The 72089-nt window shown below is 38.3% G+C and overlaps 2 protein-coding genes across 2 annotated transcripts; one reads left to right on the forward strand and one right to left on the reverse strand.

The window, feature by feature from the left end:
* Nucleotides 1-5072: 5072 nt before the first annotated feature.
* slc2a15a (solute carrier family 2 member 15a) lies at nt 5073-38669 on the reverse strand. Its single transcript, XM_057848954.1, has 12 exons — nt 38176-38669; nt 37482-37580; nt 23692-23852; nt 19547-19671; nt 19040-19185; nt 18452-18584; nt 18074-18261; nt 14381-14491; nt 14184-14285; nt 13591-13666; nt 10289-10416; nt 5073-9804 (listed from the first exon to the last, which is right to left on the reverse strand). Exons 1-12 carry the CDS (start codon nt 38218-38220, stop codon nt 9550-9552), a joined length of 1569 nt encoding a protein of 522 aa, XP_057704937.1. The 5' UTR covers nt 38221-38669; the 3' UTR covers nt 5073-9549.
* Nucleotides 38670-41357: 2688 nt separating this feature from the next.
* LOC130923283 (ladderlectin-like) lies at nt 41358-60511 on the forward strand. The gene is made up of 8 exons (XM_057848883.1): nt 41358-41396; nt 43898-43964; nt 44135-44197; nt 46839-46860; nt 51385-51470; nt 51563-51697; nt 55948-56056; nt 60345-60511. Exons 3-8 carry the CDS (start codon nt 44135-44137, stop codon nt 60413-60415), a joined length of 486 nt encoding a protein of 161 aa, XP_057704866.1. The 5' UTR covers nt 41358-41396; nt 43898-43964; the 3' UTR covers nt 60416-60511.
* Nucleotides 60512-72089: the final 11578 nt, after the last annotated feature.

Here is a 72089-nt window from a genome sequence, read left to right on the forward strand (position 1 = left end):
TTAATGTTGGACCGTACATGTATTAGCCAGACGCTAATCAGGATTTAAACAATGTGCCCAGACTACCTGACATGGAATGGAGACAAGACCCATCAAGATTAAAAGATTGGTAAAATGTAGGCTGTTATTATTTTTATGATTTGAAGCATGTCAGGTAAATAAACCACCTACTATTGCCTGGGATAAAAGAAAAGTTTTGAGGAATCCCTGATCATGTTGTGGAATGAACAGTAGAAGCTAGCGGCGTTAGCTTTTATTTACCTGACATGTTTCATCGAACACTTCCGCCTTTGGACTCTGACGAAGGCGGAAGCTTTCGCCGAAACATGTCAGGTAAATAAACCACCTACTATTGCCTGGGATAAAAGAAAAGTTTTGACGGATTTATAAGTGTAGGCAAAATGAACTCAATACAACTATAGACCCCACTCACATGAAGTCACAACCACGCCTCCGCGCCATATTGTCCGTCAGCTCGTCGTGTTTACGCATTACCGCTACGTAAATTCCTTCTATAATGGCGTGTTTTTCTGCTTGTTGACATTAATAATCAAAATGGTGAAGGCGTGTGTGGCGGTTGGTTGCAGTAACAGAGAAGATAGACGGAGAGACTTGAAGTTCTACCGCATTCCGAGAGACCCGGAGAGAAGAGCGAGATGGACTGCTGCAATTCGACGAGAAAACTGGGCACCAAACGATCACCACAGACTATGTAGTAGTCATTTTATACCTGGTAAGATGCATTTAATATATATTTAGAGGGTTTTGGGCTGAAAACCACAATTAAGATCATTGCGAGGCTAATCGCCGACAACAAACAGTTTCAAATTCAAGATGTTTATTTCTTCCGCCATCATTATTTTTTGAATAATATTTAGCTGGTACCAAGTGAAAGAAGCTGGCCTTGTCAACGGATCATCAGTTAAACAGGGGTGTCCAAACTTTTAGCAAATGGGGCCAGATTTGGTGTGGTAAAAATGTGGGGGGCTACCTTGGCTGATTTACGTAGAACAATATATTTAAACAATTTTTAGCAAGCCCTTCTGTGTGTCACATTTGCTTTATTATTATTTTTTTAAATTCATAATTTCAACAATCTCGCCTTTGTGGTATTCTCTTTCGACACTCGGGCTCTTGCGAAATACTGCTACTGTGAAATTAAATTAGCTTCAAGTTGCTATAATTTCTCGCTGCGTATCTTTCTTGTTATGTTGTTGTACATGTCAACGTGTCTTGTTTGGTAATATCGCGTCACATCGAACTCTTTGAAAACAGCGACTGTCTCTTTGCAAATGAGGCAGACACAGTTGTTGCGTATTGTATTGAAGAAATAGTCCAATATCCACCTATCCTTGAAGTGTCGGCCATCGCAGTCAACTTTTTTTTTTTATATTGATTGTCGCCATTTTAGAAAATTGAAAGTAAAGGGTCACACGGGGTAATGTTGCTTAGAGTGCTGCTCTTAAATTTTTCAAAGTTTCGTGAGAATAGGCTGAGTTTCTGTGGACAAGATAGTTGTAGATATCAGGGTAGCAGATGTCAGGCAGAGACGGCGAAGACAGCGGGTCGAAAAATATCGATTTAGGCATCAAATATGGATCTGGCGAATGGATAGACTGAAGTTTTTCCACAGAACGCGTCTTATGCAATGCATCCAATGAGTTTACAGTGTCTGAAAGCACCGGAGCTTCCATTAATTGCACTATAAATTGCACGACAAATTGAAACCAATGAGAATACGGATAAACAATGACGGACAATATGATGGCCGGATACAGCGATATGTCATTGTGTGACGTTGGTGAGTGGGGTCTATAATCAGGGATTGCCAAGAGTTAGCTTTCGGCTAACGTCGCTAGCTTCTACCTTTCATTCAACAACACGATCGGGGTTTTGCCTCGAGTTACCTTTCGGCTAATGTCGCTACCTTCTACTGTTCATTCCATAACAGTTGGCAGCTCTGCTTTGACAAAGTCATCAGTCATCTATCCAAAAATCACACTTACTTTTTTGCAAATCCTTGATCATAAGCAGACCGGTTGAGGAAGCAGGCGTCTTCGAAGTGTTTGTAGCAGGGAACACTACTCGATGATGGCGTGAAATTCATTCGCTTCGTGCGAACGAAAGATGTCCATTTACATGTCCTGCTATCCTTTGGCCACTCATTATAAGTGTTCTTTAGATTGAGAACAATACATCGCCACACACCGCCGTGGCATCTTACCGAGAAGCAATACAACAATATTGTTCTATGGCGGACTTCCCTCGCAGTTTATTGTGTGACGTAATTTCCAAAGATTTTCGAAGATTGTAGAAGAAAAGCATTTTCGTTGTCAAGGGCGTTGCTATTGGTTAAACAAAGAATCTTGTAGGGTTGCGTAAAAAAAAAAAAAAATAACGAAAATATGCTTATAATTGTTCAGCCATTGATATTATTCAAAAACATGGTTGGCCAACCTTACTTCACATTTGGTCTTTAACAGTTGCAGAATTTGTTAGAAAATGGAAAAGGCTAAACATGACTGATGATGTACATCGGACTGAGGCTCCATGTAAAATCTCTCCTCGTAGGGCATCATGAATGATGAGAAAAGCGAGGGCTCAGCCTAGATCTACATGGCAGGAGCTGGTCAATGACCTGCAGAGAGCTGGATGCACAGTTTCAAAGGCTTCTGTCAGTTGAACACTATGGTGCAATGGTTTTAAAATCATGCATTGTTCAGAAGGTTCCCCTGTTAAAGCCAGTACATGTGAAGGCCTGTCTGAAGTTTGCCAGGGACCATCTGAAGGATGCAGAATGGTCATGGGAGAAAGTCATGTGGTCACATGAGACCAAAGTAGAACAATTTTGGTGAAACTTTACCTGTCGTGTGTGGAGGAAAAAGAAGGATGAGTACAATCCCAAGAGCAACATCCCCACTGTGAAGTATGGGGGTGGAAACCTCATGCTTTGGGGTTGCTTTTCGGCAAAGGGGACAGGACGACTGTAATGTATAAAGAAGAGGATAAATGGTGAAATGTATCGTCAAACATTTGAGCCACAACCTCCTTCCCTCAGTCAGAGACTTGAAGATGAGTCGTGGCTGGATCTTCCAACATGACAATGATCCAAAGCACACAGCCAAGCTGACCAAGCTGAGGTTCTGGAGTGGCCTAGTCAGTCTCCAGACCTCAATCCAATAGAAAATCTTTGGATGGAGCGTAAACTTCGTGTTTCTCAAGGACAGCCCCAAAACCTGACAGATTTAGAGAAGATTTTTGTGGAGGAATAGGCCATAATCCCTGTTTCTATTTGTGAAAACCTGGTGAAGAACTACAGAAAGCGTCTGACCTCTGTAATAGCAAACAAAGGCTTCTGCACAAAATATTAGCACTGATTATCTCAGGTGTACAAATACTTACAGTATGAATCCCAGTAAATTACAAATAAAATTATTGAAAAATCATACAATGTTAGGTCCGGATTTTTAAAAATAGATTATGTCCCTATAAGTGGAAATGCATCTATGATTGAAATTTCAGACATCTACCTATTTTCTAAGTGGGTGAACTTGCAAAATCATAAGGGGTGCAAATACTTCTGCTCCTTACAGTACATGGTCAGTTTGCCTTGACTCTCACCAATGTAAGCAATATTGATATATTACGCTACGCTCATTTATTTTCTCTACAAGGTCACTTATACAACTGGAAGTGTACTGTGTATGAGACCACATGTGTCTCTCTGCCACCATGGTGTTAAATTGGAAAGACTACAATAACCAGGTTGTAAGACATTGTCATAAAACACTTGCCGCTTGTGGCAGGAAAGTGCCACATTCGTCATCTATCTGCCAGGGTAGTTACAAATTTTTACAGACACACACTCAGCCTTCTGAAATTGAATCGAGAAATTAAGCCTCAGTAGAAGTGGTTAGTCATTTGTGCTTGAACCGTAATAAATAAGCAAATAGATGTGCTTTAGATCCACACAAAATATATATAATTTATGCATTTTTCTTATTATTGTAAAATTGCCAAGTGAGAGAGTGTGTGTGTGTGTGTGTGTGTGTGTGTGTGTGTGTGAACTATAACATGAATTAGGACTTTGAACTCCCCCCAATCTAGAGCTGTCCAATATTGTAAGGTAGCCAATAATATTTGCGGATAAGATGATATCGGATATTATAGACATTATCGTTATCAGTTTTGGCCAACATGCATGTTGCCTTCAAAGTGAATGTAGAAGCCTTCTGCCTTTGTACAAAAGCTGGTCACAGCTTAGTACAGCAGTTATGCTTATCGAACATTAGATGTCTCTAAACTAAGATGCTTGGGATTTGTTACGTGAGCATTATCATTGTTAAAGCATTCAATGTGGCATCACAATACAATTAGCCATAATATGTTGAGTCCACGAGTACATACTATATCGGTATTGGTTTGGTATCGGTATCGGATTTGAGGAGTTGGACAATACTGGGATATCGGTTATTGGTTAAAAAGTCATTATCGGACAATTCTACTCCAAATTTTATTTATGTGTTTTGAAAATGTGCTCTAAACCAACATACTTCATTTATGATCTAAAAGTCAGCTATTTGACAGTCTTATAAAAATCTAATTCCAGGAACAGGAATTTACATAACAGTTAGACACCTTCATTGGGATCTTAAAGCGTCTCAATGAAAATGTAATACATTTTCATAAGGATGCAGATGCTCCACACAGATCAATTACAGCTCAGTTTGCATGTTTACATTACAGTACATATGTTTACATTTGATTTGTTTTGAAAGCAGAAAAAAATCCTTTATAAAATATTATTATATCATCCGACTTAGCAAAAATAAACATGAGCCCCTTTGAAATAAATTCTTAAATTTCTATCACAGTAAATATTGAGGCCTGATTTTTGTTTCGAAATTATTTTCTACTGTCAGGTCAGTATTATAAAACAGTCCCCTGAAATTCCCTGCCCCCTGTGCCACCCCAGTATTTGACAACATGAACCGTGTGTTGAGAACTCATACTGGTTCCGCAAGTATCGAGTTCTAAGAAGAAATTGCATAAACTGGATACAAAGTGTTTGCTTTATTTGATTCATTTTGTCCAGGAGACACTCCAAATGGTGTACTTGAATTATATAGATATATACATATCCATATTTAGTAGGGGTAACATGGGAAGTGTTGCTCACATTAATGGAAATTGTATTATTTGTTATGGAGAATATCCATTCATGATATGAGCACATTTACGTTACGATTTTGGTTGTGGAAAGGATTGTGCTCGTACTAGGATGGTCCACTGTATTTATTTACTGTTTATACAGTATGTGTATATATGAATATATACAATATTTTCAATATTCAAGCAAAATAAGCACCGTCACTGAAAACATTTCAGCTAGCTAGCTCCTAACTTGATGGTACAAATATAATAGATATATACATATACTTTTTAATACTATCTATAACGTATTTATATTTTGTAAATTACATCATACATTAATTATTAGGCTTTGATGACCTTTGCATAAAAATACAAGTCAAATAACAGAAATACAAATTGGAATCCCATAAAAGAGTAGTTTCCCATATCCAAGGTGTGAGAACAATTCCAGCTTCTCATATTTGCCTCATTCTCCTAAGGATCCCTAATGAGCAAGAGATGAGCAAAATAGACACATCACTGAGACAAATTACTGTAAAAGCCACTATTTTTGCCCTCTCTCACTTTAACCCTGTGGCTTTCATAACGAAGAAACCTATTCATGGATTTTTTGGGTTGGACAAACGAGCATCATGCCCCCCCCCAAAAAACAACAACAAATAAAATAAAATAAAATTAAAAAAATATGGTCCCTTTATTTAATTTTGCTCTACAACCCTTCATGTGATGATGTGACAAAAATCTTGAGTTTTTCTTTGCTCCAATGCATCTTTCGCTATGTTTTAGCGTTTCAAAAACATTCAAGTCAAACCATGTATAGCATAACACCTTGGGCTGCAAACAAAGCTTACCAGCCGCTTCATCAGACTTCTTCAAAAACTGGGGATTTTATAGATGAATATGGTATCCATCTTATCAACCGTTAAATTAAAAAATTTTAAAAGGATGGATATCCACCATTCGCTATAACGAGAGGAGGCTATGCTAATACCGATAAGCTGTTTTCAACCAGTACTCAGAGGATTTAATTGCCAATGAAGGGTCTTTCCGATGTTTGATGCCATTACAGACGAATAGTTTTAGGCCAGCACTGGGTGTTTTGACAGAATGAAAGAGGGCTGATTGCTTCAATGTGCTACAACTTTGTCAGCGCTGATAGCCGTTTGTAGTTCTGTCTGGAAAACAAATTTTAGTAGGCGACATATTGTCTCATAAATTATTGCAGATATATGATATTATTGTCAATTAATGTTTTTTTTTTTTTAACAAATTCAACCACTAATGTAGTGACAATACATCCTAATAAATCCCCCATTCAAATGCAATAAACTGTTATTCTTGAATAAAACACAAACTATATTAAAAAATAATATAAAAAAAAACCACACACACAATGCATAACAAGTCATTTGAAAGCTAGCTAAGTGCAGAATATGAAATGGGTGAGAAACCCAATGTCATTTTTTTCCTCTGCTAATTTGAGCCCATCAAAAGTGTTTGAGCCAAAATGATTGTCATCTTGTCCTGCAAAGTGCACTTTAGCAAATTTGAAGCCAAATTTTTCATTGCCAATTAGATTTTTCATAATGGGTGTCATTTTACAGCTATTTTTGCTGTAGAATCTGAAGTATTTTAGATTAACTCCAGAAATTTTTGTTTACATGTTGAACATGACGTGTTTTATTTTGAAATGTTCACCTGGAGTATGTTCACTAAGCCGCTAAAATTGTGCACTCCTCTTTTTGTTGTGCATGTTGTGTCAGCAATAGATTTCTTTTTTTTTCTGGCATCGTTTGCAAATGCTGTAAATCAGCGAGTTTTCATGTTTGAATTGTTGCCTTTTAATCGCAATTTTGTGATTTGGAGAAGACTGTCAATGTTTTATACAGTAGCAGGTTAGAGTGCTTAGTAGATTGTCTTTTTTCCATTAGCCTCAATGTAGCAATGCTAACGTTTTACAATGTTTAATATAGATGCGTTTCCTTATTTTGTATGTCTAAACTTTTAATTCTACGGCCTGTTGATGACCCATAAACATCTGTAAAAGGAACTCATATGCAATCAACACGCATGTGTGCCGAGTGCACGCAGCACACACAACGATAAATCGCAGCCAGGAAAATTACCGGCCTCATTTTTATTTACCCTGCGATAAATTGACTTAGCCTTTTGCCCATAACTGTAAATTAATCCAAATATCCTACTGTTGGGATTTTTAAGAGGACGTAAAGTGGATTTTTTTGTGAAGGGCCCAGCTGCGGCCCACAGTACTAGCCTACCGCGCCCCTTACATTACCTTCCACACCCCCTGCTTTCAACGACCAATCAGATGGAGCTTCGTTATCTGCCTCCCGCGCCGATGAAAATTAGATATATGCCAGCCGCTCTGCTTGTATTACATCACAGCACCCCACTCACTCGACAGTTGGGCCAGCGCGGGGTTGCCTGTTTCACATAACGGCGTTTCATCCGTCCTCACTTCCATTTCACCCCAACAGGTTCTTTACCAACACACAAACCCCGTCAGCTGAATGCGTGCGTTCAACATCCAGGCTGCCACGCCTCTTCACATCATAGCGCTTTTCAAAGAGCACCGAAACCTAACGTAACCTTACCTAACCCTCTTCCATGTCATTGGGTGCGGAAGTAGTCAAAAAGGGGCGGGGAAGGCTATGTAAGGGGCGTGTAAGGTGAGTACTGCGGGCTGCAGCTAGCCCTAATTGGATTATTTTCCTTCTTTGTAAATGTGGTGATGTTTTTTTTTTTTTTTTTCTTTTTAATTCAATCTTTTTTTTTTTTTTAATTAAGTGTGTATGGTTTTGAACTGAAAAAACATGAGTGTGCCTGTAATGTGCATGCGGAGGATGAGAATGCTTTTGGTGTGTTAGTAAATATATTTTTGTTTCTTTCGAACATCTCTCTATATAAATATCCCATATTAAGACATGGATACGTGCGGATTATAGTCAGGTGCGGCGTATGTATGGGTTTTTTCTTAAATTTTGAGAAATATTGCGGAAATGATGGATTTGAGGAAAACAGATAGTAAAATGAGAGAAATAGTAGAAACAGTCTGGTTTTCTCAAATAATTCTCATTTGTCTCAGTGATGTTTTGTCTCAATTTTAGTTAATCCTGATATACCTTTAGTGGAGGCAATTTAGAAACAAAAATGAGATACAAATATCAGTATATCAAATGGTATCACACATTTTCTATGGGTTATGACTGAACACGCAGCAATACAGGTAGTCCCCAGGTTACGATGTACCCGACTTACGTGATTTTGACTTTACGATGCCAGAGTCTCACCAGCCATTTGGTCTCTGGTCATTTTATTGGGTCGCGTAATAATGTTTCACCCGCCATTTTTTCTTGTTTAGTCTTATGTTTTGCTTTATTTGATTGATATGGTGTATAATACATTAAAAAAAAAGCTGTATAGTACATGTTTTTGGATAGTTATTTCGTTATAGTTATGAAAGGTTTAACTCTGATTTACGCGGAAATTCAGGTTACGTCGCCAGCATAGGAACGGAACTCATTCATAACCCGGGGACTACCTGTATTTAATTATGGTTTTAAATGGTGTTTCTAAATTTAGATTGCACACAACCCATGCCACACAAGCCGAAGTCTGTTCCAGTAAGTAAAGCAGTTCATTTTTTTGTTGTTGCTTCAATCCTGTGCACAGAGTAACAGTCAATTTAAAAAAAAAAAAAAAAAGTTGGGCTACCCACCCCCACCCAAAAAAAAAAACCCAAATAATTTTAAACCCTCCTAGTACAGTGGTTCTCAAACCTTTTACAGCACTTACCACTTGAAAAAAAATAATACTTGGCTCTCTAAGTATCATCAAGGCCAACATTAACTCTTTGGCTGCAATTGACTGGGAAAGATGTCAAATCCATTTTGACTGGGAGGGCTGACGGGATTCATTCGATCGCTACGAGATCCTCCCAGCCAAAATGGATTGGACATCTACTGTAACGTTAGCAATAGTAGCCACTGAATTAAAATACATTAGTGTAGTAAGCCAAATTGTTCAGATAAAAATGGCCAATCTTTGGTTGACTTATTTTTAATGAGCTATAGTTTGAATATTATCATTTTTCTTGCTTGGGAAAAAAGGTATTGTACTTATGAGTAAATGGGATTATATAAAAGTTGTTCATGAATTTTTAAAAACAAACAGTTAAAAAAAACCTTGAGTAAAACTTTTTTAGTTTGCGTCGTTTACAATTGAATTGTACTTAAATATATAATAAACTAAATAAATGTTGTTTGAACATTTAATTGATTCAATCTTTTGCGTGCCGAAAGAGAGAGCCACCTGTGGTAGTTATACCACACTTTGAGAACCACTGTAAAAAGCAAATAAAAATGTCAACCATTGTTAAGGCACAGATGAAGAGCTCTCAAACTCCAATGAATGATTTTCTAGGATTCCGTAGCCGTTCATCTTCTTCAGCTTTAGCTGATCCACCAAGAGAAGGCACTGGGTCTCTCGAACCGCTTCCTTTTTGGAGAACATCTGGCTTATCTCCATGAATGTCTTGTTTTTGGTCTCAGGTATAACCATGTAGACATAGACGGCCACAGACAGACAAATGCTGGCGAAGACCAAGTAACAGTAAGCTCCAGCTGACATCTAATTGTGGGGTACATTTGAAAACAAAATATGAGGGCACACGTTAGTTGCAAAATCTCCCAAAAATGGTTTTGTAAATTTATGCTGTATATGTGTTGTAAGTGCTTTGGCTGGTAAAATGAGGACAATCAAAACCGGGCTAATCTCATTACAGATAACATGACATTGATGCATCTGAAACAAATTATCAGTTTTTCCGTCTCTGTACCCTTGTGAGTTGCCTTGGAGAAATCTGCTTCCTCATTTCACAACAGTTAGTTCCTCTAAAACATGTATGCATGCATGTATGTGAAACGAAAAAGTGCAAAATACAAATATGTGCACACATGTCTCATGTGTTTTGTTTTTGGTTTGCTTTTTGTGATGTAAAGCAGTTTGTGGTGAATTTTCTGTGCGTGAAAATTCTATTTATGGTTTGATTTAATTAAACATGCCAAAACATCATCAAAGAAGCAACAAGTAAATATCTGGTCAATTCTTTCACCTGTAAGAAGGGGAAGACAAAGCCCACAGTAAAGTTGGAAAGCCAGTTCAGAGATCCTCCCACTATGTAGGCTGCTGGGCGATGGGATTGTTTAAAGAGCTCTGCTGTGACCAAGAAGGGAACTCCCGCTGCAACAGGCAAACATAGATCCATTTGTGATCACATTTTCCATACACGGTACGACATCTAATAAAATACTAACAAGATCTTAAAAAATGAACAAATGCAAGGAAAAAGTAAGCTATCATCTGATTTGATATTGACATCTCAGTGTACCCACTTTCCAAAACCCAAGAAGACTGAGGAGTGCAATTCCACTGAGCTGGAACCCACCCCTTGGCAGAGGTGTGTAGAGTAGCCAAACATTTTACTCAAGTAAGAGAAGGTTATTTCAAAAATAATTGTACTTACAGTGGGGCAAATAAGTATTTAGTCAACAACTAATTGTGCAAGTTCTCCCACTTGAAAACATTAGAGAGGCCTGTAATGGTCAACATGGGTAACTCTCAACCATGAGAGACAGAATGCGGAACCCCCCCCCAGAAAATCACATTGTTTGATTTTTAAAGAATTTATTTGCAAATCGTGGTGGAAAATAAGTATTTGGTCAATACCAAAAAGTTCATCTCAATACTTTGTTGTGTATAAACGGACGCCAAACGTTTTCTGTAACTCTTCACACGCTTTTCACACACTGTTGCTGGTATTTTGGCCCATTCCTCCATGCAGATTTCCTCTAGAGCAGTGATGTTTTGGGGCTGTCATTGGGCAACATGGAGTTTCAACTCCCTCCACAGATTTTCTATGGGGTTGAGATCTGGAGACTGGCTCGGCCACTCCAGGACCTTGAAATGCTTCTTACGAAGCCACTCCTTTGTTGCTCTGGCTTTGTGTTTGGGATCATTGTCATGCTGAAAGACCCAGCCACGTCTCATCTTCAATGCCCTTGCTGCTGGAAGGAAATGTTCACTCAAAATCTCTCGATACATTGCCCCATTCATTCTTTCCTTTACACTGATCAGTCGTCCTGGTCCCTTTGCAGAAAAACAGCCCCAAAGCATGATGTTTCCACCCCCATGCTTCACAGTGGGTATGGTGTTCTTCGGATGCAATTCAGTATTCTTTCTCCTCCAAACATGAGAACCTGTGTTTCTAGCAAAAAGTTTTATTTTGGTTTCATCTGACCATAACACATTCTCCCAGTCCTCTTCTGGATCATCCAAATGCTCTCTAGCGAACCGCAGACGGGCCTGGACGTGTACTTTTTTCAGCAGGGGGACACGTGTGGCAGTGCAGGATTTGAGTCCCTGGCGGCGCATTGTGTTACTGATAGTAGCCTTTGTTACTGTGGTCCCAGCTCTCTGTAGGTCATTCACTAGGTCCCCCCGTGTGGTTCTGGGATTTTTGCTCACTGTTCTTGTTATCATTTTGACGCCACGGGGTGAGATCTTGCATGGAGCCCCAGATTGAGGGAGATTATCAGTGGTTTTGTATGTCTTCCATTTTCTAATAATTGCTCCCACCATTGATTTCTTTACACCAAACGTTTTACCTATTGCAGTTTCAGTCTTCCCAGCCTGTTGCAGGTCTACAATTTTGTCTCTGGTGTCTCCCTCGACAGCTCTTTGGTCTTGGCCATAGTGGAGTTTGGAGTGTGACTGTCTGAGGTTGTGGACAGGTGTCTTTTATACCGATAATGAGTTAAAACAGGTGCCATTAATACAGGTAACGAGTGGAGCCTCGTTAGACCTCGTTAGAAGAAGTTAGACTTCTTTGAAAGCTTGCTTGTTTGTAGGTGACCAAATACTTATTTTCCACTCTAATTTTGAAATAAATTCTTTGAAAATCAAACAATGTGATTTTCTGTTTTTTTTTTTCCACATTCTGTCTCTCATGGTTGAGGTTTACCCATGTTGACAATTACAGGCCTCTCTAATCTTTTCAAGTAGGAGAACTTGCACAATTGGTGGTTGACTCAATACTTATTTGCCCCACTGTAGGTGAAAATAAAAGAAGTCATCTAAAAAATTCACTCAAGTACAGGTGAAAAGTATTCGGTGAAAAAAAAATTCAAGTAATTAGTAACTACTTACAATGTGTATATATTTTTTTTCAGTAAGTGATCTATATATATGAACTGTTATTATTATACTGTACTATCATACTGTACTATAACCCAAGGGCGTTGGTTTGGTCTCAACTTTGGTAGGGACGATACAACAGCATAACATTTTTTGCTGGGGATGGGACATTAATAAGACCAAGCAGATTATTGAATGGGGCTCAGGACTACATTTCTCACGAATATGAACCTGATCCTATGAACATGATCCTGCCGGAACAAGATCCGGCACCTCTTGACTTTGGCGTCCCTGTGTTCCGGGACTTATTTGGACAGATCCGGCACCTCTCGTGTATAGAAAATACTAATAATATAAAAAAGTTTTTTAAAAATGTATGAAATAAAATTAAAAAAATAAATAAAATAAAAGTAATAAATTCATTTACAGAACAAATCCCAAGAATTGCATGTTGTTTATAAAAAATTAACGTCATTTGAAAGAGTCAGAGATTTGTTGATGGATTGAAAAGCTGGACCAACAAATCACGCCCCCTCACATTAAAAAAAAACTCGCAATAGAATGGGTTTGTGTTATTTATTGTAATCTCTGATTATTTAAAAAAATATGTTTTACAAGTTAGACCTGTTGAGAAACTAATTGCTGACTGTGTACTGTAAGTCCCACCTGTGGTTATGTGTGCAATTGCCCATGCTGTGCAGAGTATAGCCTAAATAATTGTAAATTGGTGTCAAAACATTTATATATATCATATTATAGTTATATTATCTGAAATTGGGGCTTGTAAGTCCCACAGCATGGCAAGTAGGCATTTGCGTGTTGTTTTAAGCACCATTTTCTGCGTATGTTCCGGGACCTGCGCCGTTCTCGTCATCCTTGCGCAGTCATATGTACTTTGCATTCTCGCACCTTATGATTTACAAACTAAGCACTGCCAGCCACAGTTTGTTTGAAGTTGGTTGTCAGTGAGCTTTCATACTGTCGATGAGCATCATAAATAAATGACAAGTACCAATTATCAAGAACCTTTATATCATGGCTAAAATACTGAAATCATACAAGCGATAACATGATCAAATAATTGGTTTGAATTGGATGGGAGAATCTGTGCAGTCACTACGCAACCCTGCACCTTTTCACTTCACACAAAAGAAAATGGCCCTTGCAGACAAAGTGAGCTGTTTTGTCATATCAAACAACATCTGGTGAAGAGCAACTTGCCTGGACCAATACAGAATCCAGCGATGATTCCGACCACGCAGCAGACACTCACATAACGCATGAATATCATACGTGTCTGGAGAAAGACAAAATCATGAAAAATAATAATTTTGGTGATAGCAGAAAAAGTAGACAATGGATATCTTATTTAAAGAAGATATTTTCATATTATTTGGCCGATCATCCACACATACTGGAAACAGATTAAAAATAGCATTAAAAATGGTTGTTTTTAAAACCTCTGACCAGAGTGAAGTTTAATGTGTCTGCAAGCGTTCTGTACATCAATAACAATGGCTTTGCGTTTGAAAACATTATTGCTTGCGACAAAATGTTGTTACGTCATGTATGCAACTCATGTTTGCATTCGTAGATAGTACGGATGCTGTCAAAAGGGTTTAGATCAGTGGGTTTGAGTCAGTCTTATGGGTTTGGCGAAGGTCAAGACATTTTTGTACGTGGACTAAATTGAGGCAAGGTGGTGTTTCACACTGGGTTTTGTACTGGTTTGTCCCCAATTTACAGCCTTTATTCCATTTCATTCAGCTGCTGTCTGGTTTTACCTATTTACCTAAGAATTCAAACATTCTTACCTGTAAAATAAGGGTAAAGGTTATCCCAGAACTGCAGACTCCCATCATGGTGAATCCTCCAACCATAAGAGGCCTCCTCCCCAGCTTCTCTATTGTGAAACACTACAGGAGAACATCAGTGAGAAAAATGTTTTTTTTTTCTTTCAGGGATTTAAATGCATTAAACTTGTTTCTATTGTATAGAAATGTGATCTTACCCCAATGAGTCCAGCAATTATCTCTATTATTCCTGTGCCTGCTGTTGTGTATGGGATCTCTATCGCAGGGATTCCCGCATTCTCAAATATATCATTGGTATAGAACCAAATCTATCAAGAAAAGTATGGTTTGTATGAATGAATTTGAAACTGCAGCATTCTTCATGAATTCTCTTAAAAACGTGTTCTAACCAGATACCCGAGCCACCACTTGAAGTTCCGCTCTTTAATTAATGATTCTAAGATAAAAATGACAGACATTTTGAATAATAAATATATAAGGGTTTCCAGGGTAAAACGGACAAATTAAAAATAGTTTGGGGGCTTAATGCGCCATGAATCTGCTATGGCAGCATATAGACATATTGTTCCATCAAACACAACAGTTCTTTTGGCTTAAAATACAGCAGTTTGTTTTTTCAAGACGGGTGTAAGAGCAGAAACTGCTTTTTCAGTCTTGTCTGTGTTTTCCGCCATATATATTTGTATATATACAGTGGGGCAAATAAGTATTTAGTCAACCACTAATTGTGCAAGTTCTCCCACTTGAAAATCTTAGAGAGGCCTGTAATTGTCAACATGGGTAAACCTCAACCATGAGAGACAGAATGTGGGAAAAAAAAAACAGAAAATCACATTGTTTGATTTTTAAAGAATTTATTTGCAAATCATGGTGGAAAATAAGTATTTGGTCAATAACAAAAGTTCATCTCAATACTTTGTTATGTACCCTTTGTTGGCAATAACGGAGGCCAAACGTTTTCTGTAACTCTTTACAAGCTTTTCACACACTGTTGCTGGTATTTTGGCCCATTCCCCCATGCCGATCTCCTCTAGAGCAGTGATGTTTTGGGGCTGTCGTTGGGCAACACGGACTGTCAAGCCCTCCTCACCCCGTGGCGTCAAAATGATAACAAGAACGGTGAGCAAAAATCCCTGAACCACACGGGGGGACCTAGTGAATGACCTACAGAGAGCTGGGACGACAGTAACAAAGACTACAGTAACACAATGCGCCGCCAGGGACTCAAATTCTGCACTGCCAGACGTGTCCCCCTACTGAAGAAATTACACTTCCAGGCCCGTCTGCGGTTCGCTAGAGAGCATTTGGATGATTCAGAAGAGGACTGGGAGAATGTGTTATGGTCAGATGAAACCAAAATAGAACTTTTTGGTAGAAACACAGGTTCTCGTGTTTGGAGAAAAAAAGAATACTGAATTGCACCATATCCACTGTGAGGCATGGGGGTGGAAACATCATGCTTTGGGGCTGTGCATAGCCCCAGACATACTTCAGATTATAAATACTTCCCTCCAAACAGGAGAGTTTCCTCAGACTTTAAAAACTGCAGTAATAAAACCTCTCCTAAAAAAAACCTAATCTGGATGCCTCAACCATTAGTAATTACAGGCCAATATCAAATCTGACATTCCTGGGGAAAATTATCGAAAGGGTTGTGTTTGAACAGATCCAGACTTTTATGATGCAAAACAATCTTTTTAACTCATTTCAGTCTGGATTTCGGCCACAACACAGCACCGAGACCGTACTTATCAAAGTCCTAAATGATATTCGTCGGAATACCGATGCAGGCAAATCATCTGTTCTGCTACTATTGGATCTCAGCGCCACATTTGACACAGTTGATCACAACATACTACTCAGCAGATTGGAACAGTGGGTAGGGCTTAGTGACACTATTCTTCAGTGGTTCACATCCTACTTACATGATAGGGATTTCTTTGTGTCGATCGGAAACTATCAGTCAGAACGAACCAAATTCACGTGTGGAGTCCCTCAAGGGTCAATTCTTGGACCACTCTTATTTAACATCTATATGCGTCCGTTAGCTCAGATAATGGAACAGTATGACATCTGATATCACGCCTATGCAGATGACACACAACTGTACATTTCTGTGTCCCCACATGATTATAGCCCCTTAGTCTCCCTGAGCAAATGCATTCATCAAATCAATGAATGGATGTGCCAGAATTTTGTCCAGTTAAATGTGGAGAAGACAGAGGTGATCATTTTTGGGCCAAAAAAGGAAAGGTCAAAGATAAGCGGCCAACTTAGCACAATGTCACTTACAGCTACAAATCAAGTCAGAAACCTTGGCGTAATTATTGACTCAGACCTAAAATTTGATAGCCATCTAAAGTCCGTCACTAAATCCGCTTATTACCACCTAAAAAATATAACCAGAATTAAGGGGCTTCTGACTCAACAAGACATGGAAAAACTTATGCATGCATTCATTTTCAGCAGATTGGACTACTGCAACAGTATATTTACAGGTCTTGATAAAAAATCAGTCAGGAAGCTGCAGCTAGTACAGAATGCTGCAGCCAGAGTCCTCACAAATACAAGGAAGCTGGACCACATTACACCGGTTTTGAAATCGCTACACTGGCTTCCAGTGAGTCAAAGGATAGACTATAAAATACTACTGCTCGTCTACAAAACACTTAATGGCCTTGGACCAAAATACATGCTTGACTTGTTAGATTCCTATGAGACATCTAGACCCCTAAGGTCGTCTGGAACCGGTCTTCTCCATGTTCCAAGAACAAGAACCAAGCAGGGTGAGGCAGCATTTAGTTATTATGCTCCTCACCTCTGGAACAAGTTACCGGAACGTCTGAAGTATGCTCAAACTGTTAGCTCCTTTAAATCAGGGCTAAAAACGCTTTTGTTTAGCACTGCATATCCATAACTGTCTATATAATTCAATCTATCTGCTTTCTATTCCTCTTGTGCTTATCTCCATTGCTGATTTCAATTATTATTATTATTAGTAGTTTTTGTTTTATTTTTATTTATTTATTTTTATTCTGTGATTAAATGCGATCTTTTGTCTTGGTTTTTATGTTGTGTTGATTTAAATGTGATTTTTATGGTCTTCATGTGATGTAAAGCACTTTGAATTGCCTTGTGTTGAATTGTGCTATATAAATAAATTTGCCTTGCCTTGCCTTGCCTGTTTTTCTGCAAAGGGACCAGGACAACTGATCTGTGTAAAGGAAAGAATGAATGGGACCATGTATTGAGAGATTCTGAGTGAAAATCTCCTTCCATCAGCAAGGGCATTGAAGATGAGACGTTGCTGGGTCTTTATGCATGACATTGATCCCAAACACACAGCAAGGGTAACAAAGGAGTGGCTTCGTAAGAAGCATTTCAAGGTCCTGGAGTGGCCTAGCCAGTCTCCAGATCTCAACCCCATAGAAAATCTGTGGAGAGAGTTGAAAGTCTGTTTTGCCCAACGGCAGCCCCAAAACATCACTGCTCTAGAGGAGATCTGCATGGAGGAATGGGCCAAAATACCAGCAACAGTGTGTGAAATGCTTGTGAAGAGTTACAGAAAACGTTTGGCCTCTGTTATTGCCAACAAAGGGTACATAACAAAGTATTGAGATGAACTTTTGGCATTGACCAAATACTTATTTTCCACCATTATTTGCAAATAAATTCTTTAAAAATCAAACATTGTGATTTTCTGTTTTTTTGTTTTTTTGTTTTTTTTCCACATTCTGTCTCTCATGGTTGATGTTTAACCATGTTGACAATTACAGGCATCTCTAATATGTGGGAGAACTTGCACAATGAGTGGTTTACTAAATACTTATTTGCCCCACTGTAAATACTGTATATATGCACACACACACGCACGCACGCACACTCCTTACAGCATCAATTCCAGAGAGCTGCATGCCAATGTTGATGACCACCACACTTAGGACCTGCCAACGGACTGTATCATCAAGGAGAAGATTCCACACTGACAATGTTTTCACAGATGACAAGGAACGCTGCTCTTCCTGCATCTCCTCAATCTCAGCTTGTATATTACAATTGGCTCTGTACCACTTCAGAGCTAGGGAAGAGATGTTTCATTTATCAAAACTATATATACAGTATATATATTATTTAGAAAGATATTTGAGTAAAATTACCTTTGGGAATAAAAGCTTTAAGTAGTAATATTTGACAAGGAAAATGTAAACTGTACTTTAGCACGTAAAACTTCATTGTACATTCAATAGCATGTTATGCCCACCACTGACCTGTGATGGTGGCATGGACATTGTGCTTCTCAATCAGCAGGTATCTGGGACTCTCTGGAAACCATGGCAACAGCATTAACTGGATAAATGTAGGTACCACCACCACAGAGAGGAACAGTGGCCAGTGTTCCTCCTGAAATACAGTATATTGTCCATGAGTTATATTATCACAAGTTTTCAACATTTTCACTCTATTAAGTTATTAAGAATGATAATATAAAACATGCTCAAGGCAATAATTACAACAGAATCCCTTCATTCACATGAAGATATCAGTAATTATAACCAATTTAGAATTTCAGTGATTTTTAAAATTAGTTTAGCACTTGTAACATAGGAAACAATGACCTCTTCTGGTGAGAAGCAAGACTGCAGTGGATTAAAGTTTGACTATAGTCTAGAGTGACCTGTGCATTGTTTCATTGATGACAGTGGTGAGGAAACAAAAATAGTATGCGTGGGCTTGTGTAACTATGAAAGCATGATTATTTTTTAAATTTGGAGAAGTGAGCATAAAAACATATACAGCCATATATGTTGCAAATGCCAAAATTGACCACGATCAGTAGTTATGGTTTTAAATCATACCTTTCCTAATAGTTCATGTAATCCGAGGATTTGGGCAGCAAAGACTCCTGTGCCAATAAAGATACTTGGAACCAGACCCAGAAAGCCTCTCAGGTTCTTTGGTGCTATCTCACCAAGGTACATTGGTACTACACTTAAAGAGATTCCTGTAGTAAAGAGAAAAACACATGAAAATAACAATGTAATTAACAATTATAGTATATATAGTATCCTGCCTTTATTGGTCATAATTTTATTTGTGCCAATTACAATGTTATTCATCAAAATGTAACCACGCATTAGTCACTGAAACTATTATTATTGTACAGACTAACAATTGTTCCAAATACTACAACTGACTGTGCTCCTTTATGAACAGTTTTCGAATGTTTTTTGCATTAAAATAGCATACAGTGGTGCTGTGTCAATGGCGATGTAGTGTAAAGCGCTTTGAGAGCCTTGAAAGGTGGAAAAGCGCTATACAAGTATAACACCAACACATTTATGCATATATAAAACAATGATTACCTGAGTGAATTCCTGTGATGAAACGACCCAGTATGACCATCTCAGGTGAACCACAAATTCTGCTAAAGCCCATTAGTGTGCCAGCAATAAACACCAGAACTGTTGTTTTTACCACAGTGCCTTTCCTGGAATTACAATAAAATGCAAAGCAATTAGCAATATGTGGACAGTATAATTCTAAGACAGAAACATTTAGGCTAAGTTCATTCCACAGACTGAAGTGACCAAATTCCAACTTTGTTCGCGTTTATTCCACTCGAGTGAGAAACTTTGTTGACACTCTGAACAGGCGAAGTTACATGGAAGCGGATATTTTCAAATCCGATCAAGGCCATTTACGTACGGTATTTGGTTTTAATCTTTGTGTTTTCAAGCGGGTCAAAACTGACCCACTACCATGGTTAACTGTAAACAAACTGTACAATGCAAAGAACCTAAACTATCTCTTCCCAATTTGAAATTTTATGACTTTTTCTATTTGGGCCCCATTATTCCATACAAAGGTATAAGGAATACCTCATTTTTGACCCGTGAGTTCGGCTGTCGGATGAGAGATTCCTTAGCGTGATAATACGAAACAGATGGCTTAAAGATGCATAGGGTGCTCAATCAATGAACTTCACTGACCATATTATATATTTTCAGGACAAAGGCTCCTATTTAAGACTGTAGGATTCCACTTAACCAAGCCAGGATTGCAGCTGCTAAGCAGAAGAACGTTTTATCTTTTGCGTCACAGGTAGACTGCTCATCTCAGAAACAAGAGGCAAGTTGTCACAAAACAATAAATACGGCGGTCTGGCGATGATCTTGAGGTAAGGGCTGGCTGTTAGAGTTAGCAAATAATCTGCTCTGGTATTGCTGTATCTCAGCACTAGATATGACACCGTTGATCATAACATACTACTCAGCAGACTATAACAGTAGGCAGGGCTTATTACCACTGTGCTTCAATGATTCAAAACTTCAAAAAATCACAAGTGGCGTTCCTCAATGGTCCATTCTTGGACCACTTTTAATACGTATCTATACACTTCCTCTGGCTCAGATTATGGAACATTAAAACATCTCCAATCATAACTATGCAGATGACACTACAACTCGACATTTCAGTGTCCCCGCATGACTATAGTCCCTTAGGTTAGGTTCATACTACAGGTCTTAATGCACCAATCCGATTTTTTCGTGTTTTTCCGACTCGAGTCAGGCATTAACTTGACGGTCTGAAAGGGACAAGACGCATAGAAGTTGACCATTTCAAATCCGATCTGAGTTACTTTCATATGTGGTTCAAATCCGATCTGGGCCACATTTTTTCAGAACGTGACTGGCAGTCTGAACTGTCAAGACTCCCAAATCGGAATTCATGCAGCAATTACGTCAGCAAAGAGCAAGAGGCACGGAGGACGGCAGCCATGTAGGCATTAGCGCCTAGCTTGAACTCTGCTTTTAAGCACGAAGTGGGCTTGACAACAGTCATAAAAAAATAAAATGAAGAAAAGAATAAGCCTTACAACTTTCGATTTTCATTCTGTGCGCCAAATGAGCAATATTTCATTATTGCACACATGGCCGAGTTGGGGCAAACTGACGCACCCACGTCATTTCACACACACACGTCAAGGCTCATGTGTGCATGTATGCGTTCAATCAGTCCATATAAACTTTGAATATAAGACTAAACGGGGATTACTAATGTCTGTTATTTGTGTCCTCTTTTTGGAAATCAAAATATGATCAATCTGGAACGACATAAAGCTAGCATGTGTAATTTGTTTTGATGCTTCTGCGCATGCGGGTCTCTTTGCTGAGCGCATCTCGCACTGCGAATTAGTGCGCATGCGTGATACTTGAACGGTCTCAATGGACAAAAAGCAGTCTGAACGGGCACGCCAAAAAACAGATATGGCAAAAAATCGGATTTGTGCATTAAGACCTGTAGTATGAACCTAGCCTTAGTCTCTGTGAGTTAGTGCATTCATCAAATCAATGATGGATGTGCCAGGATTTTCTCCAGCTACGGTAAATGCTGAAAAGACTGAGGTGGTCATTTTTTGGGTGAAAAAAGGAAAGGTCAAAGATCAGCGCTCAATTTGGCTCAATGTTACTGAAAGTAAAAAATCTCGGCGTAATTATTGACTTAGACCGCAATTTTAAGTGTGAACATGTCATGTTTCCAGCTGCAAAAGGGTGTGCACATTTTTAGGGACACCTATACGTCATATGTGTTATATCTTATATGTGTGCGTTTCATACATACATATAAACTTCAAATATACAGTATTAAAATATTGACATGCTTTGAGCAAACTGTGAGATCATTTAAGACTTATTCATGTCGCATATTTTGGGAATTCAAGCATATGTAGGCTGCTAGGATATGTTTTCATACTTCTGCGCATGCAGGCTAGTTTTCTCAGCATGTGGTGGAGTGCGAGATAGTTCGCAAGCGTGACACTGGAACTGGCGTAATGGAAAACTGCGGTCTGCACGGTCACAAAAAAAGATCAGATAAGACAAAAAATGGGATTTGTGCATCAAGATGCGGTCTGAACGTAGCATTAGTTCAAGTGCACTACTCTTCCAAAGGCATTTTAAAAATGTATGTTTGCTTTGACCATATTACGATTTGTTGTCTTGACAATATTTGGTCATGCATCTGGATATGAAACATATCCACAGGCTCAATACTGCAACCATAGGTGGATAGAGTAGTTTTACTCAAGTAAGAGTAGCGTTAATTCAAAGCAATATTACTCAAGTACAAGTAGTCACCCAAAAAATGCACTCAAGTACAAGTAAAAAAGTAATTAATGAAAAGAATACTCCAGTAATGAGTAAAATTGTAACTGCTTCCAATGTTTGATTTTTTTTTTTTTTTTAACAATAGTATTTTTTTTCTCAGCACAACTTCATCTATAAGAACTGGTATTATTATACTGTACTATAAACTTTTACATAACCATATTAGGCCAACGAAATACAGTACATATTAAAAAAATGGGGGAAAAAAAAAAAAGGAATTCTGGCATTAGAAAATCAGAATTGGCACATCATTTGTCCAAAGAGCATGATTGCCCTCTAGTGGAGAAAAAAAAATCTTACTATGAAATTAAAACTATCACATCTTCGGTTTTCCGTGGTCAATCGGTGCTAAATAAAAACTGGGAGAGAGGTTAAAATCTCTACCTTCGAGTCATGTTGACGGCAGCGCTCGGCTCTATCTCAAATAGAACGGTAAGCTTGAGTCTGATTGGTATAATGGAGTCATTAATATTGTTGCGACGTCTCATTGCTGAAACTGGTAGAGCAACTGTTGGCATCTCTGCCCCACCCAAAAAAGTAAGATCTAATATTTTATATACAGAGAAAATATATGTTAACGACTAGTGTAGCCCAAAGTAGCGGAGTAAGAGTCGCGTTTCGTCTTCACAAATCTACTCGAGTAAATGGTAAAAAGTGTGGTTTATTAAAACTACTCTTATAAGTATGTTTTTCTCAAAACGTTACTCAAGTAAAAGTAACAGAGGTAAGGAAACTCAGTTTTCCTCCAGGCTGTTTTAAGGGTATACATGTTTAATTTTATCAGTCGTCTGAATGGTTCAAAAAATGTGATCGTGTTGGGCCTGACCAACATTTTGTACAGCTTTACACGCTACTTGTCACGGTTTTGGAAGCACTGGTATACGTGCCTTTTGAATGTGGGTTGCTAGGAGACCCAGTGCTGTGTTATTGTTTTACTATTTCTTTATTATTATTTTATTTATTTATTTAAATCTATTGCTGTGTGGTGTTGGTGGACCTTGAGTCTGTTAATGAAAATCTATCTAACGGAGTGAATGTAACGCGTTAGTACCCACCTTTGACTGCAACCTCACATCCCACACAGGTTATAGTGTATGAAAGCATTTCAGTGGTGTGAATGAACATGGTTAAATAGTGAGTGTAACAGCTAATTGGAACTCTGTCCCTGTTTAACCCTGTCTCATACTTACATACTGCACTCACATACTCTAACTAGCTGGCGTCAGTTACATATGTATATGTGCATGTACACAGATTTTGGTGAATATATTCTTAAACTATTTGTTAGATATTCTATGCACTGAATTGAGCACAAAATATATTTGCAAAAAGGTACTTACCGGCCAAAGCGAGTTACTAGCACACCCACAATTAAAGACCCAAGCAGACCACCAATTGCGAATACTGACACAGTGAGTGAATACATCAAAGTCAGGGTCTCCCCAGTGAGTCCATTTCCATTGCGGCTCAATGCTGTTTTGTTGAAGAAGTCCTTTATATACTAAGTAAGGTAAAAAGGATGGAAAATTAGTTTTGTAGGTAGATACTGACAAAGAGAAACATAATGCAATAAAGGTATGATGTTTTAAGATATAACCTAATGAATACAGAGAAATAAAATGTCATTGAGACAATCTTCTTCCAAATTCATTAGATACAGAGAAAAATGAACATGAAAATGATTCTAAAATGCGAGATGGTCCTAATATTGTTGATTAAATGGAGGAGGCGAAGCGCTATGTAAAGTACCGTATTGGCCCGAATATAAGACAGCCCTGATAATAAGACGACCCCCTCTTTTTCAAGACTCAAGTTTGAAAACACTTTTTGAACACCAAATTAGTTTTTATACAGAAAATAATTACAGTACATCCGAAAAAAAATGATTATAAAAATATATTTGAGAGAAAAAGCATGTTATTTTGCCTCATTCAAATCATAATATCTGAACATTTAAATATGTAAACTAAAGTGCAATCACATTCGTAAATGAATGGCTTCTGGTTTTTGAAATGTAAATAAACCAATCTATTGTGATAAAACAACAAAATTGCAATAACTGCATTAACTATCAAAGTGAAGTCTAACTGTAACTGTAAACTGAATAAGGAAAAACATTGTAATAAAATAATGCAAACTGGTTAACTAGTAGCTGAGATCTGTCATGACAGAACATCGCTTCAATGATATCTGGTGCCATCTGGCGTCGTGAATGGCGAGTGTCGATGAGACCTGTCATGACAGAATATCGCTTCAATGATCTGGCGCCATCTAGCGTTGTGAATGGGTATAATGTCTAGACCGCGAATATAAGACGACCCCTTCTTTTTCAGTGTTATTTCAATACAAAAAACACCATCTTATATTCGGGCCAATACGGTAGGAACGTAATAATACTACTTTATTGTACTAAAAGTGCAATTTTAATCCCGTAGTCCAGTTTTTTTTCTTTATTTGGCCGTCGTAGTATTCTGCTATTTTAGCATGAGATAAATACCCTAAATAACTGTCATTTTGTAGGGCTTCCAATTGACGTTGTGTGCATCGATGGACCACAAGTTCCTATTTCGGCATCATCCGTCAATGAAAGGGATTATGTAAACAGAAATATCTTTTCAGAAAATAAATATATCAAATATCAATTTTGGCCTATGTTACGCAATTTACTAAGTGGGAGGGCATGTAAAACGTCATGTTGTAGTAGCCGCTGTACATTTATTTTGCTGATCAGCCTAAAGCAATTTAAAAAAAAAAAAAAAAATCATGAATTAAAATCAACCTTTTGTGATTGCCGACGAAAATACCATTTCACTTTGAATGATATTTTGATATTTCATTTTATGCCTGCATCAGTATCACCAGGTCAATGGGGCTGAAATAACCGGCCCTTTTTCTTCCCTCTGCCATGGTATCGGGGCTTCATTGACTTTGGCTTTTTATGGTGCTTGTGTGCTCCCATAACTCCAGGCGAATCTACTCGGTGTTGGAACCAGGTAACCAGTGTTCCCATCTCAGAGTAGTCAAGTCAGGGTTTACTTATGAACCTGGCTTTCGGTAATCCTCCTTTTTGGAATACCCCCCAGTTCTTTTGTCTTTGTCTAATGGAGAAATACTTAATTGAAAAACTTCCATGACTGGTGATCTTCTTCAAGCATGCACTGGCAAAGGAGTGAGTTGTAATGCCAAAAATGTAGAGGGAGAGGTTTCTCACGTCACGTACACATTCACACACCCTCATTGGCATGGTAGATGAGTTTTGTAATTAAAGGAATGAAGCTTGACTAAGGGGCAGTTGACGCGGCGACACCAAGACGCAATTATTGTTATTATGTTGTTATTATTACGGAACGGCCTCGCCTTTACATGGTGAGGCCATTCCGTAATAATAGGGCAAAGACGGAAATTTCTGATTCCGGGATCCAAATAAAAATGATTCGGTGGTAGGGATTGCTATGCAACCATATAAATGGAAGGCTCTCGCTACCATGATGTCAGCAATTGCACACGTCACGTTGAGCATGCGCAGTCGCTGCTAATGAATATTTGAAACAGAAACATGGCGGAAAGTCGTCTTTAATTACTATTTTAATAATATCAATATATTTAATGATTGCATTTTTGTGCCTTTTGGAGCAAAAAAAAAACAAAAAAAAACCCGTGGACACCATTGCTTGGAGTCGGCGGGTATGTAGTCTTCCGGGCTGAGGAGGTTGTTGTCAACGAAATGCATCATTGGCTGTGGCCTCCAAAAACTGCACTGCCCCCAAGGGCCTGGCATGAATACTACAGTGTATCACAAAAGTGAGTACACCCCTCGCATTTCTGCAGATATTTAAGTATATCTTTTCATGGGACAACACTGACAAAATGACACTTTGACACAATGAAAGGTAGTCTGTGTGCAGCTTATATAATACAGTTAATTTATTTTCCTCTCAAAATAACTCAAAATATACCCAATAATATCTTAACCCTTGGCAACAAAAGTGAGTACACCACATGGGAACTACGTAAATCCCTAAATGTCCAAATTGAGTACTGCTTGTCATTTTCCCTCCAAAATGTCATGTGACTCGTTACAGGAGTGCTGTCAGCATTGCTGCAGAGATTGAAGAGGTTGGGGGGCAGCCTGTTAGTGCTCAGACCATACGCTGTACTCTACATCAAATTGGTGTGCATGGCTGTCACCCCAGGAGGAAGAATCTTCTGAAGACGGTACAAAAGAAAGTCCGCAAACAATTTGCTGAAGAAATGTCAACAAAACACATGGATTAATGGAACCATGTCCTATGGTCTGATGAGGCGAAGATTAATTTGTTTGGTTCCGATGGTCTCAAGCATATGTGGCGGCGACCAGGTGAGGAGTACAAAGATAAGTGTGTCATGGGGAAACCCTCCCCACCCCACCTCTTCAGTCTCTGCAGCAATGCTGACAGCACTCCTAGAATGAGTCACATGACATTTTGGAGGGAAAATGATAAGTAGTACTCAATTAGGACATTCAGGGATGTACGTAGTTCCCATGCGGTATACTCACTTTTGTTGCCAGGGGTTTAGATATTATTGGCTATATTTTGAGTTTTTTGAGGGGAATATAAATTTATTATATAAACTGCACACTGATTACTTTTCATTGTGTCAAAGTGTCATTTTGTCAGTGTTGTCCCATGAAAAGGTATACTTAAATATCTGCAAAAATGCAAGGGGTGTACTCACTTTGGTGATACACTGTACTGTATATCCTTTTCACGTGGAATTGCCACATCGTTCGAATGGAGACGGAACCATGTAAATGAAAACATGAAATGTGTCGTATTCTCAGAGTGTCACTATGTTAACAGCCCAGAGGTTTTACTTGTTTGACACAAAACCTAGTTACTGACAGACAGTTGGCACTTCAGTGAGGTGTGATTTGAGCCCAGTCAGCTACCTACAGCTAATACCTGATGGGCCAACTTCTTTTCTGTCATTTTGAAGCCTTATTACATATAATTGATATTGTTTCAATTTCAATTTGGCAGGCTTGTTAATAAGTCTTTTCTTTGGCTCAAACAAAAAAATTCACTTATTGGTGCCTCCTTCTTTAGCCTAGGTAGCTTGCTAGCCATCCACCTCAGTTTTTTTGTTGTTGTTGTCTCTTTCTTTGTGTGCCACTATTAAAGGGCTCATCTGTTCCATCAAAATGGTACTTTTCATTTTTCTAGGCCAAACTTAATCTCTGTGTTGACCTGAAACATACCAGCAAAGATTATTCCCAACCTGCCCAGTATTTATCATCTAGAGTGAGCCTAACTCACTGAACTACAAGACACTTCCCAATCAGAGTGTAACTACACACGATGTGTTCACACTGTAGTCGTCACAACCTAGTGTTAAAACATTCTATGAATTTCTAAATGATATTATAACGAGGATTGTCTTGTAGGATACAAGCTACTATTATTATTAGCTATTAGCAACTAACCTATATCTCCCAGTCCCTACACCTTGAGCCCTACACCATATCTAGATGTCCTCATCTTATGCGACATAGGAATGCTCCCTGCCTTGCAAGGATAAAAATAAATATTTACTGCTACTGTTAAATGTTGTGGGAGGGGTGATAGCTGGCTACACACTCGGCTGCAGCAGCCGTTGGCGTTTTCTGTCATGACGTACTTTGAGAGGCACATATCTCAGTAAAAATGAACTTCAATCTTTAAATCAGGGCTAAAAACGCTATTGTTTACTTCAGCTTATTCTTAACTGCTCTTACTGTTCAAATACGCAATAAATGACCTGCGGTTTTTAATCCTTTTTGTGTGTGTCAAGTTTTTGTTTTTAACCATTTAATGGCTTTTCTGTTGAATTGCACTATTCAAATATTTTACCATGCATTGCTTTCAATCAACATGGAATTTGTATACCAAAGTCCAAATCTTATTGGCGGAAAGTGACTCATCTTTATCCATCTTGACTGTCATAATGCCTTTCAAATTGACCAACTCCGATTAAATTTAGTTTTTTTTTTCTGCATTTTGAGATTTTTTTGGGGGAAAATATATTCTCTTAGGGTTAGAGTTTAGGGTTAGGTACAATCTATTTTTTTTTCCCCCCAAACCTTTTTGGGATTGAATAATTTAGACACAAATGTCCTTCCACGGTTGGAAATGTCTTTGGGGAATTTAAGAGATTTTTCTTTTTTATATAATTTATATAAAATTTATATTTAAAAATAAATTTATAATTGTATATATTTATATAAGTTTTCCTTTGTTTGAAACTTTTTTTTGGTTGAATTATAAAGACAAAAAATGCCCTACCTATGATATGGCCAGAACACAAAACAACATACCGGTATCTTCAATCAAAAAAGTTGCTTCAAAATAAAATAAAATTTTAAAAAAGCCCCTTAACTTCTATCAAGGACAACATTTTCAATTGTAGAAAAAAAGCATTTTATTGAGTCTCAAGTAATTTTTTTGCATTCAAACATGGCTTTATTTTTGATTGAAAATACACAGTATACATGAAGGGAATAGTATCTTTTCTCGTATTTACCGATCGACTGTTTGTATAATTCTAACACACTCAACATACTCAATCAGGGAATAGTATCTTTTCTCGTATTTACTGTTTGACTGTTTATATTACTTTAACACACCCAATATTAAATAAATAGCACTTATACCATAGTTTAAGGAAAACAAGCAGAATATAGAAGAATATAAGAGATACATGACGCCTTCTTATCACGGAAGTCCAACTTGTGCGTCATGATTGACGTTGACTACCAGGTGTTAGGCAAGACATCTACAAGCCCACGTCTCCACGTCAGTTCTTGCGGACAGTCTAGAACAGGGGTCCCCATCTGCCGGGCCGCGGACCGGTACCAGTCCGTGGCGCATTTGCCACAGGGCCGCACAGAAACAATAATTTATTAACGACCGCATTCTGGCCGAATTAACCCTGTGCCCTTGTTTAACACACTAATATCCCTGTCTACTCTAGATATAATACTACAGGATAGATTAGAATGTCGTTATAGAAATCCATTGATTAGATTGCTAGCAGTACATCTTGTTTTGTGTATATAATATATCTATGTGCGCTTGTCCTCGATAATAACTTATTACTAGGCCGCAGCACATTTGTTCCCGGAAATAATTAGCCCCCACACGAGCGAAGATGACTGGAAAACAGACGTCTTTGGAGATATTTCTTACGGTGAAAAGGGCACCTGACAAGCCAGAAGATGAGCCTACAACCTCGAAGACCCACGAACTGCGAAGGAGTGAATTCGTGACCCGTTTATGAATAAACCGAGTGATTCGAGCATGTCTGTGCAACAGGAAGATCAGCTTGTAGAGATCGCAAATGACGGCGACCTTAAACGTACATTTGAGACAACAACTCTACCAAGCTTCTGGATCAAACTCATTCCGGAATATCCTGACATCGCTACGAGAGCATGGAAAACCTTGCTACAATTTCCAACATCGTATCTTTGTGAAGCGGGCTTCTTCATTATGCTTAACGACAAGGCGAAGTCGTTAATGGTGAGAGAGCAGTGTGCAGTTGTTGTGTGCAGCTAACATGGCAGGATATATCCGAGGAGAACCTTTCTACATGCCCTTCCATGATCAAACGTAAGTTAATATTCCTTTCTTTAAAGAAAGTTTGTAGTGTTTACTTTGGAATCACTGCATTTGCGGCCATGTTTAACATTACGCGCATGCGCAGAACCGCATTGTTGCAATTTTTGATGGGTTGCAAAATTTGTCAGAACACCGGTCCGTGAAAAGAAGACCCAAATCACACCGGTCTGTGGTGCAAAAAAGGTTGGGGACCCCCTGGTCTAGAACAAAGGGTGGGACATCGTGTCCCAACACAAGGAACGCCGGAGAACGCCCGATATTTAACTGATAACACGACTGATAAGACTCCAAGAGCCCCTTTGACGCTGAGGCGGGCAAAATCTCCCACTGCTGTTACCCCAGTAACGGGGACTCAGCAACTGTGACGCACGAACTAAATAGCCAAAACTGAGACAGAAGATTATCCTAAACACACCCTCCTTCCTGCCCACGGCCAGTCCCGCGAGAGCCTTCAAAAGACTGAATGTTTACTAAGAATTGTCTTTTTTTCTCGGAAACCTATTGTTGACTTGTGATATGGTGACCTTGGAATGAGTCTGCCTCCTCGCCTGAGTCCGTTTCGCCTTGCCGTTTGACCTGAATAAATTGTCAGCTTGTGCTTCGAAGCCTTTTTCCAGTTTTCTAAATAGAGTAAGTACAAGGGGTAAAGAATAAGGTGAACGTGCGGAGTTTGGACTTTTGGCCGGATTGTTGGTGTCTCGCCGGCCCTGGTCCGTCGATTCGGCTGACGTGATTCCAGCAATCTGGCTAAAAGGTCAGATTCCTTCAATATGCAACTTTTTTTTACTGAATGATAAAAACACATTTACCTCCATATGGTAAGAATTAGACAAATGACACTTGAGCAAGGCATTTTTTGAACACAGTCAGCATACACACGTACAGCATCGTCTGAGACCTATTGGAAAGGCCTTATTTTTCCCCAATTTGAAATCTTATTAAATATAGCTAGCAATATTTTTTTATCAATTCAAATTTGGCCATTTTGTTAATAGCATGCTTTTCTTGACCCAATAAATAATTTACTCATGTTGTGTTGCACTGGAGTAACCCTTTAACCTCCCAATAGGCGAGGAAAGTTAACAAACTCATTTAGGGAAAAGTAAGAAACCTTGAGAATGAACCCTAGTATATGTTGTCTAGTAAAAAAAAAAAAACCATAAGCTTAATTAATATATTTTACCTTATTGATTCAATGCCTTGTATTATATACAAAATGCATTTTACAGACATTTAATCTAGTTGATAATTGTGTGTTCTGCCTCAATTATAAAATTGCTATTTTGTATGATAATATTAAGATTAAAACTAGTTCACTGTTGTTTTGGTAAGGGATTTGGGGCCACTGAATATCCTGTCAACTTTATTAAAGTTCAACAGTAAGTAGTTGGCAGCCATCTATGCTCTCACATGCTTGAAAGAGCAAATGTAATTCAATTTTCGCTTGGTGGATGGAGTTGTGCTACTTGAACTTAAACTGGGGTTAGGTTTTCAAAGTTTGGTTCAAAACCCAGTATAGGGTTTCAAAGTAGCATTTAAAACTAGGGTTAGGGCTTCAAATTAGGGTCCCACAAAAGGATTAAGTGTTTAAAGTAGGGTTTAAAATACAGTTTAGGGTTTGAAATTAGGGTTTCAAATGAGGATTTGCTAAACTTAATGATAACTTGATAACTACACGTGAGGTTTGACTTTACTTGCTTTTTTTTCTCGTGATATACTAAAAACCAGTGCATATAGCTTCATGTTTTAGGGTAAAAAATGCCAATGAAGATAGTTTTAACAACTAAAAAACGTTTTATCCTTTGGAGTGTGAAAGTTCATCCCCCTGAGCTGGTAGCTATCCAATCCCAGAAAAAAATTAATAATGTGATGTTTTTGGTTTCAGTTGTTCTTTGTGACATGTTTGAGTTCTCCATTGTTCTTTGTGATGCATTAGGAGCGCACTGTATTTAAGAACGCCTGCCGCGATTACCTTACTGACCCTGGGAGCACCCTCATCTTCATGCACTCCAACTTTTGCTCCGATTGTATCCTACTTTGATCATTTTGCTTTTTTGTGCTCTATTTTCTATTGAACTTTGTTAAATTCACGTACTGTTTGGCATGCTTCCTTTGTTGTACTTTTTATTAAATACAAAATTATTCGCTATTTCTGGTCTCTTGAGTCTGTGATTGAGATCCAGATAAACAGCTAGCCATTCATCACAGATAAGAATGCAAAATATTAATAATAATAACAAATACAAACCTCCCAAATACATTTTCAAGGCATTATTAATTTGTCAGACAGACTTGTGCCCAGTGTCACACGACAATCCAATTTAAGCACTAGCGGCATTTGACTCCAATCAAACTGGAACAGGTGATCTAATTAGTCTACACAAAGGCTCTAGTACGCAACACTGAAACGTTTTTTTGTAAATTAGGTTTGTTGTGCTGTTACAGCCCTCTGCTGAGCTTTAGATTCTAATTTCTCTAAATTAATTTGGCTTTATTATAATAAACTAACAAGGTTAAGATATTCAATTGGAAAGAATCCAGTCTGTACATACAGTTTGCCCATGGTCACTTCTCAGTTCTTATATTGTCATTGGCCTTCGAGATAACTGGGCTAGATTGTGACCGCATTTATTAATTGTTGTGGACCAAGGCTTCAAGCAAGCTTGCGTTGGGAGTCATGAATTAAGGTTCTGGTCTGCCAAAAGAAGTCGTTAAACAGAGCAAAAATGATGATAACTTCCAAGTTTGAGGCTGAAGGCGAGCATTCAAGTGATGCAACTGGTCTGCAACAGTACTTTTTTTGGTTTATCACTGCATAAGTTATTTAAGTATTGTATTGTTATTGAATTATTTACACTGAAAACTTCACTATGAATGTCAAATTAATAAAATAGGTTGATTTACCTTAACAGAATCAAGCACCTCAAGTACTACCTCCCCCGCAATGTTCAAAGAAAAAAGAAAGAAAAAACAGAAAATGTTTCAGTCAAATAATTTTTTTTCACTTGAGACAAAGTTCGGAAGAGGGGATGCTCTCTTCTCCTCATATCGCCTCCTCATAATACTGTACAGCTCTTTGATTAGGGTTTATTCGGAGACACGAGATTTCTGTGCGAATAAAGCCTCTACTTGTTCAACCAGAATGATCGTGTACACTCTTTTCATTTCTACATCATCACCCCTTGGCAACTGGCCAGAGAGTCAGCCCCAAGAGACTCCAGAAAAATACCCAGCAGTTACAGCCCTACAAGTCTCACATGTTATAAGTTTATCTAACTGTGCATGGAAGAGAACAGAGAAGTTATCAATTTATTAAAAAAAAAAAAAAAAACTCAGCATACCAAAACTCCACTTTGAAATTGTGCTGTGTCCCGGGTGGAAAGAAATACCACTAATTTAACTCAATTTTCTCTGGTGGAATTAACCTTATGTATTTTTTTTTTTTTTTTTTTTACCTAATATGTGTTTTTGTAAGTGGGATAGATATTGCTGAGCAACATCCTAATTTGCACGTTGTCACGCCTGGGTGTGGGTTGTCATGTCTTGGTATATTGTTGTCTCTTCCTGCTTTATTTTGAAGGCTCAACCCTCCTGTTTCCACCACTCACCCTTCCTGCTGTCTCACCTGTCTCTGATTATGATTAGCTATTGTTCCCACCTGTGCCCCATTCCTCATGTGCTTAAATTGTTTGTCACTCCCTAGTCTTGTGCCAAAGTGTCTTCGCCCTTCGTTGCCACCAAAGCCAGTCCATAGCCAGTCCATAGCCAAAGATATTCTAAGTTGTTCATAGTATTCTGCCATAGCGCTTTGTTATTTTGTGCCTCATGCATAGCCCTTTGTTGTAATTGTATACTCTGGTGCATTTTGCCTGGCTCTCTTGTTTCTCGTTTTTATTATTTTTGTTTCATAGCCCGTTATTTCCTCCTACTGGAGCGCCCTCAGTTTGTACTTGCCTCTGACCATTTTAAGTTATTAAAAGACTGAATTCTGCATCTGAGTCCGCTCATCTTGTCTAAGTGTGACACACGTTTTCATTTTATATCTTTGTCCATTTGATGTCAAGTTCTGATTTAAAAACAATGCAAAAGTTATTCATGTAATTCGGTACTTTGGTATTGTTTTCACTGACTACTCAAGTTCAAGTATTCGTTTGAATGTTTTATGACGAACTGAATCCTAATCAGAGGTGGGTAGAGTAGCCAAAATTATACTCAAGTAAGAGTAGCGTTACTTCAAAATAATATTACACAAGTACACGTAATAGTTATCCCAAAAATTTACTCAAGTAAAAAAGTACTTGATGAAAAAACCACTCAAGTACTGAGTAATTCCTTATAATGTCTTATTTATTTAAAAAATGATAGCATACTTTTTTCTCTCAGCATAAGGTCATTTACAGTGGGGCAAATAAGTATTTAGTCAACCACTAATTGTGCAAGTTCTCCCACTTGAAAATATTAGAGAGGCCTGTAATTGTCAATATGGGTAAACCTCAACCATGAGAGACAGAATGTGGACCCCCCCCCCCACCCCCACCCATAAAATCACATTGTTTGATTTTTAAACAATTCATTTGCAAATCATGGTGGAAATCATGGTCGTTTGTGTCTTTTGTTCGGTTGCAAGGTATTATGAACATTGGGTTTAAGATAAGAAAGTGAATTACAGACAGTGGTCATTAAACCTGTGGGCAAAAATGGATAACTGCTGCATCACCGACTAGCCTAGGAGTTACCACACTCACCACAGAGTACGGTGTATACTTGTTAGACAAGAGAGGGCATAAGTTTGTCTGGTCATGAAGGTGAACGCCCAACGTCAGCAGGTAAATGTCATGACATACGATCTTGTTGTTTTTAACACATTTGAGTTCATACCTGGCACTCCCACTTTATTGCAGGGTTTAATTTATGAACGCAATTAATGATGCGTGATTCTAATAAATCTACCCTAAACTATGTCTTTGAATATTTTAGGGATATAGTCATGAAAACCTGAAATACAACGGGGCACATAAATATTTAGTCAACCACCAATTGTGCAAGTTCTCCCACTTGAAAATATGAGAGAGGCCTGTAATTGTCAACATGGGTAAACCTCAACCATGAGAGACAGAATGTGGGGAAGAAAAAACAGAAAATCACATTGTTTGATTTTTAAAGAATTTATTTTCAAATCATGGTGGAAAATAAGTATTTGGGCAATACCAAAAGTTCATCTCAATACTTTCTTATGCACCCTTTGTTGGCAATAACGGAGGCCAAATGTTTTCTGTAACTCTTCACTAGCGTAAGATTAATAAAGGTAACGAGTGGAGCCTCGTTAGACCTCGTTAGAAGAATTTAGACCTCTTTGACAGCCAGAAATCTTGCTTGTTTGTAGGTGACCAAATACTTATTTTCCACTCAAATTTGGAAATGAATTCTTTAAAAATCAAACAATGTGATTTTCTGTTTTTTTTTTTTTTGTCCACATTCTGTCTCTCATGGTTGAGGTTTAACCCTGTTGACAATTACAGGCCTCTCTAATCTTTTCAAGTAGGAGAACTTGCACAATTGGTGGTTGACTAAATACTTATTTGCCCCACTGTACATCTGAGAATCTGCACCTTAAGAGTAAGACATATTGATTGTAGAATTGTACTCAGAATATGCTTTTGTAAGCATCTAAAATAACCAAATTTGTGTCGCTGTCCAAATATTTCTGGGCCTAACTATTACGTACGCATGTTTCAAGCTCTTCTAAGTGGCTCAAGCTAGGGGATATTCAAAGTCACACTTTTGGAAAAAGCTTCCACAGCCAACTGCATTCATTCATTTTTAAGTACATTCATAACAATTGATGAAAGATAATTGTCCATAAAACCCCCATCCTTCGCATGTGTTCTTCCATATGAAGCACTGCAAGAGTTTGTAAATAAATGGTAGCTAAAAAGCACCTGTCGAATTTACTCCGAATGTAAACATTGGTCTCATGTGTGACGTAGGGACAAAGTTTGCCACAGTCAGTGATGTTTCCAGAGTTAAATCTTGGGTTATAAGTGTCCACATGATGGCGCCAGAAACGTAGAACTCGCACATCTTCACTCTGGCCGCAGTTTTCAAGAACCCTCGTTTAAATGTGCATGTGGATGTTAGGCCAAACCATAGAAAAATTTATTTTTGCCAAATACCTTGCTACGTGTAGACATGGCCTAAAACTCGCTCTGCTTTTCTGTGGTCTATCGGTGTCAAATAACAACTAGCAGAGAGTTTGAAATCTGCACTTTTACTTTTGACGGCAGTGCTCTATCTGAAATACTTAATTTTTTTATGGTGCTTTAAAGACGCCACTTGTTGTGATGTTGGAACACTGGCGTGATCATAAGACTGGACTGCAAGCTTGTGTTGTTTGTGGTGATGTATCTGTATTGTTAGTTACGGCTAATTGGTATAATGGAGTCATGAAGTTTTTGGTCTGACTGGTGAGACTGGGTGAGCCACTGTGCAGGTAAAAATAAAGACAGAAAAAAAGTAGCGACTCTAGTGCTCCCCAAAGTAATGGAGTAAGAGTAGAGTTTCTTCTTGACAAATCTACTCAAAAAAAGTAAAAAGTGTGGCGTGGCAGAACTGCTCTTATTAGTACACTTTTCTCAGAAAGTTACTCAAGTAAATGTAACGGAGTAAATGTTGCGCGTTACTACTCACCTCTGATCCTAACGTATCAGTAATCTTTATTGAACACAAATTTTCACAACTCCGCCCACCAGTGATCACATGTGATTGGTGGCGCGAACATTAAATGTAGACATTCTCCTTCAAGTCTGTAATAAAGAACTTACTCTGTTCTAAGTATGGTGCCTCTTGGAGATTAAACATAACTTGCATATTTTAATACACTTAAATGCTCGGTGATGATCGGCACGTGTCTGACTCGTGTTATTAATAATAAGTAATAAGTATGCCCCCCACCGTGTCACGCAGATGGTCGACATCATATTAGTTTTTAGCATGTATGTCACTGCAGTGACATATTATATCATATTAAATGATAAATGAAATAAAATAAAAATATAAAAGCTAAAAAAAGAAAATATTGCCCCCTGCACACTTTGTTTACATCTGATTTAGAGCTGCTTTTAGTGAACCTGCTAATCAATCTGGTAAGCAGGCCGTATAGTGCCAATATGTCAGTATGAATCCCATTTGTATTTGCACTCTGAAGTTGATTCTTAGTCGGTGATTTTGCTATGACACAAATTGACTCTTACCTTCAAAATTGCTTTTCCATCACACACAGCTCTCTAGTTTTCATGTTGGTTACACATACAACTAGTATAAATCTAGACATCACATATTGTGTACCATATCTAGGTGAATATACCTGAAAGTAAAATCTGAAACCTTGTCCTTCTATTTCAAGAACATTTTTTGAAGCTGAAAACAAACGTTCTCAATTTCCATGATTTAACTCACTGTTCAAATACTTTTTGAACAAAGTATAGATTGCTTACCACCGCCGGAGAATTGACCACAGCTAAATTGTATCCATAAAGCATAGAACTTCCAAAGGATGTGAGAAAAGCCACAGCCAACAGTGAACCTGTAAGATGCTTTGTAAGCAAGAAAAAAATAAAACAGAAAACAGAAAGTAGTCATTAGCCATGAAACCTATTGCAGCACGTAATTTTTGTTCCTATTTATCACAATATTCTTACATTACTGTTATCTTTTGGCATGTACTTGACCTTTTTAGCTATTGGCTTTGCTATAACAACGCATGTATTATTTTCAAACGTAACCGTGTTTTGGTCTGAAACTATTCCGGCATTGTTCACATTCCTCAAGGCTACCAAGCAAGGTCATAGTAGACTGGCAGTTAACGGGCAAACGCATCATCGTAGGATGACAAAACCTATTTTGGAAGCATGATCTATGTATTAATAAGTATAAACTATTTGGAAAACAAATTTATGATCAATGATAGTATCAGAATTAATTGGATGCCCATTGTGTCAAATAATAATGAAAAGCCAGAAACTGAAAACAATTCTGATTAGACGCATAAAGGAACCATCTTGGTCTTAACATTTCAAAAGCCACGCACATAATATACATAAATAACCGGAAGCCACTTATCAGGTAGCTATTTTGATGTTACAGTTCAAGTTTGACCCTGATCTGGAAGTAGTTTAAAGTTTGACTTACCGGGAGTATTTTGCCAGCTGGTGGAATTAAAACCTCTTCGGCCATTTAAAAATATTTGTTATACAGTTCCAGACAGTAAAGAACAATTTCATTCTACACTTCATAAGACGGCATGGCAGCGGAAGTCACATTGAGGTGAACTGCAAAGCTACTGGGGTCCGTTCATAACAGTAGGCCAGATTTCTCTTCTGCGGAGGCAAATCCCATAAACAAGCCCGCACACTGTCATCACATGACAGACTGCAGCGTGACAGAGGAAGAGAAAGACCTGCGGGAACCAATTAAGTTTAACTGAATTTAAACAAAGGGAGAGGAAGAATCCAGAAGAAGGGGGCAAAAAAGGAGAAGAAAGAATACCACAGTAGAAGATGATGTATATATAAAAAAGACATTTACAAGAAAGATAACCCAAAGAAAAGAATGGAACCAGAAATGGCGCAGAGGCTTGTAACAAACAAATATCCAGGGGGAAAAAGCATTAATAGGAAACGGGGAGGGGTGGTGAGAAGCTTAGGGCTGGATATGTTTTCTGAACAAGGAGTTAAGCTTTGTGTGACACAAATATATAAGCAGGTAAATCAGAGTCATGCAAAATATGCCCCCCCCCCCCCCCCCACACACATTTCATTTTGTATTGAATCATTCAAAAATAATTTTAGGTATTTTACTGTATATCAATAATTCAGAGAAATTGTCGTGACATCACCTTCAACTTTCTTTGACAAAAAAAAAATATTTTTAGTGTAAAAACATTAGGCCAAATATTGTATTTAACTCTTTGACAAATGATATTATGAATACTCACATTAAGCTTTGCACCTAATCCAAAAATGTGTGTACAATCACAAAGCAGTCATGTGTAAATGGTTATTTGGAGGGAATGAAGGAGCGCTGTGTGTTTTTTTTTCTTTTTTTTTCTTCAGTGATCAGTCGTAATTACTCGCCTTGAATTACACAGTTCATTGACTTTACTTCTACTACTTTGGAATGAAAGATTTTTTTGTTCAGAAATTCTTCACAACACTCTCTCAATTAGTCTCTAATTAATTTGTTATAAATGGGGCATACAAAAGTGTGACTTTGAATATCCCCTAGCTTGAGCCACTTAGAAGAACTTGATACATGCGTACGTAAAAGTTAGGCTGAGAAATATTTGGACAGCAACACAAATTTGGTTATTTTTTTGTTTGTTTACAAAAGCATATTCTGAGTACAATTCTACAATCAATATGTTTTACTCTTAAGGTGCAGATTCTCAGAAGTACAGTGGGGCAAATAAGTATTTAGTCAACCAGCAATTGTGCAAGTTCTTCTACTTGAAAAGATTAGAGAGGCCTGTAATTGTCAGCATGAGTAAACCTCAACCATGAGAAACAGAATGTGGAAAAAAAACAGAAAATCACATTGTTTGAGTTTTAAAGAATTTATTTCCAAATTAGAGTGGAAAATAAGTATTTGGTCACCTACAAACAAGCAAGATTTCTGGCTGTCAAAGAGGTCTAACTTCTTCTAACGAGGTCTAACAAGGTCTAACGAGGCTCCACTAGTTACCTGTATTAATGGAACCTGTTTTAACTCATCATCGGTATAAAAGACACCTGTCCACAATCTCAGTCAGTCACACTCCAAACTCCACTATGGCCATGACCAAAGCGCTGTCGAAGGACACCAGAGACAAAATTGTAGACCTGCACCAGGCTGGAAACACTGAATCTGCAATAGATAAAACACTTGCTGTAAAGAAATCAACTGTGGGAGGAATTATTAGAAAATGGAAGACATACAAGACCACTGATAATCTCCCTCTAGCTGGGGCTCCATGCAAGATCTCACCCCGTGGCCTCAAAATGATAACAAGAACGGTGAGCAAAAATCCCAGACCCACATGAGGGGACCTAGTGAATGACCTACAGAGAGCTGGGACCACAGTAACAAAAGCTACTATCAGTAACACAATGCGCCGCCAAGGACTCAAATCCTGCAATGCCAGACGTGTCACCTCTGCTGAAGAAAGTACACGTCCAGGCCCGTCCGCAGTTCGCTAGAGAGCATTTGGATGATCCAGAAGAGGACTGGGAGAATGTGTTATGGTCAGATGACACCAAAATAAAACTTTTTGGTAGAAACACAGGTTCTCGTGTTTGGAGGAGAAAGAATACTGAATTGCATCTGAAGAACACCATACCCACTGTGAAGCATGGGGGTGAAAACATCATGCTTTGGGGCTGTTTTTCTGCAAAAGGACCAGGACGACTGATCTGTGTAAAGGAAAGAATGAATGGGGCCATGTATAGAGAGATTTTGAGTGAAAATTGTGAAAGAATATATTTTATTTATGTTTATAAAACACATATACTGTTGTGAATCTATATTACACTATATTCGTTTGTGAGATTTTACCCATACTTACTGTTCATGTGCTGCAAATATTCCTTTGAACATATTACATTGGGTTTCTGCTTCATGCCTTATCTTATTTACTCCCTTTTTGTGTCAGCCACGGCTAAGATCCCAAGGTCGTATATCAAGATGTTTTTCACTGTGAAACCACCAGCGATGAGCAGCAGTAACTTTCATCTTATGTTTTCTCAGTAGGTATCGTTTCATAGTAAGCAACGCCCTTTCAACGGGCATAAAGACTCTTGACTTGTGTGTGCTCATTGTACTTCTGAAATGATCTCAGCTCCTGGCTGAGTCACTTCATTTTGTACCCATGATATATCATGTTTATAAAGTCTTCGAAGCAGGCAATCCTTGGCTGTTTGATTCATTATTCTCATTTTGTTATCTGTTGATATTTGTCTCGGAGTTCAAACTTGAGCTTCCCTGACAAAAATCTCCTTCCATCAGCAAGGGCATTGAAGATGAGATGTGGCTGGGTCTTTCAGCATGACAATGATCCCAAACACACAGCCAGGGCAACAAAGGAGTGGCTTTGTAAGAAGCATTTCAAGGTCCTGGAGTGGCCTAGCCAGTGATTGGCAAATAAATTCTTTAAAAATCATACAATGTGATTTTCTGTTTTTTTAAAATTTTTAAAATCCACATTCTGTTTCTCATGGTTGAGGTTTACCCATGTTGACAATTTCAGGCCTCTCTAATATTTTCAAGTGGGAGAACTTGCACAACTAGTGGTTGACTAAATACTTATTTGCCCCACTGTATGTAGTGGTAGCAGTAAACCTAGGTGCACATGGTTTCGCTGGATTCATTCTCAGGAGGTAATATTTGTGGTTTTTGCATGGGACAAAAGCAGCTATGCAAAAAACAGAGGTTAAGTCGGGGGTTTTAATGGGCAGACAAAAGACCTTTATGATGCTCATGTAACCGAAGCCAAGGAAAAAGGTGTCAGCTGCTTTTGGGTGAAGGGCCCTTGTGTACTTACAAAGAGTCACTTCAATGTTCTCACGGGTTACCCCCCCAAGTGTTATGCATAATGTTTTTAAGGGCATAGTGCCAGTGGAATTTTTGCCAAACCCATTATTTGGCAGTTATGATATCTAAGAAACAGTTCAACTTTGATACCATCAATAGCTCTATTCTTCACTTCCATTATACTGTAAATGGTCAGAAGATTAAAACAAACCGCATACAATGCCACAAATATGGTTGGTAGGACTGGCAATGAAAATTGGACTCTGCTAAGGTTGCCGCCTTTAATTATTGGGCATGCAGTGCCAGAAGATGAGACAGTATGGGAAGTATTAATGGGCTTAAAATAGATTCCAAAGCTTGTGTTTGTGCCAGTACACACAAAAAAATCTTTCCTGATGTACAGCTTCTTGTGATAGCTTCCTGACCTCACAACCGATGATCCACTTGATATCTTCCTAACATTTTATGCAAAGTCCCTCAGAGATGCCAGATTGGAAATGTCCAGTTTCTATGCCGAACATAAAGGAAAAATATTCAAACTCACTGAGGATGAACTTCTGGCATTGTATAATATTCTTTTGATCTGATTCCAAGGCAACGTCTGGCAATTATGATGTCAGTAACAGTGCTGTAAACATGCTATGCAGAGGTACAGGTTAGTTGAGGTTATGTTGTTTACGAAATGGATAATTGACAAAAAGATGACACCCGACCCATTATGCGTGGTGCGTCTACTTCTCAAGAATATGAATGACTTCAAATAAACAATCCCTGTGCTTCTAATTATTTTCTGCCCCCCCCCCCGCGAGACGTAAAGGTTTCGCGCCCAACTCAACCGCCACTGCAAATAGTATCATTTATCTCTAAAATTATCATTATTATTATAAGTACATCTCTCATAACATTGTGTCCTTTGTAATATTAAATAATATAGATCAACTTGGAGTGGCCTAGCCAGTTTCCAGATTTCAACCCTATAGAAAATCTGTGGAGGGAGTTGAAAATCCGTGTTGCCCAACGACAGCCCCAAAACATCACTGCTCTACAGTAGATCTGCATGGAGGAATGGGCCAAAATACCAGCAACAGTGTGTTAAAAGCTTGTGAAAAGTTACGGAAAACGTTTGGCCTCCGTTATTGCCAACAAAGGGTACATAACAAAGTATTGAGATGAACTTTTGTTATTGACCAAATACTTATTTTCCACCATGATTTGCAAATAAATCCTTTAAAAATCAAACAACGTGATTTTCTGCTTTTTTTTTTTTTTTCCCACATTCTGTCTCTCATGGTTGAGGTTTACCCATGTTGACAATTACAGGCCTCTCAAATATTTTCAGGTGGGAGAACTTGCACAATTAGTGGTTGACTAAATACTTATTTGCCCCACTGTATGTTTTTAGCTCGTCATCATAATGAAAAAATTGTTCATCGACGAAATATTTTCGGTATCGTCCTCGCTGATGAAAACAACAATGCAATTTGGTTACTATCGAACTCTAGAGAAAAAGAAGCTTCAAGAAATAGGGTATTTTACTGTTTTTACTTTTGTTTGTGAAGCCAAGTTAAGGTGGATGCCGTACCCAAATGCGCGTGAGAACATCATAATTATAAGTGAAGTAGCTGTAAAAATGGATGTACCCATTCAAGAAAGTGGATGGGCACAGCAACCGTGACAAAGACGAAAGACAAAGAAAAGACTGTCAGGCGGCTGGCGTGAATTGTTGATATTTGTGACTCAGAATGTGTTAAGATGTGCAAGGGCCCTAAATGCAGGGACAGGAGGAAGACACTTGTGAAAAAGCTCAGGAGCGGTTTAATTATCGTGTTGATTGAGACTGCTACTTGGTCCTAGTAGCACTCATTTTTCCACTTCTGCATACACACGCACACAAAGTTGATGTATGGATAAGATTTAATAATTGTAAATAGAGAAGTATGTTCAAATAATTTATTTTGACACCAAGTTATCATTCAATCTTGATTATGTTGTTGTTGAGCATCAAAGTCTAAATACTACTTGAATACTACTACTATTTTCCCCGATATTCACCAATGTTTTACAGCTGGTAAATGAAGAACAGGAAATATTTTTTTCTTAATGAAAGATTAGAGTCTAGTCTTTCTTTCGGTGGGTTTCATGTTTTAATAGTTATAGCACAAAATATTCTGTGGGACTTTAAATCTCATTGAAAATCCTCAAAAAAGGCTAGCAGTATAGAGACCTCTATGCAAAAAATGACAGGCAGTGAATGAGATAATTGTGAGACAAGAGGTTATTTTCATTCTTTTGTGGGTGTTGACATAGTTTTGTGTGACAATTAAAGGTACATGATTTCTGTTCTCAGTTCACTTGCTCAGCAGAAGGCTCACAACACTACATCACCACAGCAACGGAAACACTTCACAGACTTGGTATATCATACTTTTTAATTCTAATGTCAATTCTCATGTCAACTTATTTTTCTTTGCACAAAATTTAAATTGTGGTGTATATTAAACTCATTTTTTCGTACTGTTACCATCGATCATGAGTTCAAATGAATACTTCTGAGACTGTAATATTTTTTCCCCTCTTTTTACAGATGGCATACTATCTTCACTTGTTGCTCCTTTTGTGCGGCATCAGTGGACTGTTGACTGGAACTGTAAGAAAAGCATTTTGATCACTTATTGATTTAAACAGAAGTTTACTTCAGTTAGCTAATTCCACTGTATCAGTTATATATTTGCAAAATACTTATCGTAATTTTCGGACTATAAACCGCTACTTTTTCCCCTCATTTTTAATCCTGTGGTTTATAGTCCAGTGCGGCTTTTTGTTGATTAATTTTGTTTGATAGATAACACTTTGACAGCGGAGTCCTAAAATTATCATAAGACCGTCATAATTATCAAATGATACTATCATAGTCATTCTGCTCTAACCGCTCGAAGTGTATAGACGCACATTTCTGAGCTCCTGAAAGCACGCTATCTTAACCGATAAGCGCTCAGGGCCGGGACCAGCCTGAAAAAAAAGCCTGAAAAATACGACTCCAGTATGGCTCGGAAAACTCTGAAACCTGAGGATCTGGATGAAGTCAAATCCTCCATCCGGAAAATAGAGGCCTCACTGGCCTCTCTGACCAACCTGGAGGCTCCTCTGACTAACCTGATTCAAAGCTAGAATCGGGAAGTCATGAAAGAATTACAGCTGATGCGCGCTGAAAACGAGAAGCTCAAGCAAGTGGTTGAGGAGAAGGAGGCTCGCATCAAAGGCTGGAAATTCTGGCTGATGATCTCGACCAAGGAAGACGCGCAAATGATCTCATCATCCCTGGATTACAACTGACGCCCAGATCATATGCCAAGGCCGCTCGCCCACCTGTGGCTCAACAGGCAATTGCCAAGCTGCAAGAATTTGGAATAAAGGTGGACCCGCAGGACATTCGTCACTGCTTTCTGCTCCCAACTGGGGGGAGAGGACCGGCGACAGTGGTCGTGAAGTTAGCAGACCACAAGAGCAAGGTTGCCCTGCTTGACCAGCGCCACTGCCTGAAAGGAACGAAGATTTTTCTGAATGACAACTTGACTCGCCGAAATGCCCAAATAGCGAGAAAAGCACGTCAGCTCAAAAAAGGGGAAAATTGCCAGCACCTGGGTCGCTGATTGCAAAATCCTTGTCAAGTCGCAAGACATGAAGATAAGAGTCGTGAGAAGCCTGGAAGAGCTGACCTCATTCGAAAATTAATGATGACACCTGTTACCACCTTTCTGGATGACCACATTGATGAGTACCATGATAACCCAACTGATAATCTTGATCCTGACCTCAACTTTTGTGGAGGGTAAACTGAAACTAATCCACTTCAACGCCAGGAGTCTATACAAAAATTTTGAAAGCATTGACAAATATCTACAGAGCTTCAATAACAAGTTTGATGTTATTGCCGTCTCAGAAACCTGGCTTAATGAAAACAAAGGAACTGACTTTAATTTGCACGGATACAACATTGCTGTGATATCACCGACCATCTGCCTATCTTCACAAACTACACTCAACTACTGCGTAAATCCGACAAAGACAGAGTACAAAAGAATCAGAACTGATCAAAACATTGAAAACATAAAAAAAGATCTCTCAACTCAAGACTGGAATGATGTTTACAATGCAAACAATGTGAATGCAGCTAATGGGTGCTTTATGAATACACTTCAGCATATTTACGATAAGCACTGCCCGGTTAATTTGGCTCCCACAGAACAAAGAATGCAAAACAAACCTTGGATGACCAAGACGCTTATCAACGCTTGCAAAATCTTTTATCTCCCAAAGGACAGAGCCTGCTGAGGAGAACTTTAAGAAATATAGAAATAAGCTAAACTCCCTACACCAACTTGGACATCAACTGATACAATGAACCCGCTCAAATTGACAATATGTGAAATTCCATGGCAATCAATGACTTTTGAATGATAAGTGAGTAAAAAAAAAAAAAAAAAAAAAGGGAAAAAAAAAACAAACCAACCAAAACTGATAATAACTGGACTGTAACACAAACATGCTTGACTGTGCGTCCCGGGCTGTTGGGGGACGGGTATCGATAAGCATTTGCTTTTTCCCGTCTTTCCTTTGTCTGTCATCGTCTTTCTTTCGGACAAATTCCACACTCTGAAACTGTCTATGATTATGATGATGATGGCAATGACAATAAATTCATTCATTTATTCATTCATACTGAATGCCATGTATGTCATTAAGTGTCATCTGGCAAATTATGTCACTAACTCCATTTATGTCCAGCTTGGATCTTTTACATCCATTCAAAAGTGAGATAATTTGCCGGATAACACGAAATGACATCTGTTATGTGCATTCATTAATGCTCATGACAATGTATAATTGTCTAATGACAATCTTATGACGCCACTGTCAATTAAAGTGTTACCAAATACCATAACCAGCAATTAATGAAACAACCGGAACAGTAACTGACGGAATACTTAGCACAGAACATGAATTTTGATTGTTATATACATCTGTAGTGCCGCCGTGCATGCTAGGAGACATGTTGGATGACAATTATCCTATAATACAGTGAGGACAGCCGCGGCTTACAGTCCAGTGTGGCTTATCTCTGAACAAATGCCGTTTTCGTGCCAAATTTGGTGGGTGCGGCTTATAGTCAGGTGTGCCCTATATTGCAAAAATTACGGTAAATCTGAATTTTAACCCCATGCTAGCTGTTGTGACATTGAAAATGAACTAATAGTAATATTTTTTTTCGGTATCTTTCTTTCTTACAGGGGGCTTTTGTCATTAAAAGAGGTTAGTAATTGTTTTATACACGGTATGTATGTGTGTGTGTGTGTGGGGGGGGGGTGTCTGTATATATCCGTAATATTGTGTGTTCTCAGTTCTTGAAGGATTCACAAAAGAAGACTGGCGTGGAAAAAAAAAAAAAAACATTTATTTGCCGTAAAAAATAAGAGCTTGTTTATAAAAGATATTAAGATGATTGGCTTATATTTAACCTAATTTCCATCAATAGCTTATTCTAGGGTTGACCTAATACACACTATCTGGGCAAGGACCATTTTACACCAGTCGAATTGTTACACAGCACGATAAAATAGTTCAGTGCAGAGCAACCAAAAAACAAACCTCCCTATATGGACTCCACTGAAAGGTGGCAAGGGCATCTAATGTTTCACATCTACGCTTCTGTGGTTATTCTTGTTAAAAAGACCGGCAAAACCAAACCAACACCAATTTGTAAAATGGCTAACTGGCTTGGAGGTGACTAATTAGAAGGAGGGAGAAATTTATATTTTCCTTTATATTTTTAGGACCAACTCATTTTTAACAGGATGTATTAAGACTGTTGTATTAAGGTGATGTAACGTGTGCATCTGCAGAATGTACTGTGAGTTGGATTTCAAAAAAAAAAAAAAAAAAAAATAGAAGGAGGGAGAAAAAGCAGTAATAGCTTGAGAAACAGTTCTGAAATATAAAATAGCCATTCATCAATCCCACGTTTAAACAGTTCTTAATTTCTTTTATAAACTTTATATTATATATAAATCAGTATTTTATTTTATTAACGTAATTTTTGTAGTGCATTCCTTCAGTGGCGCCACCAGGGGGTGGCCAGGGGTGGCTGTGAGCACCCCTATAAATTGGTTGGCCACCCCACTGGCCACCCCGCTTGCCAGTATATCGTTAGATTGTTGTAGCATCAGTTATGCATTTCATCCCAAATGAATGCATTTATTTTATTTTGTTAAATGTAGGGCTGTCAAATTTATCGCGTTAACGGGCGGTAATTAATTTTTTAAAATTAATCATGTGAAAATATTTGTCGCAATTAACGCATTCGCAGTACGACTCATTCACGCATTGCCGCAAACAGCCTACAATGGCGCCGTTTTACTTCTATACAGAGATAAGAGGCAGTGTCAAGTGAGTGGAGTAGATAAAAGCATTCATTAGGGCCGTGCTTTTAATTGGCAACAGCTTTGTCATCTCTCCCACAGCAACTATAAATATTGTGGGAAGCGACGTGGGGAAGAATGACAGGAGTTGATCTTTTTCTTAACACCCTGTAGTGTACCCAACGCAGAGAAGATAGAGCATTTGCAGCCACCACCCACAGTCATGGTTGCACCACTTCCCATCATGCATTTGGGCAGAACAGTTAAGTCGCTACAGTATTATTTACTGAAAGCTCAACAAATACACTAGATGGCAATATTTAGTCACAATATACAAACTCACATTTGTCCTTTAAGAATTACAAGTCTTTCTATCCGTGGATCTCTTTCACAGAATGTTAATAATGTTAATGCCATCTTGTGGGTTTATTGTTATAATAAACAAATACAGTACTTATGTACCGTATGTTGAATGTATATATCCGCCTTGTTTCTTATCTTTCCATTCCAACAATAATTTACAGAAAAATATGGCATATTTTAGAGATGTTTGAATTGCGATTAATTACGATTAATTCATTTTTAAGCTGTGATTAACTCGATCAAAAATTTTAATCGTTTGACAGCCCTAGTTAAATGTACACCTCATGCCTAATATATACATAACACAATAAAACAGAATTGTTGTGGAACTCAAAATGTTGACTGGACAGTTACGGACTCTGCACATTAAATCATTAGTAACATCAAATATTACACAATACACCAAAGTATATCAGTAGCCGTGTCCTTAAGTCTTTTTGATAGTTTTCCCCTGACCTTTTTACTGCAATAATATAATGAAAACCTGAAATTATGGCTTTAGTTTTGGCCACCCCAAGATTTTAAGTGGCCCCATCTGGCCACCCCTATGAAAAATTTCTGGAGGCGCCACTGCATTCCTTCTGATATGAACATGATGTTATTTGTTCACTGCGAATGCCTTTACATGAATGCTGGAATTATAACGCACTGTTTTTATTCACCACTTTTCATATACTCTCTTACTTAGTCCTCCATCTCTATCTCTTACTTTAGTCAGCATCACTATGCTATATTCTGGGGTGCAAGGGCATTGAATTGGCAGCTTTCTACAAAACATATCGCCTATTTTTGGATGCCACAGCCAGTTTTTATGAACTTGCCTGTCTTTTTGGGAGGAGGTGTTCTTTTGGAGAAATTATGCAATCTTTAATCTCATTTAATAGTACACAGCTTTTTCCCACCTGCTTGAGAAAGACCACTACACAACCGTAACTTAACTTTTTCCCTTTATATAAAAATTTTGGATTTCAGTTACAAGAATGTAGTTCTAGTTATAATTAGGGCTGTCAAACGATTAAATTTTTTAATCGAGTTAATCACAGCTTAAAAATTAATTAATCATAATTAATCGCAATTCAAGCCATCTATAACATATGCCATTTTTTTCCTATAAATTATTGTTGGAATGCAAAAATAAGACACAAGACGGATGTATACATTCAAGCTACTGTACATAAGTACTGTATTTGTTTATTATAACAATAAATCAACAAGATGGCATTAACATTATTAACATTCTGTTAAAGCGATCCATGGATAGAAAGACTTGTAGTTCTTAAAAGATAAATGTTAGTACGAGTTATAGAAATTTTATATTAAAACCCCTGGTAATGTTTTCGTTTTAATAAAATTTGTAAAATTTTCAATCAAAAAATAAACTAGTAGCTCGCCATTGTTGATGTCAATAATTACACAATGCTTATGGTGCTGAAACCCATAAAATCAGTCGCACCCAAGCGCCAGCAGAGGGCGACAAAACACCAAACAACACAAGTGACAAGTGGACATGACACTGTGCTGTCATTTTAATCTGTTTGAGCTGGGCATGTGCGTTAAATGCGTCAAATATTTTAATGTGATTAATTAAAAAAATTAATTACCGCATGTTAACGCGATAATTTTGACAGTCCCCCTAGTTATAATATCTAAACAGTTCAAAGCGAATGTTGCGGTTTTCAAAGGCCAGTAAAACAAGGGAGAGGGCAGCGTGATGCTTACTTCTGCAACAGTGATTGAGGTTTTTCTTTTTTTTTCCCCCAAGGCGGCAGCGACGTATAATTTATTCTCCAACTGTAGACACAAAGACAAGGAAATGGAGAACAGAGAAGCCATAGCGCAAATGTTTTCCAAGTTGTTGATAACGTTAGTGGTGGAGTTTCTAATCAGGTCGTGCGGTTCCTGTAAAATACCCAAACTCCATCCTGTTCTTAAATATTTTTTTAAATACAAAGTAAGAAACCACTTCTTAAATATTTTTTAAATACAAAGTAAGAAACCACTATAGCTTATCGTAATCTGCTAAATTATATTGTTTTGAGCAAATTTATGTCTATCTTTATGAAAATGATTGATTATTTGTGATGCTGTATTAAGGCGAAAACATCAAAGCTTTTCATGGACGCATTACAGAAATGAATTCATGACATACAACATACTATTTTGGTAACAAATCGTGGATTGGGCCACATGATAGACATAACCATCTTTCCACTTAAATGAAATACAGTATTTCAGGTTTTCATGACTATATCCCTAAAATATTCAAAGACATAGTTTAGGGTAGATTCATTAGAATCACGCATCATTAATTGCGATCATAAATTAAACCCTGCAATAAAATGGGAGTGCCAGGTATGAACTCAAATGACTTAAAAACAAGATCGCATGTCATGTCATTTCCCTGTTGACGTTGACAAACTTGTGCCCTCTCTTGTCTAACGAGTATACGCCGTACTCTGTGGCGAGTGTGGTAACGCCTAGGCTAGTGGGTGAAGCAGCAGCTATCCATTTTTGCCCACAGGTTTAATGACCACTGTCTGTAATTTACTCTCTTATCTTAAACCCAATGTTTATAATACCTTGCAACCGGACAAAAGACACAAACAAACCATTGTTTCAAATGTTCTGGGAAAATTTGTAAATCCATCTGAAGACGACGTAGCTTTGTGAAGCAGAAAAAAGAGATCACCGACGTTTGTGATTTTCCTTGCCACAGATGTGGAATGGAAAGGTGGTGGAAAAGAAATGTGATTAGCTTCATCCTTAGAGCTCATAACACAGCTAAAAAAGCACCTAAAGAAAAAAAGGCCAAAACCATCGTGAAGGCAAACTGTCCGTGCAGTTTCCGAATGTAAAAAAACATTGCAAATATGATGTAAGAACATACAGTATTTTGTCGCAGAAAATGGTGTTATGAAACACAAAACCCAGGTTATTAATGTTCACATGCAAACACATTCAATTTAATCATAATTCTCAAATCTTCACTTAAGTTGGAACTCCTAATCAGTTTTCTACTGCCGTCAACATGTTTTTATCATAAAATATGTTGCAGCTAACGAATGCCCCCCGGAATGGACTCGTCTGGAGAGCCGCTGTTTCCTATTTGTGAATGAGAGATTACGATTTACTTTCGCTGAGGTATAATATTAGGTCTTTTACATTTCAAATGAAAAATAAACATAATTGTTTATTTTGTGATCAACATTTTATGGATGCTTTCAACCCTTTAGACGTTCTGCAACCTTCTCGGAGGAAATCTGGCTTCAATCCACAGTTCTCTTGAAAATGAAGTAGTTCGACATGTAATTGCGGCAAAGGCAGGAAGTTTTGAGCGTAGTTGGACTGGACTGCACGACCGGGTCGAGGTAAAGTTTTTGAATGTTTTTGAATTTCTGGATTCATTTTTATGAGGTAAAACGCTTGGTGCCACACAATCTCTAACTCAAATGATATCTAGTTCTCAAAAACATTATTTTTGAATATTGCTTTTCCTGCATTCGCTGCTATGAATGTTTACAGTATATTCAGTTATTGTAACTTACGCAATTACTACGATCAACATATTTTTGCCACAAATGCTTTTTTGGGTGAAAGTGTGGGGAATTTTCTTCAGATGTGCTGGTTGATCACATCTATGGAGGTAGATTTGTGTGCTTATGATTCAATAATAAAAAATGCTTCAAACAAAATATATTATTTCGATTAAATAAAACCCTAATTTCAATTAAAAAAAAGAACATTTTTCAATCAAAGAGAAAAAAGTGTTCGAATGCGAAAATATATGCATTTGATCACTTTTTTTTGAGTGAAAATGATTTCTTTGATAGAAGGGAAGATTTTTTGTTTTTTGCCATAATATGAGTATGACATTTGCGTCATTGTTATTCAATCCCCCCAAAAAGTTGCTTCAATCCAAAAAAAGTATTTTCTATCAAAGAAAAAACTCAAATACAAAAATATCATTGATCACCCCCAAATAAATGCTTTGTAGTGTTGTTTTCTTATGTGAAAAAAAAAAAAAAAATTGAAACAGGCTATGAATATATAAGAATATAATCAAAGCATTATGACGAAAATAGACACTATACATCAACAACATCTTTGTCATCGTTGTGACACAATATCATTTGTGAATAGGGACGGTCTAAAAAGCTCAACATCCATTTACTAGAATTAATTGGGCTGATTACAAAGTTGGCAAAGTACGCTAAGTTCATACCGCAAATCTTAATGCATGAATCCGATGTTTTCGTATATTTCAGACTAGGCCTGAACGATATATCGTTTAAACATCGCCATCGCGATGTGCGCATGTGCAATAGTCCCATCGCAAGGACGTGCGATAGTTTTTTAATTTCATTTTTTTTTAATCCACAAACATTTGTTTTGAGGAAGGAGAGGGGAAAAAAGCGCACAGCTTCTCTTTCACTCCAGCAAGTCATCGGCTCCTCCCCCTCCCCCTGCAACAGCGGAGTGGAGGGAGGAGGGGCCGAACAGCAGAGCGGAGGGAGGAGGGCCCGTTCTCAAAGTGAAAGCAAGCAATCAACACGTTGGAGGAGCAAGGAAGACTGTATCCAAAAGGAGTTTTGGAAGTATTTTGGCAAGAACAAGACTATAAGGGACAAAAAACAGCCCTGTCGACAGTGCCTCGCCATGGTTGCCTCAACAAGAAGTAATCTGTCAAACATGTGGGACCATTTAAAACGCAGGTATCTATGCATTCCTGCTACGAGCTCCCCATCAGAGGCTTTTTAGCACAGGTGGGAACATTGTTACGTGCCAACTTTCTTGTCTCAAGCCTGCTATAGTGGATAAACTAATAGTCTTGGCCAAAAACCTATGAGACCCAGTTGAGAATTGCTGAGCAAGGAAGGTGGACGATATGCAGACAAATACATAACACAGCTGAAGGAATGTCTTTTCTTCTTTTTATTCATGTGACAGCTATCAGGAAGGCAGGAAATTTGGGAGTTAAAATGGTTCTGTTATTCATCACAGTTATTTGCAGTTATTCAGTTCAATTATTTACAAGTTCAATTGAGTTTGTATCTTTTATATTTAAATTTATTGTAAACCGTATTTTTCAAATAACTATATATAGTACAGCTGCACATAAAGTTTTGATACTTAATATTTTTGTTGAAATATTTTTACAACTTTGTTGCCGTTTTGCAGTTTTATATTGTTATATTTTGTGTAAACAACTCAGGGGACTAATGCACTTGCACTTTTATTAGTCAGATTTAATATTTAAGTTCAAATATGTTGACAACTTTGTTGTTTAACTGAGGTTTTTATTTATTGTTATAGTTTGTGAACTCTTTTGTCATATTTAATATTTTTGTTCAAATATGTTGACAACTTTGTTGTTTTACTGAGGTTTTTATTTATTGTTATAGTTTGTGAACAACTCTTTTATTTGTCATATTTAATATTTTTGTTCAAATATGTTGACAACTTTGTTGTTATTTTACAGAAGTTTTTATTTATTGTTATATTTTGTCAAAAACTTAGGGGACTAATGCACCTGCTCTTTTATTTATCATTTAATGTATTTGCTGCTGTTGAAGTGTAAAATATTGTATTCAATAAATGATCTATTTTGTGCAGACATGACGTCCTGGATACCTTCATACAGAAATCTTCATCATTCACAAATTAAACGGTATTATATGAATACACTGTGGTCACGGTGTGTTATGTAAAGTATTTCCAAACAGCTATTCAAGTCATTTAGTGAAAATTTCTTTAAAAAAGATAGATCTTTTTTTTTTTAATATCGCAATATAATATCGCAATATATTGCAAACCTAAAAAAAATCGCAACAATAGTTTTTTCCAATATCGTTCAGGCCTATTTCAGACTCAAGTGAGGCATTAACTTGATGGACTGAATGGGAAAAGTCGCATAAAAGTGGACCATTTCAAATCTGATTTAGGTCACTTCCGCATGTGGTTAAAATCCGATCTGGGGCACATTTTTCTAGAATGTGGCCGCGGTATGAACTGTCAAGTCCCTCTAATCGGAATAGCAATATTTCAAGATTGCTTACACGGCTGAGAGTTGGGGGAAACTGTCCGTATGTGTGTGCTCCTGCGCATGCGGGTCAGTTTGCTCAGCGCATCTCGGACTGTGAATTAAGGCTGAGTTATGCTCCCGCATTGCGGTGATGGCGCAGCGACTACGGCGTCATTTGACATTCGATGGTTCTCCGGCCAGGTGACGCGTTGCTCTGTAATTCATCGCCAAGCCAGTAGAGGGGTGTGGCGTTATGTTTGTATGGTTTTGGGGCATGCTTTGTGACTTCCTCTTGTCTAGTTTAACGGAGAAAAAATAAACAATGCAATATGGAACGCTTGAAAGTGGATCTTCACCTCATCAACATTGAATAAATGTTGTGGCGCAGGCGACGCAGAAGACGGTTTCGAGGCAGTCTGTCCAACTTTTGATGCCGCATAGAGAGTTCTAGCATCAGGTGAAAACCAGCTAGCTGTGGCGGCTAGCTTCAAACTGGCGTCGAGCACTTTGTCCAGCGTTTTGTTCGAGGTCTGCAAAGCCCTACAGCCCGATTTGTTTGAGGTTTTGTACAATCAGCCAGTGGGAAGCCATAGTAGATTTCTGGAGTCTATGAAACTTCCCAAACTGCGTTGGAAGCCTTGATGTTAACGTTATCATAAAAGCACCAAGGCACTCTCAATCAGTGATGATGTATTGTGTGTGAACTGTGTGTTGTTGAAAATTAAACATCAAAACAACTCTTTTGATACCAAACCTGTGCTTTATTCTTCATATACTTGAAGTGTGACATGTAAATAAGTCACAGACTCACAGCAAACATATGTACACAATAAATGATGAAGTGACAAAAAGCTGGCAGTTTTTGGCCGACTGGGTCACCGCTTCGCGTGGCCACTCGATCCTGAACACACACGTCTCGGTGGTTCTTTCATTTTTTTATTCAATCGCTGACCTTGCCCCTTGGCAATCTTTATGATGTCTTGACGAGACTTGCTCTTCGATGATACTCCCGTCGGCTTGGTCCATTTTTGCGTGTAGAAAAATAATGTTTGACAATGGCAGTGATTTCCCGCTGAACTGGAAATAACAGTCTGAGCGGACGAATCACAGTCCATTGTAAAAACTGCCCTGTATTGGATTATGCCGTAAAGACAACTAATTGTGAGTTTTCTATCCTATCTTCTTTGAATTTTCAATTAGGTAACAAGCTTTGCCAACTCTTGACATGTTGCCATTTAAATATAGAATTTTGCAAGACTGTGTCTGCCTAGGATTCAAAAGGAACTTTTACAATGGATACAGAATCATTAAAGACATTTCCTACCATATATAAGATCAGTGTTTGCAATTGGGTCTGTGAAAATCTGCTTCTCGTGTCGCCAAGTTTAATTCCTGTGAAATCTTTACGTTTTTCCCTTCTATCCTCCAATAAAGTACGAAAGAATTAAACCTCAACAAAGGAGTCAGGATGCTATAATAAGATATTAATGTCTTAGACAAAAGAAAATGAAAAAAGTGAAAAGGTGAAAAAGTGAAATATGAAAAGGGTTCATCCTTATTTTGCATAAATAACTAAAATGTGATTTTTATATACAGGAGGGAGCATTTATATGGACAGATGGCACAGAGTTTGACTTCGATAACTGGGCTAACAACCGGCCAAGAACCACTGGGAACCAGGACTGCGCAGAGATTCTCTCTCAAGGTATGAATGCAGTTTCAACATCCCTAGTTATCCAACTTTAATGTATAAGGTGTTTATGTTTCTGTCTGTTCATCATCTTTTTCGCCAGATACTGTAAAATGTAAATTAATATCAATACGTAATTTGACACGCCAAAGAAAAGGGCTGTTAGGAGCGTGCCAGATTTGAAATAAGTAACATATTGTTAGATATAGGAAAGAAGGCTTTAAAATCTGGAAAAAGAAGGTTGGTTTGAGAAGCTGTAAGCTTGCCCGCTGACTGTGCTTAAACTCCACTCCAATCAAGTGTCAAATGTTCCCTACCTCTCCTTGTTACGACGTGCAATTTTTTTTTTTTTTAAATCTAGCTTGTGTCCTATGCCCTAAGCACTTCATTTTATACGTTAGCTCAAGTGTGTACCTTAGGAGAAGCATGTCTCCTACCTTGTGGCAGCAGTGTAAACAGATTCCTGAGAGAAGCATCTCTCTTTGCAACATTTTCGAAATGCCTTGCTCCCACCTCCATGCAAGCAAGATTTTACAAGTGTGTGCTCGAACAGGTGACAGACACATAACAAATTACGCCCTTTGACAAGCCTCACTCCATCTTGGTCTACTGGCTCACGTACTTTATTGATCGGTGGGTTAGGGTTAAGCCATTGTAATTTGTATTTAATGTGCTAGAGCTTCCGCAAATAAAGCTCACCTTAGTTACCTGACCAGCGAAAGGCAAACAAACTAGCTACTTGGACACTGATAGCTCCAGTGATACTGTGATGTGTCAAATCTGAGATTTAGTAATCTTGCCAAAGCGCTGACTCAGCATCAAGTAATTGTCTCCCTAAATGTAAACAGAGAGCAAACTAACAGAGCAAACAGAGACTAGTTTGTAGATAACTGGGCCTCCTTCCGGGGCAAAAATGACCTGATGAGGATGGATTGCTTCCGCTCTAACGCAGAAGGCGCCTTAACTCTCTCTAGAAACATAGATTACTTGGCCTCCAAGTGTTGAGTCAGTCGTGAACGATTCGTACTTTTTGAACGAATTGTTTCGAGGAATAAGACCAAACTAATCCCCTTCTGCACTGATTAGTTCTTAAGGAAGTTGGGACTTGCGTGGGAGGGCGTTGAGCAAGCATCAGCGTCTGACATCGCGCACGACCAATCAGACGCCAGCCTCATCGCAGGCAGGGGAGGGTGCAGAAATAGAATCAGAGCGTCTGTCACTCACTTCCACGTGTGGCCAATAAGCAGCCAGTGTGAAGGCAGGGGGCAAAATGTCACAGTTATGTCACTTCCTGTTCATTTACTCGGTTGCCTGTTCATTTACCGAAATTGCTGCTAAGTAAGTGTGAATGGGAGGTGTTGGACCAGTTCAGTATGGGGAGCAAGGGTCGCGTTAACCGAATATTTTCCGTCGTTGACCGGTTTTTTAAAACAGTGACGGAAAAAACTTAAGTCCATCTGTCATTTTGACAGGTTGCAATTCACACCCCAGACCACAGGGTGGCGAGTGAGCATATTAATTAGCTATTGTCTCTCTTGATGCATGACGTCGTTGGCCTTACTCGGAAAAATGTCAAGGCAACTGAGTGTTTGCCTGTATTTTTCAAACACTGAGAGAAAAGTCTGGGACACAGCCTCTCGAGTAGGTACAAAATCAATCGACAAATCAGGTTTGTTTATTTGCGTGACGTGTTCTTCAAGAGCAACGTCACTCTTGCGCGCCGAAAGTCGTCTCTACAACAACACGGATGGCGCACGGGAGAGCCGAGAATATGTTTCAATCCGTGGTAAATTCAGTTTTAAATGAGCTAAAACATATCGACACGAGTCATTGACAACAGTCTGTCTCGCGCTTGCCATGTTGAATAAACTCCGTTCTCCTCGTATGTTTACTTCCGCGCGCAAGTCCCTCGTCCTGCCCTCGTCGCTTTGCTAACGGCACGTCTGCCCGTCGCTGATTGGTGCACTCCGCCGTCTGTTTGCCTCTTGTTAAGCTTGTTCGGACAGAATATTAAATAAAAATGAATGAAAACTAAATACTATTGAATATGTCATTATTATCATTTTAAAAATGTAAGTGACGGGTAAAAATAGATTATGACCGGATTTTTATGACACTGTCAGTCAAAATGACAGACAACGAAAAAGTCTAGCGCAACCTCTGATGGGGAGTGATCATTTTCTGATCTTGTTGAGAGTGGGCAGAAAGTTGGATGTCAGGGTAGGAGAACAGACAAAATATTTTGAAGAGCAGATTGGGAAAGGTTTGGTGCGCTTTGTGAGGAGAGTTTTAAGGACGTTGAGGATGGAAGAACAGTTGATGAGTGGAGTGAGAGTTTTTGTAAGGTGATTTTAGATTGTACTATTGAGTGTGTTCCAAAAAAGACAGGGCATAAAGCTAGACCTCCTGTTCCTTGGTGGAACCTAAACTGTGAGAAAGCTGTTCGGGCTAGGAATCAAATGTTTAGACAGTTTAGGAAGTTTCCAATAAAAAGCAATGCAATTGAGTTTAAAAGGTTGATGGCCAAGGCAAGAAGAGTGATTAAACAGGCAAAAAGGGACTGCTGGAGAAGATATTGTGGAAAGCTTGGGTCAGAAAGCACAATTACAGAAGTCTGGAGAGCTGTCCGTAGCATGTCTGGAATCACACGAGGCTCAGGAATACCTATCCTTGAGAATGGGGGAAGGTCTGTTATAACAAATATCGAAAAGGCTCGAGTTTTTGAGTGTAAATGTAAGGATGTCCATAGTAGGGAGAATTTGGGAACAGAGGGGTTAAATAAATGTAATGACACTTTGCAGCATCATTGGCCTAAATTGAAGTTTGGTGGGCACAATTTGTTTTTTTCAATTGGGGAACTTAAAAGGGCCATTGATAAGGGGGAAAGAACAGCCCCCGGCAAAGACGGGATCAGTTATGACATGCTAAAAAGAGTTGCATGAACTGCTTGTGGGAGACAACGTTTTGCATAAACTGCTTGCCTTGATTAATATTGTGTGGGAGGAGGGATGTCAAGTCATGGAAGCAGGCAGTGGTTGTGCCAATTTTGAAGCCGGGTTAAGATCCTAAGCTGGCAGGTTCATACAGATCGATTGCATTAACCTCTGTTTTTCGTAGGATCATGGAGCGGATGGTAACTTATAGATTGGTGTTCAAGCTGGAAAGTGAAGGAAAGTTTGCAGAGGTGCAAAGTGGCTTTCAAAAGGGAAGGGGGACTATGGATGCTGTGGTGTGTTTGGACTCTGACATTAGGAAAGCCCTTATTAATAAAGAATCTTTGATTGCGGTGTTTTTGGATATAGAAAAAGCGTACGACATGTTATGGAAGGAGGTTTTAATCATAAAAATGTACAATCATGGTATTAGAGGAAGATTATTGAATTGGGTTTGGAACTTTCTCCAAAATAGTCGTTCAAGTGAGGGTGGGAAACTCTCTTTCTGAAGGAGTGGAAATTGATAATGGAACTCCTCAGGGTAGTGTTATCAGCCCTGTATTATTCAACATTATCCATCAATCTCTGCAGCAATGCTGACAGCACTCCTGTAACGAGTCACATGACATTTTGGAGGGAAAATGACAAGCAGTACTCAATTTGGACATTTAGGGATGTACCGTATTTTTCGGACTACAAGTCGCTCCTGAGTATAAGTCGATCCAGCCATAAAATGCCCAACGAAGAGAAAAAAAACATATACAAGTCGCACCGGAGTATAAGTCGAATTTTTGGGGGAAATTTACTTGATAAAATCTAACACATAGAACAGACATGTCATCTTGAAAGGCAATTTAATATAAAAATACAATAGAGAACAACATGCTAAATAAATGTACAGTGTACAGTGCATGAACAACGAAATGTGAATATACTGTCCTACGCTACGGCTCGGTCCTGGCTATACAGCGAACTCCCAAAAGACAAGGCTGTACGTCCGTATAATTTGCTGAATCAATTTGGTTCTCGATAGAAGACTCACTTTTGTTGCCAGCGGTTTAGGTATTAATGGCTATATTTTGAGGGGAAAATAAATTAACTCTATTATATTAGCTGCACATAGACTACTTTTAATTATGTCAAAGTTCCATTTTGTCAGTGTTATCCCATGAAAAGATATACTTAAATATCTGTAGAAATGCGAGGGGTGTGTACTCACTTTTGTGATACACTGTATGTGTGTGTTTCAAAGGGGATTAAAAACAGGAGTAACGGTGATAATGAATCAAATCAAGAGGAGATTGGCAACCAATTTTCAAGGTTATACACGTCATTACTGTGAAAATCATGGTATTTTTGTTTACTTTCAGGACGATGGAATGATCGGAACTGCAATAGTCGGATACCGTTTGTTTGCGCCATAGAGTTGGACCCTTACTAGAAGACTTTTTGAAAGTGTTCTAGTTTCTTCCACTGGTTTGATGGCACTTTGATGGAAACAATCAGTTGTTGAAAATTTCTGAGTTGTTACTAAAAGTCAAACTACAACACTGCACTTAATAAAGCAACCTACTTGAGCAAGAGTGTGTACGTGTAAATGTGTTATATTTTCTTATTGTACGAGTAGTTAGTCAGCATGCATCCTAACCATGTTTGGTTGTATCACTCACTGGTGACTACCTATAAACAAAAGAGGGAAACGCTGCGAGGATATATGGTTATATTTCAAATATAATCCGACCGAAAATGGAATAGAACACATTGTCCCGGTGTGGAGACCACGGACCACAAACTTGGTGGCAACAATAGGCTACCACTGTTATCTGAAGCAGCACTGGAAAGTTCACCATCATGATTTTTATTCAAAAGTAAGTTGTAACAAATCATTTTAAGATTTCATTGATCATGGAGTACTTATACTCAGATCCAAGTCATAAGACTTTTTAAAAAGGTTGCACAAATAAAAGGAAACGGACAATGGATAAATTGAATTACAAAAGTCATTTAAAAGAACTACAATACAATCATCTCCACAAAAGAATTTCTGGTGGGAGTGGCTAACATCTAAGCAGAGGAGTGAGGACCTAGCAGTTGCAATTAGAGACATGAGATGAACGCCAAGAGGATATGAAATTCCTCTTAAAAATGAAAGATGAGCAGAAAAATGAAGCCCAGACTGGAATTATAAAGTGACGTTATTAATAAACACTAAGGCTAGGTTCATACTACAGGTTTTAATGCACAAATCTGATTTTTTGCCATATCAGTTTTTTTAGCGTGCCCGTTCAGACTGCCTTTATCCATTGGGATCACACATGCACACTAATTCGCAGTCCGTGATGCGCTCAGGAAAGAGACCCGCATGCGCAGAAGCATCAAAACAAATTACACATGCTAGCGGTATGTCATTCCAGAGTGATCATATTTTGATTTCCAAAAAGAGGACACAAATAACAGACATTAATAATCCTCGTTTAGTCTTATATTCAAAGTTTACATGGACTGATAGAACGCATACACGCACACACGAGCCTTGACGTGTGTGCGTGAAATGACGCTGTTCCAGTGATTGAGTCTGGGGACCGTCCGGCGGATCAAATTCCGAGGGCGGAGCAAGCCACAGCAAACAGACAGCAGAGTGGACCAATCAGCGACAGCCAGACGTGACGTTGTTAAAGCGACAAGTAATTAGCGTGAGCGGAGAATGGAGAAGTTTATTCAACATGACTAGTGTGAGCCATGTTGACGGTTGTCAATGACTTGTGTCGATGTGGTTTTGGTAATTTAAAACTGGTTTTACTGCGTCTTGGAACATATTCTCGGCTCTCCCGTTCGTCATCTGTGTTCTTGTAGAGACGGCTTTCAGCGCGCAAGAGTGACGTTACTCGTTAAGAACGCGTCACGCAAATAAACGAATCTGATTGGACGCTCGAAAGGCCGTTAATCGGCTGGGTCCCAGACTATTTCTCACAGTGTTTGAAAAATACAGGGAGAATAGTCTGGCGGTGCCATCCAAGTTCAGACCTTCAAGTTAATGCCTTACTCGAGTCGGAAAAGCACGATAAAATCTGATTCGTGCATTAAGACCTGTAGTATGAACCTAGCCTAATAGTGGGATTTATGGATTACAAAAAAAAAAAAAGTTTACATATATAGCATCTGGCACCCATCTATGAAGTTTTGAAAGCTCATCAAAAGCATAAGAACGACAGACTGGAAATTAAAGAAAAAAAAAAAAAAAAAAAGGTTCTGATTCTGGTGGAATTGCTCGCATCTGGGTGTGGGGAGAATCCACAGCTTTTTTGTAGACCAGAGGAATAAAAGAATGGCGTTTCCACACTTGTTGACAAACAGTCTTAATGACAGGTATTTTCACATTCCAAGTGATTATAGCATTTGTGTTTCTGGGCATGCTTTCAACTTGAAGTAGAAAAATTTCTCAGGAAAAAAAACAGACTTCTAATTAGCCTTTTGGCATAAGCTGATGAAACCTGCTTGGGTAAGAGCCAAAATGTCTTCAAAGAGCCAAAGAAGTACGGCTGTGATCGATTCAATGCCCTGAGAATGAAACTACCTGGATGAATAGGCATTTAGGCACAACATACAAAAGCTAAATTAAATATTGTAGCCTTGTTGTGGAAATAATGTTGATAAGTGTTATGTGAATTATGAAAACACCAACATTTTTGGTGGGGGGCAGTTTAGCAACCTGCTAATTTTTGAATGTTGTGTACATTAAGTTCGCCATTACCATAACCTTGTTTCATTGTCGTAATGTATAATGTACAATTTTGTGATAAATGAACCCCCCCCCCCAAAACCAACACCCCATTTTAAGTAGAACTTGAACATCTCAGTGAAGTGTTATTTTTGTTATATTTGATTTACCAATTTGCATTTATAGTCAAGCTTTACTGAATCAGTTGCATAAAAAATGTACGACAACATGCTGATCTATTTACTGTAAAGGACACTGATTATAGCATGAAAATCGGTTCAATTACTACAATGACATTTTAGCTAAATTGACCCGTCTGCTGCATCATTATTCCACTTTTATTTTCGGGGTATATTTGATTTCCTCCCTTTATAAGGTGACAATTTTCATTTCTATCAAACTATGCGGCATCATTTCGTTACAAATACATCACCTACTTATTATCAGGAAAGATATGAAAGATAATCTCTCTTCACATTTAGATGTGATGTGTTTTCAGTGTCATCTTTTTTTTTTTTTTTGCAGTGTAGACTAGTATATTGTGTGACCTTTGTTTTCGTGCGTTTGAATATTGTCATAAATTTATCGCATTCACATTTATAGTTCCAAAAGATAAGTGGAAGTACATCCCAAACATTTCTACCCACATTTTTCCCTCAAATTGAGTTCAAAAGTTAAATTCACATACAATAATTGTATATGTCTTATAAAAACAAGACGCCATTTCTTATAAAAACAAGACACCGTAATTAAAATATTTATGCTCACATATCTTTTGAGTGCGTCGCATTTACAAAAATATAGTGTTTCATGGATGTCTTTTCAGCCGATACTGAATCACATAATTGATGCTTTTTCATAAAAATAAAAAAAATTTTTTTTGTAGCAAACCTTTCTAGTTTTAAACCACAATCTCTTCTCCAATATTATATAATTTGATACAATTAACATTCCCATAAAGGGCAGTTTCAGCCATTATTATTTTTAGTTGACGTCATTGTTCATTTTTATTTATTTATTTTTTAATTTAAAATGCCACACAAAAGCTACACCACAATAATGTCTGTTTGGCTCTCGAATCAAGTTCTCTACTTGTAGTTTGGTTAAAAAAAAAAAAAAAAAATCACTTGAGTTAACACGTCACTTTGTAATGTTGGTTTTTTCAATGTTTCCATGACCTCAACAACGTTTAAATGCCATCATAATTGCACTGACGCATGCCATGTATGTTTGCCATGTGGCATTTTTTTTTTTGCCATGTGGCAAAAATTTGTTGCCACATGGCAAATACCACTTTTGGTTCTCCCTCTCTCTCCAAATCAATAAGGCATCAAGTATCCATTGTCTATGGTTGCATCTTGCTTCATACGAAAATCAGGCATTTGTATGACCTTGACCTGTAATGTCGCATGGTAAAATGGCATCTGTGGGGGTAAAGTGACGAGGAAAGTAACTGGATATTTATGAAGTGGTGTTAGGGGAAAATATCAATATTGCAATAAATTGTTGCGCTCAGTATGACAGTAAATAATAATCGATAGGCGTCTCGGCAATAGATTTTTTTTTTTATTACAACATACCTATGGATTTACCCCAATGTCACTGTCAATACTTAATCTCTCCTGTCTTGTTTGTAGGGCGCTAATCCCATAAACGGATGTAAAGTGGGCGGCTAGTGAGACACTGACAGCAGAAGAGAATAGACCCTACTCACCAACGTCACAGAATGACGTGTCGCTGTATCCGGCCGCCATATTGTCCGTCATTGTTTATCCGTATTCTCAATGGTTTGAATTTGTCGTGCAATTTATAATGCAATTCATGGAAGCCCTGGTGCTTTCAGATGCTGTAAACTCATTGGATGTGTTGCATAAAAGGCGTTATGTGGAAAAGCTTCAGTCCATCCATTCGCCAGATCCATATTTGATGCTTAAATCGATATTTTTCGACCCGCTGTCTTCGCCCTCTCTGCCTGACATCTGCTACCCTGATATCTACAACTATCTTGTCCACAGAAACTCAGCCTATTCTCACGAAACTTTGAAAAACTTTAAGAGCAGCACTCTAAGCAACATTACCCTGTGTGACCCTTTACTTCCAATTTTCTAAAATGGCGACAATCAATTAAAAAAAAAATGTTGACTGCGATGGCCGACGCTTCAAGGATAGGTGGATATTTGACTATTTCTTCAATAAAACACGCAACAACTGTGTCTGCCTCATTTGCAAAGAGACAGTCGCTGTTTTCAAAGAGTTCAATGTGACACGATAATGATATTACCGAACAAGACACGCTGACATGTACGACAACATTACAGGGAGAAATTATAGCAACTTGAAGCTAGTTTAATTTCACAGCAGCAGTATTTCGCAAGAGCTCGAGTGTCGAAAGAGAACGCCACAAAGACGAGACTGTTGAAATTATGAATTAAAAAAAAATAATAAAGCAAATGTGACACACAGAAGGGCTTGCTAAAATTTGTTTAAATATATTGTTCTATGTAAATCAGCCAAGGTAGCCCCCCGCATTTTTACCACACCAAATGTGGCCCCCTTTGCAAAAGGTTGGGACACACCTGTTTAACTGATGATCCGTAGACGAGGCCAGCTTCTTTCACTTGGTACCAGCTAAATATTATTCAAAATGTAATGATGGTGGAAGAACTAAGCATCTTGAATTTGAAACTGTATGTTGTCGGCGATTAGCCTCGCAATGATCTTAATTGTGGTTGTCAGCCCAAAACCCTCTAAAAATATATTAAATGCATATTACCAGATATAAAATGACTACTACATAATATGTGGTAATCGTTTGGAGCCTAGTTTTCTCGTCGAATTGCAGCAGTCCATCTCGCTCTCCTCTCCGGGTCTCTCGGAATACGGTAGAACTTCAAGTCTCTCCGTCTATCTTCTGTTATTGCAACCAACCGCCACACACGCCTTCACCATTTTGATTATTAATGTTAACGAACAGAAAAACACGCCATAATAGGAGGAATTTACGTAGCGGTAATGCGTCAACACGACAAGTTGACGGACAATATGGCGCGGAGGCGTGGTTGTGACGTCATGTGAGTAGGGTCTATAGACAATAGAAGAACAGATGCAAGAATTGAAGAAAATGTGAACACAGAAAACAAATCAAGTAAGTTGCTACTGGCATTTCAATTTCAGAAAGCAGTGCACTGTTTGACACCATTGTTGTTTAGATTACAGTGGCACAGTAGCTTTGTGTCATTTTGGCTCAAATTTATAGCAGGGCATTTGTAGGGCTGTGTATTGTGGCTTGAAATTCATTACGGTATGATCCAATATTGTTTAACTAATGCTTTTACATTCTACAGTACTACATGCATTTTACAGGAATTATAGCTAGCTATAGCCATGTAGCGAGGCCTGGATATTTGACATTTATACTAACCGTGTGAAATTGAGTTTTTAAAAAAGAAATCGTGATGAGTGTCGTTGTGTCTGGCACACCCAAATCAACAGCAGGGCCGAAAACCAAAAGTGTTTTTTGCCGCGTGGCAAAAATTTTTTGCCACATGGCAAATGCCACTTTTGGTTCTCGCTGTCTCTCCAAATCAATGAGGCATCAAGTATTCATTGTATATGGTTGCATCTTGCTTCATACGAAAATCAGGCATTTGTATGACCTTGACCTGTAATGTCGCATGGTAAAATGGCATCTGTGGGGGAAAAGTGACGAGGAAAGTAACTGGATATTTATGAAGTGGTGTTAGGGGAAAATATCAATATTGCAATAAATTGTTGCGCTCAGTGTGACAGTAAATAATAATCGATAGGCGTCTCGGCAATAGATTTTTTTTATTACAACATACATATGGATTTACCCCAATGTCACTATCAATACTTAATCTCTCCTGTCCTGTTTGTAGGGCGTTAATCCCATAAACGGATGTAAAGTGGGCGGCTAGTGAGACACTGACAGCAGAAGAGAATAGACAATAGAAGAACAGATGCAAGAATTGAAGAAAATGTGAACACAGAAAAACAAATCAAGTAAATTGCTACTGGCATTTCAATTTCAGAAAGCAGTGCACTGTTTGACACCATTGAAATCCCAAAGTCTTCATCCACCTCTCTGCATTTTATTTTCTATTTTAATGTATTTTACTTTTTTTTTACACGAAGTATTTTGACATAAATTTTAACTTTTAACAGTGAAATCCGACTTATATGGTAATTCGGGTTAAATTGACAGCATAGCAACAGAACTCCGTCATAACTCGGGGACTCCCTGTATATTGGAAAGCGAACATCATATGGTGAAATGCGAATGGTGTCACTTAATATGGCCTGTGCGACATGACAAAATTGTTACAATGATGAAATTCTTCTTATCCATTGATATCAACAATTATCACGATAATCATCCCATTTTTTTCTTTCAAATTTAAAGTCTGATTTTTTTTCTCCTGAGTGAAGGCTGACAAAAGAAGATCCTGCCAACCAATCTTTAACGTCAGAACAAAGATGCGTAGTGACAAATTACTACACAGTATTTCAACAACTATGAGAAACATTGCTCAAAATTAAAAATCAACAAAATGCAGAACATTGCAGATGAGGTAATCAGAATACACAACATTGCACAAAATCTGAGGTAGTCATGCAGTCCCCAAAAATGTAATAACCATAAACAAAACTAATATTAATTTACACTAATTAATAGTGGTGTCAACAATAATCGATGCGGCGATGCATCCCGATGCGGGGCATGGACGATTCGATTCGATGCGGGCAACAAGCCGAATCGATTCAGCGCATTTTAAAATATATAAGTACGTTCAAAAATCTTCCCTGCGCAATTCCGGTGATGCAATGGATTTGGTTTCCCCATTTGTATTATTATTGTCATGTTTCATTTTTTACACACTGCATAACTCTGGTCAAGTTTCCCACCAACCTCATAGAAGCCAAAATGTCTCCAGATGTCAGCTTTCAATGTCTTAGGTGCATCAAGAATCTTTCTTGCTCCCTCTTTCTCCGCTTCAGCCATTGTTATGTTATGTCCTATCTCTTAGAGGTTAGATCTTGTGCCCGAGTTCGGGTTCGGGCCCAAAATGTTAAGCATTCACGTTCGGGTCGGGTCGGGTCGGGTCGGGTCGGGCCGCCCTGCGCTGGACTAATAAAAAAAAAAAAAAAAAATGGGATAAAACCAAGAGCAGGCTCTCTGTATTAGGCTCGAGCGTTTACGTCACAGCAGCACGGGATCGTGCGAGATTTGCGACAACGCAACCATTGCGGAAGCACGTCTGCATCACGGGACATTTAAACTTAACGGCAAATACAATTCAACTACGAGTGCCAAAGATGGAAAAATGTAGGGAAAACTTGCCAGTTCGAAACAGAGACAAACTTGTTACCACGGCGAAGGACAGATATGTGAGCAATTTTAAGGATGTGAACAATGTTGACCCTCACGAGCAAGCCGAACACAAATGGAATAAAGATGTAGACAAGCTTCCACCACTACGCGAAATGGACATCATGCTGTATTTAGTGTTTGGTATATGTTACTACACTCATCAGCAATTCCGAAACTACAAATCGCTACAAAGCTACGAACAGTTTTGCTGCGGATGGGTGCAGGATCTTCACTTTATGACCATAGTAAACGGCAACACCATCTTTCTAGCAAAGGTAGGCAATGTGTGTTTACATTAGTCTGTGACCACGGATGTACAAATCTTTTGCTGCATAAAATGTAGCCTGTGTACAAATTCTATGCCACTCTCTCACGTCAAAATATTACAGCTTTTTCATTTAGCAACGACAGGAATTATGTCTAATGAAGACAATGCACATGTATGCATGCTAGTTGTTTAGCTGTAGCAATAGCTAACAACAGGCCGACTTAGGGCGTAAAGTTACTGAAATTTGCGTAAACAAACGAAATTAACTTACCGGAGTGGAAGTGCATAGAGCAAACTCAGTGTGTAACTGGAGAATCAAACGTTATGCCCTTCCTTCTGATCGAGGCCACCCATGCCATTCTTCGACGTTTGGTAAGTTCAGATATGAGCTTTCCCTCGCCTTTTCTCCATGTAGGGATCCGGAAGAAACTCAATGGTGTTCTGTCGAGCTGTACATTCTCCTTTCTATTCGATCGGTTGTTGCAATTCTTTAGCGCACAATAATTTCCAACCATTTTTAAAGAGCGACCTGTGTTGAAATGCCTCAGTTTATGTTTCTCGCTTCCACAATGGCGATAGCGGCGGAAACCTCGCGAGTGCCACGTCATACGCTCGAGCCTAATTGTGCATTTGCTTGTGCACTCACATGAAGCAGTGGCGCTGCCCGCTTTTTCTTCTTCTCCTCCGCTGTGGCGCTTGCGATTCGTTACGAAAGACACTTTTATTTATGCACACAAAGGCAACACAAATGTGATCCTTTTAAATCCTCTCCTCTGCGTGTCTGCAAACTCGTTTTTTTTTTAATTTTTATATTAAACTTTCCCAACGTTATTTCGTTGTGAAAATGATTTTATAATTATCACAAAAATATGTAGACTATTTAAACATTAAGAAAACTTGCGTTTTTTTCTGCCAACTGAGAATTCGTTACGAAAGACTTTTATTTATGCACACAAAGGCAACACAAATGTGATCCTTTTGAATCCTCTCCTCTGTGTGTCTGCAAACTCTTTTTTTTTTTTATATTAAACTTTCCCAACATTATTTCATTGTGAAAATGATTTTATAATTATCACAAAAATATGTAGACTATTTAAACATTAAGATAACTTGCGTTTTTTTTCTGCCAACTGAGAATTCGTTACGAAAGACACTTTTTTATGCACACAAAGGCAACACAAATGTGATCCTTTTGAATCCTCTCCTCTGTGTGTTTGCAAAATCGGACTTTTTTTTTTTTTTTAATATTAAACTTTCCCAGCGTTATTTCGTTAACGCGTTGCTTCTATAATGATCACAAAAATATGTAGACTATTTAAACATTAAGAAACATGCGTTTTTTCTGCCATCTCGAAGAAATGAAAATAAATTGCTGCTGCTGCGTTTTTTTTTTTTTTTTCGCGTCACTCCAAGCCGGGTCGGGCTTCAGTACCAGCGGGCCGTGTCGGGTCGGGCTGGATTTTTTAGGCCCCATCTAACCTCTACTATCTCTCTGCTCTCTCAATTGCAAAAAAATGATATTTCCTCATGTTGAAACAGATTGTTATGGCTGCTAAAATGCTGCTGCACTTCATTTTAATTCATTATTTTTTATTGTTATGTGGTACTTACTAATTGCATTTCTAAGTTGATTGCACATATATAGTGGGCTAGGCCTACATTTTACTTTTGTTCTACATTGCAATTTAGTTGGATGTTTTGTTTGCAACTGAACTGATCCCTGGATTGATATTGCGATAAAGATGCTGCTGCACTACAATATCTTCTTTGTCGCTTTCTTTAATATTTACTTGAATATTTTTATCGATGGGTTGTTGTGACTAAAATACAGTGACTGCTATTACTGATTTTGCACAGGACTTCAGATGTTGCATTGTGCGAAAGGCTGCTACTGTGTTTAAAAAAAAAAGAAAGCCCTGGTCTCATTCAAATCACCAATTAAATGCTGTGATCACTTTTTTTGTTTTTTTAAAAGAAATATATATCTAAAAGTATTGTCATTTGACTTCAACCAGGAGTGACACAAGAGCCAATAAAAAGTTGTTTAATGTCTGACCGCTTGTGTTGGCTCATGATTCTCGAAAAATATGCTTTGCTTTAGAATTTTAATGCATCCCAGGCTTTAAGGCATCGCAATGCTTTGCCGAATCGAACCGAATCGAATCGTGACCCTCTTAATCGAATCGAATCGAATTGAATCGAATCGTGGCCCTCCGCCTTTTGTGCATGAAGTCTTGAGGCAGGGCTGTCCAACTTTTTTGCAAAGGGGGCCAGATTTGGTGTGGTAAAAATGTTGGGGGCCGACCTTGGCTGACTTCCTTTACGTAGAACAATATATTTAAGAAAATGTTAGCAAGCCATTCTGTGTGTCACATTTAATTAATTAATTTTTTTAAATTAATGATTTCGTCAATCTCGCTACTAGCCTTTGTGGCGTTCTCTTCCGACTCTCGGGCTCTTGCGAAATACTGCTGCGGTGAAATTAAACCAGCTTCAAGTTTCTCGCTGCGTATCTTCCCTGTAATCTTGTCGTACATGTCAGCATGTCTTGTTCGGTAATATCGCCTCACACTGAACTCTTTAAAAACAGGTACTGTCTCTATGCAAATGAGGCAGACACAGTTGTTGCGTATTTTAGTGAAGAAATAGTCGAATTTCCACCTATATTTGAAGCGTCGGCCGTCGCAGTCAACTTTTTTTTTTTTTTTTTTGTTGATTGTCGCTATTTTAGAAAATTGAAAGTCAAGTGTCACACGGGGTAATGTTGCTTAGAGTGCTGCTGCCTTTTAGTGGGTAAATGAGGAGCAGCATTTAGTGTGTAAGCTACTTCATATGCTGGTAGCAGTACTGCTGACAAATTTATTAAGTCTGTGTGCGGGCCAGACGTTATTGATCTTATGACCGAGGCTCGGGGCTGGATGAAATTTGACCGCGTTTGCCCCCCGGGCCGCACTTTTGACACGTCTATCTTAAGGTATCTGACAATGTCAACAAAATAAATAGCGATAAGAAAATGTTCAGTTTCAAAAATAGCGATAAGAAAATGTTCAGTTTCAAAAAATATGACAAATAAGGGTCGCTGTGGGTCCTGGTTTTTGTTCTTACCAATCCAGCACAGTCAGTTTAACCAATGAAGTCTGCCTGCAATGAACTGATTACACTTGTAAGACACCTGATTGGTGAAATGGTGTCGTCTTGTTTTTGTTGGAATGAAATCCAGCACCCACTCAGGCCCTATGTGGAATAGATTGGACACCTCTATTTAAAAGGTTACAGGCCAAGAAAATTAGTCTGTCCACAGTGTCAGGCTTTAGTGCTGCTCTGTGACAGGTCATGATGTTCCCTCCCGTACTATACCCTCTTAGAGGTAGCGTTCACGTCGCATCAGCGCTACCTTTTTCTCCAGTGTTCGGGTGGTGTAGTTACAGTTTAAATCTATCGTCTTTTTTTGTTTTGTTTGTGTTTTTAATGCTGACAAAAATTGTATGAAAATAATCATTCTTTTATCACCCCGGGTTACACTTAATATCACAATATATCGATATAACCAAAATATTGCCCAGCTCTACTTACTTGCCATCATTCTTAATAGACTTGCTGCCTGTTACAGACAGTTTCTTTTTGGCAGTTCTGGTATTCTAGTCGTGTCCTCAAAAATTCAAATTCTGAGCTTCCGTAGAAACCTGAAAATCCTTTATCCTTCAGTCAGCTCCTGGGCACATTACCTGTGTTCAGCG

This window comes from Corythoichthys intestinalis, chromosome 10 (assembly GCF_030265065.1).
Source record: "Corythoichthys intestinalis isolate RoL2023-P3 chromosome 10, ASM3026506v1, whole genome shotgun sequence".
In the NCBI taxonomy this organism is placed as follows: domain Eukaryota; kingdom Metazoa; phylum Chordata; class Actinopteri; order Syngnathiformes; family Syngnathidae; genus Corythoichthys; species Corythoichthys intestinalis.

Bases quoted from the DNA above. Each gene is read 5' to 3' on its own strand.
- slc2a15a (XM_057848954.1), bottom strand. From the start codon at position 38,220: ATGGCCGAAGAGGTTTTAATTCCACCAGCTGGCAAAATACTCCCG. The intron at 14,492-18,073 runs GTAAGGAGTGTG...TTTTCTTGATAG, and splicing joins AGCTCTCTGGAATTGATGCT to ATTTGGTTCTATACCAATGA. The intron at 9,805-10,288 runs GTGAAAGAATTG...CCCCACAATTAG, and splicing joins TTGTCTTCCCCTTCTTACAG to ATGTCAGCTGGAGCTTACTG.
- LOC130923283 (XM_057848883.1), top strand. From the start codon at position 44,135: ATGGCATACTATCTTCACTTGTTGCTCCTTTTGTGCGGCATCAGTGGA. The intron at 51,471-51,562 runs GTATAATATTAG...TCAACCCTTTAG, and splicing joins TACGATTTACTTTCGCTGAG to ACGTTCTGCAACCTTCTCGG. The intron at 56,057-60,344 runs GTATGAATGCAG...GTTTACTTTCAG, and splicing joins CGCAGAGATTCTCTCTCAAG to GACGATGGAATGATCGGAAC.